Source organism: Triticum aestivum, chromosome 6B (genome assembly GCF_018294505.1).
Source record: "Triticum aestivum cultivar Chinese Spring chromosome 6B, IWGSC CS RefSeq v2.1, whole genome shotgun sequence".
In the NCBI taxonomy this organism is placed as follows: Eukaryota; Viridiplantae; Streptophyta; class Magnoliopsida; order Poales; family Poaceae; genus Triticum; species Triticum aestivum.
The window spans coordinates 240712661-240784749 of NC_057810.1; the positions used below are offsets into that span (position 1 = coordinate 240712661).

The 72089-nt window shown below is 44.8% G+C and overlaps 1 pseudogene; it reads left to right on the top strand.

Moving 5' to 3' along the window:
• Positions 1 to 16652: 16652 nt before the first annotated feature.
• LOC123136784 (autophagy-related protein 2-like) lies at positions 16653 to 30824 on the top strand (annotated as a pseudogene).
• The last annotated feature ends 41265 nt before the right edge of the window (positions 30825 to 72089 follow it).

Here is a 72089-nt window from a genome sequence, read left to right on the forward strand (position 1 = left end):
CAAACTGGCCCCTCCCATGTTTGTGTCAGTGCATTCCTCCAATGGTACCTGGATGAATTGATTGGGATCCGGGTTGGTGACTTTTGGGATCCAACAAAAGGGAAAGCAAGCAAAATCTATGGTAGTGCAGAGCAGCAAGTGAAGCATCCGATACAAGATACACCGTGGAAGCCTCCCAAGCGGGGCTGGGTCAAACTAAACACAGACGGTTCCTTTGCTAAATCAGATGGAGCGGGAGCCGGGATGATCCTACGGGATAGCGCTGGGGTCATCATTTTCTCATCATGCAAAACCTTGTTTTCTTGTAGAGATGCTTTGGAAGCTGAGCTATGTGCATGCATGGAAGGATTGTCCTTTGCAATTCAGCGGTCGGACCTACCAATTGAAGTTGAGATGGATTCAAGCAATGTTGTGTCTATGATTTCTTGTGAGGAGATGGACTGCTCAGTTTACGCCCCTTTGGTGGGTGAGATCAAGAACATGTTGAGTCTTAGAAAGTTTTGTATTACTCATGTACGTCGTAGTCAAAATAAAGCTAGTGATAAACTTGCTAGTTTCGCTAGAACTGAGGGCCGAACTATTACTTGGGTTGGATTGGGCCCGGAGGAAGTGTTGAGGATTGTCTTTGACGATTGTAAGAACTTGATCATTGAGTAATACAATTCTTTTCTCGCAAAAAAATCATGCCCCATAGATATGGATGGACCCGATCACATGACTCGAGTCTTCTATTCCCTTGTACGACTCCCGTTTTCAATAGCCATTGCGCGAGTGTGGGTGATGATACAAGTGTTTGTCTATGCTTACATCAAATTCGTTTCAAAACAATGCGCGATGTATGGTTTATTTTGTATCGAGTGTTTTTTAATTAAAAGACGGTACTGTTAAAAATTTGACATCAGATTTTTAACCATGACAAATCGATTATTTTTATGAAAAATTTAGTTATCCTATGGTTGACAATTTTTGTAGTAAGCATGTCAAATCCGTACAGTATATATAATATGATAGTTGATTTTGCCATGCTTGCTAAAGAAATTGCCATCCCGCGACAACTAAAATTTCTATAAAAACATTTAATTTGCCATGCTAAAAAATCAAGTAAATTGTCAAAAATCCTCAGAATTGCGCACAATGCATAAGAAAACCATAGTTTTGCTAAGAGCATCTCCAACAGGCGCGCTATCTTAGCCGCGCGCCGAAAATACCCGCTTTTTTGCGCGTGGGGAGCCGAATCGGGCGCTCCAGCTGCCGCGCAATAATTGCGCAATATAAACTTGGTTCAGCACGTGGAGGAAAACGACATCGCGCGTCGTGTATTTGCTGTGCCCACTCCCGCGCGCTGGACAACGACAATTCGTGCGCGACTTCACCAACCGCCAGCTCTGAGACCTCCAGGTGCTGGCGCCGCCGCCCACACGTTCCCATTTGCTCCGGCGACCCATCGGCGCTTCCACCGCCTATCCCCACGCGCCGCAGCTGCTTCCTCCACCTCCTCTCCTCGCCGCCGCCCCTCGAGCGCACCATTCGTCCGACGAACAGCGCCCGATGGTTGTTTGCAGCTCGGCTCCGACAAGGTGTTTGACAAAACGCTTGCAAGGTATGTATTGCTTCAACTTTATATTTTGTAGATGAATTTGTTGCATGTTATTTGTAGTTTTAAACTAGTTTAAATTTGGTATTGTAGATGAGTTCGTCCTACGATTCTTCGGATGAAGAATTTGATATTCAAGAGGAGGAAGACCTCGAAATGATCCTAGCTATGCACGTCAATAAAAAGCCGAAGCACGGTGGTTCGGTTATCGGTCGTCAGAAATTGTGGAGGGATAAGATTGATGCCCACAATAGATTGATGAGGAACTATTTTGCAGAGAATGCCACATACCCCGAGTCCAACTTTTGGCGCCGCTTTAGGATGAGCATCGAGTTGTTCAAACGCATTACAGAGAAACTGGCGAACCATGATCAGTTTTTTCAGTAAAGGAGGAATGCCGCCAGAGAACTCGGGCATAGCACCTTTCAAAAGGTGACCGCCGCTTTGCCTATGGTGGCATACGGTATTCCGGCGGATCTCGTTGATTACCACTTGGCCATGGGTGAGAGTCAAGCTATCATGTGTGTCAAGTGCTTTGCAGTTGGAATTGTGCAAAGTGTTTGGTCCGAAATATTTGAGAGCTCCCAATGGTCCGAAATATTCTCCACGAGTGTTGCTATTTCCTCCTCATATCCATCGCATGTAGATTTGAGTTATTCCTCTAACTCTGTGATCTTGGTTATAGCCTTCTTCAGATCTATCATGCCTGCACACATCTGGTTCTCCTGGCATCGAATGTGCTGGTTTAACTCCTGAAAGAAAGCTGCAATTGATCTATCCTTCCTGGTACTAATCATCCCCCATTGATCATCTCGGCACCCACAAATCTGGTAGATAGTATCCTTGAGATCCTTGTGGTAAACTTCTCCAATGCGTCCCATGGTGATGTGGGCTGCCATGCTCTTTCCTAGACTCCAAGTTGGTGCATCAAAGGAAAACTCTATGGGCTCAGTGACGGGCATGAACGTCCTTCCTGGAACTTGAACTTGAATCATCCAACGCTCCTCTTCTGGTAGAGTGGCGATGTAGGTCCCGGTGAAGCTTGGTACTCCGATGTTCAGGTATCTAGTGACTTCCTTCAAGTGGCGTCCAAAGGGTGTATCTTCATCCGGTTGCGTGAACTTGTTCCTTGCGTCCGCCATCCTAAAAGAGTAGAAAAGATGAGGAGTCAGAAATGAGAAGAGTGAGTAGTGATCTAGGGCTTTTAGCTTAGTGGTCGTGTCCTACAGTCAGCGTGTGCTCTGATACCATCTTGTAGCGACCAGACCTCATACGGTCAAGTCTCTGTGCATCAGTGTCATCCCTGGATCAGTAATGCTGACACGCACAGTACTCGAAGGATTTATAACAGAGTAGCAATCACACACTTATTACATCGAATGTCTCAAAAGAGAACTTATTACAACAAATATGGCTTGAGGCCATATAATAACGATAACATCGTAAAGCTTGGAAGATAAGTGAGTCCATCAACTCCAACGGCATCACTGAGTATAGAACCACGACCTAAAGCTCCTTACCCGTTGTCTGAAAAGTCTGCAACATGAACGTTGCAGCCCGAAAACGGGTCAGCACATGGAATATGCTGGCAATGTAACACACAGAGAATAATGAACAGAAATATGCTATACTACATGCATATATGGCTGGTGGAAAGCTCTATGGTTACGATTTTGCATAAAGCCAAATTTTCCCTACTGCAAAGGAATAAATTTTATTTAACTATCATGGTGGTTGTTAAACATTGAGACGATAGACATCCTCTCAATCCCAATTAAACATCATCATTAAACCCAACAAATGAAATTAAAGTAACATGATGAGATTCACATGATAATCCAAGTACTAGATACTCAAAACGTCCATAACCGGGGACACGACTAACCATGATTAGTTTATACACTCTGCAGAGGTTTGCGCACTTTTCCCCACAAGACTCGATCTCCTCCATTGGATTTTTCGCACTACATGATGTTTGAGAACGGATGACCGAGACATAGTCTTTCAGAAGCGTTTGCACCTTATGATCGGGTAGATAGTACCAACCTACATCCCCTACATCTGCTAGTCTACCAGTTTAAGAGTTCACACGACTTAAACAACTATGCTAGAGCCCATAGTAGCTTGTGGTTGCACACGGAAGTTTCTAGCATGAATAATCTCATGATCCCTTTGAGCCTGGGTGGCGGTCCATAAAGAAAAACAGGCAATCGCTGGAATACCCAGGTGCCTCAGTCCACCCAGATGTGTGTTTAAGTTGCCACCTTAAGTAAACCATTAAATAACATTCTCGCATCTGTCATGGATACACTCACCCAATCCACGTCTACTAGCATAGCATGGCATAATAAGCAAACGTAGAAGTAACTCCCAAAGGTTTGATAATAAAACAGGTAATAGGTACTACCTCATCTACTTCCCAAAACCCACATATTAATCAGACCCTAATCATGCAATTGTTTGAGGATTGATCTAATGCAATAAAACTGGGTAGTAAAGAGGTACGATCAAAGTGTTACTTGCCTTGCTGATGATCCATGAAACCTAGAGATTCGAAGTAGCAAGCGGCGCAATCCGGGTACTCTATCACAAACAAACAAGCATACGATAAGCACTCATCTAATGCATAGGTAAAACTCAAATAAGAGAACTAACCAGAAAGTTCAACTTAAGAACTCCGGTTTGCAAAAAGAATCAAATCGAACGAAGCAACGAAACACAAACGGCGAAAGAAACAAGCTTCGTTTACTAAACTGGACCTAAGTCAAATTTTACAGAAGCAAAAACTTGTTTGAGTTGGTTAAACGGAAAGAGGGGTTCGAGTCGAAACTCTAGGCGCTTGAATCGCCTGATTCCGATAAACGGGTGAAAAGTTATACTAAAACGAAAATCGGATCAGAAATCGCGATCAGAAATAATCGCGAAAAATCCGAGAAAAAGAAAAATTGACAAACAGTTTAACGAACGAACGTTCGTTAACTGAAACTAAACGGTGAACTCGTTGTTAAAACGAATGTAAGAGCGAACGCTCGCTAAAATAAATAAACCGAAAAAATAAAATAAACCGATCTAAAAAAATAAAATAAAACCTAGGGTTTCTAAAAAACTGAATCGGTTTTCTTTAGAAAACCGGGGCGGCGGGCGGTTACCTCGGCTCAGGCTCCGGCGAAGTCCGGTGGGGTCCGACGGGGCGGCGGGACGGTGTGGGTTGGCGGGGCGACGGCAGCTGCGGCTCCTAGCGGCGACGGCGGCTGCGGCGGCGAGGCGGCGGCGGCGGGCGGCTCCGGCTTTGGGGCTCCAGGGGGGCCCTGGGTCGGTATTTAAAGGGGGGGCAGTGGCTTGCGGGAGGGGCAAGGCGGCGCGGGGACAGAGTCCCGGTCGGACTCGGCAACGGCGGCGGCGGTCGCGATCTCCTGGCGGGAGACGGCGGCACGGGAAGGCGGGCCGGCTCGGCTGGGCCTCGGCCCAGTCGGGCGCGGTTTTTTTTTTGAAAAAAAACAATTCCGCTGTAACTAAGAAAAATCCTAGAAAAATAAATAAAAAACTAAAAATGCCAAAACGAATTTTCACCGTCTAAATAAAATATTTAGAACGAGATGAACATTTTCTTGGCCCTAAAATGCATTTTTGAAATGCGTGCAATTTTCCTAAATTCAAATAAAATAGCCAAAAACTCTGAAATAAAATCTTATTTGATTTTTTTATTAAATCCTCAATATTTATTTTCATATTTTTATAATATAAATAATTGAAGATAAAATAAATAAAATCAAATGATCCTATTTTTAAAATTTGAGAAAAACTCAAATATGAAAATAACGAAATCCCCAACTCTCTCCGAGGGTCCTTGAGTTGTGTAGAATTTCTAGGATCAAACCAAAAGCAATAAAATATGATATAAAATGATGATCTAGTGTATAACATTCCAAATTGAAAATTTGGGATGTTACAAACCTACCCCCCTTAAGATGAATCTCGCCCTCGAGATTCGGGCTGGCTAGAAAATAGGTGAGGGTGGTCCTTCAGCAGATCTTCCTCTCGCTCCAAGGTGGCTTCATCCTTAGTGTGGTGGCTCCACTGAACTTTGCAAAACTTGATAACCTTGCTGCAGGTGACTCGACTGGCATATTCGAGAATTTTGACTGCTTTCTCCTCATAGGTCAAATCACTATCCAACTGAATCGCTTCCAGCACCACTGTATCACTCAGCGGTATATCAGCCATCTCTACGTGGCACTTCTTCAACTGGGAAACGTGGAACACATCGTGAACTCCCGACAATCCTTCGGGCAATTCCAACTTGTAAGCAACTTCTCCCATACGCTCCAAAACTTTGTATGGTCCTACAAAACATGGCGCTAACTTGCATAAGCACTGCTCGAAGTCCTCGACGTGAAGCGTCGCAATACACCTCATAATCCTTGCGCTGATCTGGCAGAATCAACACTAGTGATCTAACCAAACGTTTCTTCAACTCCTGGAAACTGGCCTCACATTCTTCAGTCCATTTGAACTTGGTATCCTTCTTCAACAACTCCGTCATGGGCTTTGCAATCTTCGAGAAATTCTCAATGAATCTCCGGTAGTATCCTGCGAGTCCAAGAAAACTCCGGATCTCTCCAACTGACGTGGGTGATTCCCAGTTTGTCACAGTGACAACCTTGGTGGGGTCTACTGCTATTCCTTCTCCAGATATAACGTGTCCGAGGAATCCAACTTCCTTCAACCAAAACTCACATTTGCTGAACTTGGCGTATAACTGATGTTCTCTGAGCTTCTCAAGTACCAAGCGCAAATGCTCCTTATGTTCTTCTTCATTCTTTGAGTAGACCAAAATATCATCAATGAACACCACGACGAACTTATCCAGAAACTCCATAAACACCTTGTTCATCGTGTTCATGAAATATGCAGGTGCGTTAGTCAGACCAAATGACATAATGATATAATCGTACAACCCATACCTGGTGGTAAAAGCCGTCTTGCGTATATCCTGCTCTCGAATCTTCAACTAATGGTATCCTGATCGCAAATCGATCTTGGAAAATACCTTAGCTCCTTGCAATCGGTCAAACAGATCATTGATCATCGGCAGTGGGTACTTGTTCTTGATGGTCACTTCATTCAATCCTCGATAATCAACAACCATCCTTAATGATACATCCTTCTTCTCCACTAGAAGCACTGGCGATCCCCAAGGTGAAGAACTTGGGCGAATATAGCCTTTATCCAGTAACTCCTTAATCTGCTTCTTAATTTCCTCCAAATCTTTTGCGGGCATCTTGTATGGTCTCTTAGATATTGGCCCTGTGCGTGGCAAAAGCTCAATCAAAAACTCAATGTCTCTATCCAGTGGCATGCCTGGCAACTCCTCTGGAAATATGTCAGGGAAATCCTTCACCACGGGTACTTCCTCCTGTACAACTCCTGATAAGGAATTTACTTGAGTCCTCTTCGGTACATGCCGGGATACATACTTGATCCTTCTTTCTTCTGGGGTGGTAAGCAAAATCGACTTACTGGCACATTGAATGTTCCCTCCATACTTCGATAACCAATCCAGGCCTAATATCACATCCAGTCCTTGCAATTCCAGTACTATTAGGTTTGAGGGAAACACGTAGTTACCAATTCTTAATGGTAACCGATCACACCATAAACTAGCCATATACTCTCCTCCAGGCGAGGTTACTAACATGGGTGACCTAAGGGCTTGGGTTGACAGTTTATACTTATCCACAAATCCCCTTGATATGTATGAATGCGATGCACCAGTATCAAAAAGAACGAGTGCAGTAAATGACTTAACCAAAAACTTACCTATTACTGCATCTGGCTGGGCTTCAACCTCCTCCACGTTAACGTGGTTCACCTGTCCCCTATTGAAAGGGTTCGGCTTCTTCCCAGAGCTTCCATTGCCATTTCCATTCCGGGCTTCAGGACATTCATTGGCATAATGTCCAGTCTTCTGACACTTATAGCAAGTGACTTGGCTCAGGTCTCTCTTGGCTGGGGTTGATGGGTTGGTACGGTTCTATCCGTTACTTCCTCCATTCCCATTACCATTCTTGGGGCCATTATGATTGTGCAAACTCCATCCTCCATGGGTATGCTGAAAATGTCCTCCCGATTTCGGGGTAAAACGTGGCTTCTGCTGAGCCCCAGAATTGTACTTCTCTTGTCCATACTTCCTCTTGCGGTTTTCAATCTGCTACTGCTTCCCTTCAATCATAAGAGCACGATCTACCAACTCCTGGTAGTTGTTGAAGGTTGCTACCATCAACTGCATGCTTATCTCATCATTCAGTCCTTCCAGAAACTTCTCCTACTTAGCTGCATCTGTAGCAACGTCATCTGGGGCATAACGTGCTAGCTTACTAAAGTCATCCACATACTGACCTACAGTACGTCCTCCTTGGCGCAAATTGCAAAACTCACGCTTCTTCATGGCCATAGCTCCTGCTAAAACATGGGCAGTACAGAAAGCCTGCATAAAATGATCCCATGTGACAGTGTCGATAGGACAAGTGGCTGTGAAATTCTCCCACCATGATGCTGCGGGGCCATCAAGCTGATGTGCGACAAAACACACTTTTTCCGCATCTGTGCATCCTGCAGTGGTCAACTCCCTCCCTGTCTTACGGAGCCAATCATATGCAACTATCGTCTCGGTGCTACTAGAGAACACCAGTGGATTCAGTCTAAGGAAACGGGTTAAGTGATCAACAGGTGGTGGTGGTGGGTTGTTGTTGTTGTTGTTGTTGTTGTTGTTGTTGTTGTTGTTGTTGTTGTTGTTGTTGTTGTTGTTGTTGTTGTTGTTGTTGTTGTTGTTGTTGTTGTTGTTGTTCCCCTGATTCTGATTCTGGACTAGTAACTGCATCAACGCATTCTGCTGCTGGATCAACTAAGTGAGCTCTGGTGGGAAAGCAAATCCATTGTCACGTCTAGGAGGCATCTGAGGGTTTAGAAAAGATGAGAAAATAGAATAGAATGAGGTCTAGAGAGAAAATACTACCCATATGCACATGAGACAAATGCAAACAAAATCACTTCATTCAATCAAACAAGGGCATACAACGGTCTAACTATCGTTATAAAAGTGCTCGGACTATACTAGGTACATGGGGGAATACTACTACTGTTATGGTGGTCGACTAGAAAAACTGCTCCGATGAAGACTCCATGATATCTGCTCCAGCTTCATCAACATAGTCATCATCGCTATCGTCTGGGTCCGAGTCGGTGTCGTTGATGATGATGTAGTTCTCTGGACAAGTGCAATCATCGCCTTCTCCTCCAGTCGCGGGGAATCCCATGAATACCTTCAGCTTCTTCTTCAGATCATCGTTCTTCTCCATGAGTGTTGCTATTTCCTCCTCATATCCATCGCATGTAGACTTGAGTTCTTCCTCCAACTTTGTGATCTTGGTCATAGCCTTCTTCAGATCTATCATGCCTGCGCACATCTGGTTCTCCTGGCATTGAATGTGCTGGTTTAACTCTTGGAAGAAAGCTGCAATTGATCTATCCTTCCTGGTACTGATCATCTCCCATTGATCATCTCGGTGCCCACAAATCTGGTAGATAGTATTCTTGAGATCCTTGTGGTAAACTTCTCCAATGCGTCCCATGGTGATGTGGGTTGCCATGCTCTTTCCTAGACTCCAAGTTGGTGCATCAAAGGAAAACTCTATGGGCTCAGTGACGGGCATGAACGTCCTTCCTGGAACTTGAACTTGAATCACCCAACACTCCTCTTCTGGTAGAGTGGCGATGTAGGTCCCGGTGAAGCTTGGTACTCTGATGTTCAGGCATCTAGTAACTTCCTTCAAGTGGCGTCCAAAGGGTGTATCTTCATCCGGTTGTGTGAACTTGTTCCTTGCGTCCGCCATCCTAAAAGAGTAGAAAAGATGAGGAGTCAGAAATGAGAAGAGTGAGTAGTGATCTAGGGCTTTTAGCTTAGTGGTCGTGTCCTACAGTCAGCGTGTGCTGTGATACCATCTTGTAGCGACCAGACCTCAGACGGTCAAGTCTCTGTGCATCAGTGTCATCCCTGGATCAGTAATGCTGACACGCACAGTACTCGAAGGATTTATAACAGAGTAGCAATCACACACTTATTACATCGAATGTCTCAAAAGAGAACTTATTACAATAAATATGGCTTAAGGCCATATAATAACGATAACAGTGGAAAGCTTGGAAGATAAGTGAGTCCATCAACTCCAACGGCATCACTGAGTATAGAACCATGACCTAAAGCACATGGAATATGCTGGCAATGTAACACACAGAGAATAATGAACAGAAATATGTTATACTACATGCATATATGGCTAGTGGAAAGCTCCATGGTTATTGTTTTGCATAAAGCCAATTTTTCCCTACTGCAAAGGAATAAATTTTATTTAACTATCATGGTGGTTGTTAAACATTGAGAAGATAGACATCCTCTCAATCCCAATTAAACATCATCATTAAACCCAACAAATGAAATTAAAGTAACATGATGAGATTCACATGATAATCTAAGTACTAGATACTCAAAACGTCCATAACCGGGGACACGGCTAACCATGATTAGTTTATACACTCTGTAGAGGTTTGCGCACTTTTCCCCACAAGACTCGATCTCCTCCGTTGGATTTCTCGCACTACATGGTGTTTGAGAAACGGATGACCGAGACATAGTCTTTCAGAAGTGTTTGCACCTTACGATCGGGTAGACAGTACCAACCTACATCCCCTACATCTGCTAGTCTACCATTGTAAGAGTTCACACGACTTAATCAACTATGCTAGAGCCCATAGTAGCTTGTGGCTGCACGCGGAAGTTTCTAGCATAAATAATCTCATGATCCCTTTGAGCCTGGGTGGCGGTCCATAAAGAAAAACAAGCAATTGCTGGAATACCTAGGTGCCTCAATCCACCCAGATGTGTGTTTAAGTTGCCACCTTAAGTAAACCATTAAATAACATTCTCACATCTGTCATGGATACACTCACCCAATCCACGTCTACTAGCATAGCATGGCATAATAAGCAAACGTAGAAGTAACTCCAAAGGTTTGATAATAAAACAGGTAATAGGTACTACCTCATCTACTTCCCAAAACCCACATATTAATCAGATCCTAATCATGCAATTGTTTGAGGATTGATCTAATGCAATAAAACAGGGTAGTAAAGAGGTATGATCAAAGTGTTACTTGCCTTGCTGATGATCCGTGAAACCTAGAGATTCGAAGTAGCAAGCGGCGCACTCCGGGTACTCTATCGCAAACAAACAAGCATACAATAAGCACTCATTTAATGCACAGGTAAAACTCAAATAAGAGAACTAACCAGAAAGTTCAACTTAAGAACTCTGGTTTGCAAAAAGAAACAAATCGAGCGAAGCAACAAAACACAAACGGCGAAAGAAACAAGCTTCATTTAATAATCTGGACCTAAGTCAAATTTTACAGAAGAAAAAATTTGTTTGAGTTGGTTAAACGAAGAGAGGGTTTCGAGTCGAAACTCTAGGCACTTGAATCGCCTGATTCCGATAAACGAGCGAAAAGTTATACTAAAACGAAAATCGGATCAGAAATCACGATCAGAAATAATCGCGGAAAATCCGAGAGAAAGAAAACTAACGAACAGTTTAACGAACGGACGTTCGTTAACTGAAACTAAACGGTGAACTCGTCCGTTAAAATGAACGAACGAGCGAACACTCGCTAAAATAAATAATCCGAAAATAAAATAAAATAAACCGATCTAAAAAAATAAATAAAACCTAGGGTTTCTAAAAAACCGAATCGGTTTTCTTTAGAAAACTGGGGCGGCGGGCGGCTACCTCGGCTCGGGCTCCGGCGAAGTCCGCTGGGGTCCGGCGGGGCTCTGGCGGGGCGGCGGGACGGCGGCTCCCGGCGGCGACGGCGGCGGGCGGCGACGGCTTTGGGGCTCCAGGGGGCCCCGGGTCGGTATTTAAAGGGAGGGGGCGGTGGCTTGGGGGAGGGGCAAGGCGGCGCGGGGACAGAGTCCCGGTCGGACTCGGCGACGGTCGCGGTCTCCTGGCGGGAGACGGCGGCGCGTGGAGGCGGGCCGGCTCGGCTGGGCCTCGGCTCAGTCGGGCGCGGTAGTTTTTTTAAAAAAAAAAGCAATTCCGCCGAAACTAAGAAAAATCCTAGAAAAATAAATAAAAATCTAAAGATGCCAAAACGAATTTTGACCGTCTAAATAAAATATTTAGAACGAGATGAACATTTTCTTGGCCCTAAAATGCAGTTTTGAAAAATATGCAATTTTCCTAAATTCAAATAAAATAGCCAAAAACTCCGAATAAAATCTTATTTGTTTTTTATTAAATCCTCAATATTCTTTTCATATTTTTATAATATAAATAATTGAAGATAAAATAAATAAAATCAAATGATCCTATTTTCAAAATTTGAGAAAAACTCAAATATGAAAATAACGAAATCCCCAACTCTCTCCGAGAGTCCTTGAGTTGCGTAGAATTTCTAGGATCAAACCAAAAACAATAAAATATGATATGAAATGATGATTTAGTGTATAACATTCAAATTGAAAATTTGGGATGTTACATCAATAGATTGCATACGTTGGAGTTGTAAGAACCGTCCTAAGGCATGGCATGGACAATTCCACGGCCAGAAAAAAGGGTTCCACTATAATCCTTGAAGCAGTGGCCGATCAGGAGACTTGGATTTGGCATGCTTTAGTTTTTTGAAATGCCTGGATCTTTGAATGCCATCAACGTTCTTAATCTGTCACCACTCATGAATAAGATTGCAAATGATGAAACTACACCGGTGGAGTTTGTAGCAAATGGCCATACATACAACTATGGCTACTATCTTGCGGATGGCATCTATCCAAGGTGGCAAACATTTGTGAAGACGTTGACAGCACCACAAGGTAAGAAAGATCTTGATTTCCACAATGCTTAGGCGGCGGCTAGGAAAGATGTGCAGAGAACTTTTGGGATTTTGCAAGCCCAATTTGCTATTGTGAGATGACCGGCTAGATTTTGGGATCAAAAGATCCTTTGGCACATCATGAACATTTGTGTGATCATGCGTAACATGATCATCGAGAATGAATGTGTGCAAGATTTAGACTATTCTCAATATGAGTTGTTGGGACATCCTGTGCGAGTGCAGAGGAGGGCTGCGAGGGTGACCCGATTTATTGCCTCCTATCATGCCATTCGACGTGCCAAAACGCATGATGATTTTCAAAATGATCCAATCAAGGAGTGGTGGGCAAGGAATGCGCGACAAAACTAGTCTGATGTTGTATGTTTGAACTATTTGTTGTATTGGAAAATAAACTATTTATTTGAGTTGTAATAATAATTGAACTATTTATTGTTGATTTTTGTGTGTGTTTGATCTTCTTGGTTCTATTTAAGTGAGAAATGTTGTTTGTGTTGGGCGCACGCTGTAAATTTAGTGTGCCTATTCGAGGTATAGCGCCGCTATTTTGCAGCGCCCTACTGCGCGTAAAAAAGTCTATTTCGGCGATGTAAAAATAATTTAGCGCGCCGCACAGTTGCGCGCCTGTTGAAGATGCTCTACCAGTTTGCAAAAAAAACACTGTTTTGAGTAATCTGTTTAGGGAGCAACTAATTAACGAGCGCTTCTTCGGGAGCCTCGCAACGATCAGCGCCGCTTGGCGCGCTCTCAGCCATTCGCCACGTATCGCGCTCAGGACGCTCCCTCCGGATTTTATTTTTTTATTTTTCCGCACGCGTTTTCGGCTTTTTAAGCGGTTTTTTTTTCTTTTTTTACGTTTTAGTTTTCCACTGGTCTACCTTAGCTTTTTGACTAAAAAATAATTTTTTTGCGCAAAAAAACACATTTTTTTTGTGAGAGTCACAGTCGTGCTTTCGCGAGAGGCACGGCCGTCCCTCTTGGAAACGAAAAAAAAACGTGTTTTCTGTTTTTTTTCCTTTCGCGAGAGGCACGGCTTAGCTTCCGTGAGAGGCACGGTCGTGCTTTGGCGAGAGTCACGGCTGTGCCTCCTTGGAAACGGAAAAAAACACGTTTTCTGTTTTTTTTCTTTTGCGAGAGGCACGGTTTTGCTTCCGCGAGAGGCGCGTTGTGCTTTCGCGAGAGGCACGGTTTTGCTTTCGCGAGAGGCACGATTGTGCTTTCGCGAGAGGCACGGGCGTGCCATTTTCGGAAATGAAAAAAACATGGTTTTTTTCTTTCGCGAGAGGCACGGTTTTGCTTCTGCGAGAGGCACGGTTGTGATTTCGTCAGAGGCACGGGCGTGCCTCTTTCGGAAAGGGAAAAAAACCCGTGTTCCCAGTTCGGTTTTTTCGTCCGTTTTTTTTGGTGAAAAAAAGTTCATCAAAACCTATCAACATGGGATCTAGTTTTGAAGATCTCGACGCGAGAAATCCAACGGCGAAAGCGGTTCGAGATTTGGACGTACGGTTTAAGAGATAAAACGTTTTGAATAAACGGATCTACGAAAAAAGGAAAAACTCACTGGTTGCGACAAGTGGCGCACATACAGCGCGCTACTTGTCGCAACCTGGGGAAGTTGGAGTGATCTCCACAAGGACTACTCCTTAACTGGTGATTTCGATCTGTTTGCCTAAAGCACTAGAATAACAAATGAACATGTTTTGACATGAAAACTAACAATGTGGCCCATCCAACAGGGCCATGTGGCGTGGGATAATGGCTAGCCGAGAGCCCGAGATAGATGTTAGAGGCCACACGATTGTCGGGAGCAACTAATTAACGAGCGCTCCTTCGGGAGCCTCGCAACAATCAGCGCCACTTGGCGCACTCTCAGCCATTTGCCACGTGTCGCGCTCTGGGCGCTCCCTCCGGATTTTATTTTTTTATTTTTCGCACACGTTTTCAGCTTTTTAAACATTTTTTTGGTTTTTTTGACGTTTTGGTTTTCCACCGGTCTTCCCTAACTTTTCGACCAAAAAATAATTTCGAAAAAAATAATTTTTTCGCGCAAAAAAACACATTTTTTTGCGAGAGTCACGGTTTTATTTTCGCGAGAGGCACGGTTGTGCTTTCGCGAGAGGCACGGCCGTGCCTCTTGGAAATGGAAAAAACGTGTTTTCTGTTTTTTCCTTTCGTGAGAGGCACGATTTTGCTTCCGCGAGAGGCACGGTTGTGCTTTCGCGAGAGTCACGGCCGTGCCTCCTCGGAAACAAAAAAAACACGTCTGTTTTTTTCTTTCGCGAGAGGCATGGTTTTGCTTCCGCGAGAGGCACGGTTGTGCTTTCGCGAGAGGCACGGTTGTGCCTCTTTCAGAAAGAGAAAAAAAATGTGTTTTCTATTTTTTTTTCTTCCGCGAGAGGCACGATTGTGATTTCGTCAGAGGCACAGGCGTGCCTCTTTCGAAAAGGAAAAAAACCCGTGTTCCCGGTTCGTTTTTTTCGTCCGTTTTTTCGTTCGGTTTTTTCGTGAAAAAAAGTTTGTCAAAACCTATCAACATGGGATCTAGTTTTGAAGATCTCAACTCGAGGAATCCAACGGCGAAAGCGGTTCGAGATTTGGACGCACGGTTTAAAAAATAAAACGTTTTGAATAAACAGATCGACGAAAAAAAAGGAAAACTCCCAGGTTGCGACAAGTGGTGCACATACAACGCGCCACTTGTCGCAACCTGGAGAAGTTGGAGTGATCTCCGCAAGGAGTACTCCTTAACTAGTGATTTCGACGGTTGTCACATGAAGAAAAAAAGAATAAAAAATACCCACGTGGCATGGTTGTTGCACGCCATTGGCTCCCTCCAATGCGCCTCCCATGCACAAGACGAGCCACTGGCCATCGCAACGCCCTGCTGGTCGGCGACGAGGCAACGATCCAACGCGAGCCGGAGACGGTGCAAGGTAGCTAGGACATGCAAAGCTCGCGGGCATGGCAGGAGCAAAGCAAGGCAACGACGACGCGCGGGATCAACCAACGGAGCACTGACTCGCGAGGAGGATTGCTAGAGATCGTACGGCTTGACGGGGTCAACTCAGAGGATGGCGCAGGTGCTTGGAGAGGATGGTGCAGGTGCACGGCGTGCAAGTGCATGCAGAGGACCGCTAGAGATCGTGCGGCTCGACGGGGTCAACTCCAGCGGCTCGGTCACGCATGGCGGCTCAGAGCACACGGATGCATGCACGGGAATGTATCCGGTGCACCCGTACTTGTGGTGCTACCGGTGCACCGGATGCCTAAAATATTTTCAAAAATCTAAAAAAATTCTAGCATATTAACACAACATCAATGAATGATGTCACAAAGTTTCGTACAAAAAAATAAATACCTTTTGAGATAAAAAACGAAAAAATTGACATCAGTGTGATAATGGATCGAATCTAAAGCCCAAGTTATGTTATATACTATTCAGTGCTGAATTTGTCATTTTTGTTTTTCATGTAATGCTTCGATTTTTGACTTAAAATTTTACGACAACCTACATTGATATTGTGTGAGTGTGCTAATTTTTTCCAGATTTTTTTAAACATTTTAAAATCACAATGTGAGATCGGTGCACCGGTAGCACCACAAGCTCCGGTGCACCAGATATTTTCCCGTGCATGCACAGGATGGTGCAGGTGTACGGTGTGCCGGTGGCCTTCGTTAGTGTGCATAAGGTGTTCGATGGAATAAACAAGAGAAAAAGAGTATATAGACGGTGACATGTGATCCCTAGATCAACACAACGGTCGATTCTAATGATGTGAATATTAGTTGCCACATCATCAGTTATAATGGGCTCTACCTATCATTTTTCATGTCAAGACGCGTTTAATTGAGCATTCAGTGCTTTCGGTAAACAAATTACTTAAGACTAGCGCCTTTTGCAAACTGTTAGATAAACGATGGTTTTCTGATTTGGCGGGGGAATTGTGGTAGTTTTTGACAATTTACTCGTTAAAAAATCTGACTTTTTTTGAAGGAATAATTGTTAAGAGGTACCGTACGTTTTTTTTAGTATCTGTACGTTTTTGTTTGTGTTCGTATTTGAACCAACTATCTACAGACTACAGTACATTGTATCCATGACGGCCACGGTTTCCTCTCCACCGTCCAGCGCAGAGTCCTTCGTTGCCCCGGGTGCTTTCTGAAACGAACTTCCTCTCCCGAGTACACACCCCGGGTGCTCCAGCCCGACCCAACGCGGCACTAAAATCTCTCTCTACCACCGCCTTTCCGTTCCCGTTCCCGTTGCCGTCCTCGAGTCCCACCTCATCGCGACCTCGAGTGCCTGCTAGCAGTCTCCGCCACTCCGTCCGCAGCCGCCGCCGCGGAGCCGGGAGGCGAGGGTCAAGGCCGATGTGGGGGCTGTCGGCGGGGACGCTGCTGAAGCCGGTGTGCAGGTGGCTGCTGAAGCGGCTCGGGGACCTCACCCTGGGCGACCTCGACCTCGACCAGTTGGACCTCCAGCTCACCCGCGGCACGCTCCAACTCTCCGACCTCGCGCTCAACGCCGACTTCATCAACGCCAAGGTGCGCATCGCATGGGTTTAGTTAGGGCTTTGCCGCGCACGTGTTCGATTAGACGCCCCTTCCTTTGATTGGTGAATGAATTCGGCTTTATGTTGTTCTGATTGCAATTGGGCGTTGGTGTGATCGGCTAGGCTCGATCTTTTTGTTGTTGGAATGTCGGGCTAGGCTATGGGGATTTCAGTGCTAGGGTGAAGAATTGGCTACAAGTCTACGATGTTTTGTGACTTTGTAATAAACGTTGTAATAATTAGGCTGCAATATTTGCATATACTATGATGCAGAGGCCTGGGGTAATAAAATCTTCCATTGTCTAAAAAAGAGTGTTAGTTCTGGGAGTCGGACTAACTTGAAATATGTCGCATTTGCTCTGACCGAGCTGCATTCCGTGGTGTTTAATTTTGTCCTTCAAACCTGACTTGCTGTGGCACTTAATACCGGACATACTCTATCTTATGCGTGTGCTCTTGCCCCAGTGATAAACTTGCATTCTCCACCTGCTGTAGTTCACAAGCATAACACCACTGCCTATATGCTACACATTTGATCACTCGTACTTGTTGAATTCTAAGTTACGCTGCCAACTTATAGTCTGTCAGATTTTAGCTGTTAATTTTCTGTTTACACTCTTCTCCTTACATATCTTGTGGCTAACTTTATTTTCTATTCAGCTATCAGGATCTCCTATCACAGTTAAAGAAGGATCTATAAAATCCCTGCTAGTTAAATTACCTTTACAGTTAAGGAGTTGGAAGATTGAGATCGTAGTGGAAGGGTTGGAGTTTGTACTTGCACCATCTGTTGCTATTGAAGCCTCACCTGTAGATACCGAGTGCTCTGTTTCTGCTGGTAATAGTGATACAGAGGCGAGATTGGCTGAGACCAAGAGGAATGAACCTGATAGTAATCCCTGCTCTACTTCTGCATCTCGAGATGTGGATGATGGTGTGAAGAGAATAGCCAACGCCATCAAGCACTTTCTTACAAGATTTAATATCAAGTTGAAAAATACGTATGTAGTATTTGATCCTCAAAGCATTTTGGATAAAAAGGCCTTGGAATTTAATTGGTCGCTAGTTTTCCGAACTAAAGAGATACAGTGTGGAACTAATCTTTCAACAGACGGTCCGGTCAAATTGAATAACTTGGTAACATTCCAAGAGGCGGTCATTGAGTTTTTGAAGATGGATGATGTTGATGCAAATCTTCAGAACGATCTGGATAGAGGAACAGCTGACATTTCATCATATCATAGTACTACTGCGGTCTTGACAGGTCCCATTGGTGGATTCTCAGGAACATTGAACCTAAGCATCCCATGGAATAGTGGATGCTTAAACTTTCAAAAAGTTGATGCAGACATATCTGTTGATTCATTAGAATTGCAGTTACAGATGAGCAGTATCCAATGGTTCATGAATGTATATGATTCTCTTTGTAGGAACTCGGCAGATGAACATAATTGTGTACATAGTACTGCAGATATGTCTATGAACGCCTCCAGATCTTCCTTATGTGCATCCACATCAAGCTCTTCGAAATCAGGTTCAGCCTCTGTGATAGCTAGCGGGGAAGGTTTGTCACAGAGAGCATTTTCTCGAAGCAGGCAGGACAATTTTCAGGATGATTTCCTCAACAAGGCACATGTGATTCAAGACTGGATTCCGGATCTTGTTGTCCACAGTGACCAAGGTGAATTTGATTCAGATTGTGACGAAAGGTTTGTTTCTTTGTTTAATGTTTCTTCAAAGGTTTTTGTCAGTCGTTTTACCTATGTATCTGTCACCTTCTTATTTGCGTCAGGTCACATTATTAATCTCTTATAAACATTTCTCTAGTATATTTTTGACATACCTGTTATATCATTGCAGAACAGATAAAAATATGCTGTTTCTATGTCACATTGCTTTTATTTCTATCATTCTTCATAAACTTTGTAACTGAACTGCATGCTGGTTTCTGATAATAGAAATTAGAAGGGCTGCTCGCTTTGTTCTCAAACATTTTTTTAAACTGTTTAATCAAATGGTTTTACGAATTATTGGTCCCTAGTTTCTCACTGTGTTGTGCATGCATTGGGGGTTTATGGCCAGTTTCTTCTTTCACTGCTTTTCTTTGAGTGGCCATTGCCTTGTGTACTTGTTGCTCTTGCCCTCTAGCGATAGTTCTGTTACATTATATGTAGATTGCACTAGCCCTTTCCATCAGTTCGGACTTTTGGTTGCGTTGGCTAGTGCATGAAGCTTAATAAGTTCTTCAACTGTCTCTGAAATGTCTTGTCTTATGAACATCCCAACTTACCGAGCAGCATAGGGCATGAGTTGTTAGAATGTTTATCTGCATCTTTAGTATGCAGCCTGGGATTTAATGGCCAAATACACCAATCTTATTTGAATTTATTGTAAGTTTTCCATGTTTTTGTCTTTGTTGAAGTTCTTGTAAGAATTTATCTCTTGTTGGTTTGTTTGCTTTTAGATTTCTTAAGTGAAGCAGGTCACTTGAGAAAAAAATATATATTTACACGCTATGTTTTCAAGGCGTCCAGGCGCTTTAAGGCGCTGGGGGGGCGCCTCAACGCCTAGGCGCTCAAAGCGTGAGGCGAGGCGACGCCTTAGACACTTATTATTAGGCGCTAGGGGTACTAATATGGCAGCCATGAGTGGACATGTAACTGATTCATACCTTGAATTTCCTGGTTGTTGAGCCCACATAGCATCCATTCCTCCCGTCTTGTTTCCCATTTCTGCCTTCCACAATAGAAATCTGCATAAAGATGAACATATATCATAGTATATGGTTAAAACTAGACTTAATTAATAGATCACCATTGGTAAAAAACAGAGAGTAAATGACAGAAAAAGTGCAAAACAAGATGACAAACATGAGTGCATTACATATTACATAAACTAGGTCCACAACACAATAAATTAGGTTAGAGGCAAAGCAGTGAGGCACAAGCAGCAGCACCATCAGAAAACATGGGCAGGTGAGGGGAAAAGAGAGGCAGAGAGGAGCCGTACCTTGGGAGAGGGCTGCCGGCGGCCGAGGAGCTTGGCCGGAGAGGGGGATGGCCGGCGGAGATGGATCTTGGCCGGAGAGGGGAAGGGCCTGCGGAGGAGGAGCTTGGCCGGACAGGGGGAGGCCGGCGGAGGAGGAACGGATCTGGGCCGGCGGCGTGAGAGACTGAGAGGAGAGAGCTCCTCTCTCTTTTCCCCTCGATTTGGAGTCACAGGTGTGTTCCCCTCTCTCTCCCGCCTCTGTTTACCCCCTCTCTCCCGCCCAATTTCTCTTCCCTCCCGCCAATTCCTCTTTCTGGCGCGCGCCAGCTGCTGGTTCCCGCTCAACCTGCCCGCGCATGTCCAGGGCGTCCAAAATCAAGCAAAGCGGCGCCTTGGACGCCTAGGCGACGCCTTGGACGCCTCAACAGCACAAGGCGGACGCCTTAGACAAAAAACTAAAGCGACGGCGACGCCTTGACGTTCGCGAGCGCTCTGACGCCTAGGCGACGCCTAGGCGACGCCTTGAAAACATAGTTTACACGGGCCTAATTCTATTACTAACTTATTGTTCTCCATCTTTGACAGCATCAGTCAGTTCTTTGAATGCTTTGAGGAATTGAGGAGCTCTCATACCAATTTAGGAAATAGTGGCATATGGGACTGGACGTGTTCGGTATTCAACGCAATTACTTTTGCATCCGCATTAGCTTCTGGATCCGATCAAGTCCCTAAAGGTATCCGTTTGCACTTTGTTGTACATCTTTTCAGTTTTCTGTTGGTTAGACATATTATCCACTCTACTTGCATGAAGCATGAAATACTTACATTGTTATCAATCTATGCTCTCTATTCTACTTAGTTATCAATTAGTGAACTCTTTCTTGCGGATGGAGTTATCTACTAGTATTAACTTTGCTCCTTCAGCTACCATTTGCTTTTACTCTTGATTTTATTGAATACCATCCATATTTAGTTGGATTGTGTTACACACTTCCAAGAAAAAAAATATTATGCCTTTACTTTTTTGGTGAGAATAAGAAATATTATACCTGCTAGCATCTGAATTGATATGATGATGGGACATATTGCTGACCCCTCAGTAATATGATGGTGCTGTTTTGTAACAGTATTTTTTAATTAACTGGGACATCTGGTTTGTTAGTTTTGTCTCTGCCCTACTAACTGGAAACCAAAATTTGAGCAAGTACCAAACTGAACAAACTTTAATATTGGAATTTGCCGAAAACCCAACTACTCTCAGATCTCGAGTTTATGCTGGCTTATGATCAACAGCAGACCTGTTAGACAACTCTAAGATCACCTCCTTCTGATATCCATACTTGTGGTTCATGAATAAGAAACAGCTTCCTTAAATTCTCTTTCCACGGTGGCTAATGTTGCACTTTCTGGTGTTAAACAAAGGGCGAGTGCTAAGCGCCGGCGCACCAGCCCAAATTTGGGCCGGTCGTACCAGCACCGTATGATAAAATAACCAAGAGCCGTACGATTTTCTTCTTCCTTCCCTCGGACATCTTCTTTATTTAGAAAAAGTTCCCAACGAGCCGTCATGGATGACGACGCGCCAGCCTCAGAGCACTTCCCCGCGCCTCTCCCCTGTCGCTGCCCTCGCCGCCGGTCGCCGCCGTTGACTCATGCGTCTCTCGCCGGCAACGTGAGCACGCGGTTGCAGCTCCCGTGGCGACGGTTGCAGCTCCCCGTGGCGACGGTTGCAGCTCTGTGGCCACCGCTCGCCGGCTCGCTGGGACCGCTCACCGGCTGGCCGTCGCCGCTCGCCAGGCCCGCTGCGTACTGGATGGTTGCAACAAAAATCAGCTCTGCTTTAGGCAGTTCCAGCAAATCAAATGCTCGTTGTAGCAAAAATCAAACGATGGTTCCAGCAAAAAACACAATGGCAACCAAAAATCAAAAAAGTGCCTCGCCGCCGCACCTCATGAAGAAAATTGGTTCCAGCAAAAAACTCTCTAGGTCCCATCGCCTTTGAAGCAAAAATCGCCGGTAGCAGCTTTTCGCGTTGCCGGTTCCAGCCAGAAACTGACGATGCAGCTCCCATCCACCCGATTGTAGCAAAAAAATGCATTGGATCCAGCAAAACAAGAAAACGGTGGTAGCAAAACTTGTGAAATAAAAACTGGAAAATTGTGCCTAGCAAAAGTGGAAAACACCGATGTAGCAAAAAATCAAGCTCGTTCCAGCAAACCAGAAAGTCAGTGGTAGCAAACTTGCAAATTTGGCGGTGGTTCCAGCAAAACCAAACATCTTTGGTAGCAAAAAAGAGTATTGGCTCCAGCAAAACCAAACACCTCTGGTAGCACCTGGCATCGCTGGTTCCAGCATCCTCGATGCGACGTCACAAGCCGCTGGCCCCGTTGCAACTCTTTCGTCGCCCGGTTGCAGCGCGCCGAGATAGAGGTTCCAACTTCCGCCGGCGCAGGTTGCGGCGTGGTGGGGAGTTTTGGGTGCGGTGGCGCTGGCCCGCCGACGCTTGTAGGGGATTCCGGTCGGCGTGGCTGATGAACAGAGTTAGGAGACAGGGCGAGATGAGAAATCGAGAGGGCTCGATTCAAGAATGAGGAGCAGCGCATGGAAGCATGGGAGCGGGAGGAAGCAGAGTTGATTTCTCCGGCGGCTTGATTTGGCCGCTCGCTGGAGGTAGGGGATGAGAAACGGGGTGAATGAGTGGACGTGAAGTGTCTGTGCTGGATAAGGACGAGAGGAACGAGCGGTTGTGGGCCAGGTGGGCTGGGCTATCGTGGTCACGTGGGCAACCAGGCACCACTTTTGTTCAAGTGGAGTCGTGCGAGTCGCACGCGACTGGCCGAGCGTTCGGCCGGCGCGCCGACGGAAAGCGTTTCCCTAAACAAAGTGGCTGTAGTGCTTTACTTTTTGTCCATTTAACTTTTATATATGTATATCATGGCATTACTTATTTTAGTCTTTTTTTCCTAACAGAAACACTGATTGAGAAAACCTTACGGGCTTCCATTGCTCAGATAGGCATTATTCTTTTGTTCAGTGATGAAATGGATACTGGCAGTTCCAGTATTCCTCCGAGTCTCGTCAAAGATATGAGAAGTTCGGAAATGTTTTCAAGCTGCCTTTCTCCTGCTCATTTTGAGCGATTGATGATTTCTCCTGCTACTGCTTCCAGTTTAAGTATGCATCATCTTGAATACAAGTGTCATAACATCCATCTTGACCTTGAGGTATGGTCTGTCACCAACAGCATTGTTCTTAGTTAATACATCATTTGAAGTGTCATGAAGCTTGATACTAAATATTTTTCTTCATATCTGCAGACATATCCGAAAAACTTGAGGTTGAAAGCATCGATTGGCCACATGAGGGTCGATGAATACTACAGCACTGAAAAACATGATTCAGATCACACACCCGTTAGTGCTCCTTTCTTAAATAGTGATTATTGCCATGAAGTTCAAGCTGCTCTCCCTTCATTCCCGTTTGCTGCTCAAGATTACTGGGTGGAGTCATCTGGATACTGTTCGAACAATTCAAGTGAACTAGCTAAGGTTGAATTGCTTAAAACATTTGGTGATTCCACATTCCATTATGATGTTAGTAGCACAGATCGAGGTGGCAACTCAGTAAGTTCAACTTCACTGTCAATCTGTTTGGCTCCATTAGTTTGGTGGGTGCATTTCCATACAGTACAGATGCTACTGAATTTTATCAGTAAAATTGAGTCTGATGTGGTGCGCGGACAGCATAAACTCCATATGCGAGGTGATACAGAAAACAGTAAGTTGACTACCAAAACTAATATTTCACCAAGTGGGAGTCTAAAGGTTCAGATGGCTCTCTCACCTTCAAGAATCATCATTTGCTTTCCTACTGAGTCCCCATGGGATTTAAGCCGCCCATCCATCCTGGATACATTCCTTGTCATTGACCGCACATCATCTCTGGACTCAGGGGAAGCTTCGTCTCCATTCGGAAAGGAAAGGCCTAATGATGCTCATTCCGGCATACCATCTACCTCACTCCATTTGGCTGCTGGGAACTTCGACATGTATTTGCTTAGACCGATGAGCTATGAATTGGATGACAGAAGCCATTCTTTGAGTAGGCAAACTTCTTTTGCTCTGAAGATTATCTCAGTCACTAGTTACAACTGTGGCGACTCTAGCATTACAATGATCTGGAGAAAATACCCTGTAACTGGCCCTGAGATGGTTAGTAAAGCTTGGAGTTTGCCAAACCTTCATGACCAAAAAATTACTCAGAGAGAAAGGGGCAATTTTGTTGGTGCCTCTTATACAACCTCACAGGATCTCGAGAAGTCGAGTTATAGTATATGCCAGGAGCTCCTTCAGAGCACCCAGTGCTTTCTGCATATTAAACTTTCTTCAGTTTCAGTTCATCTCAATAAGAAGGATTGTGGATTACTGAATCAGCTATTAGATTGCATTCTCAGCGGGCTGTCTGATGGTGCAACGAGCAGCTCTGAAAGTGGAAGGGACAAATCTATGCCTATCAATGATGTTGCCATCCAATCAGCTATCACTTTTGAATGCAGCTTTTTGGATATTTGTACTGAATTAAATGAAACTGTGGTAGTTGGTCCTTTGCTGCAGACAGAACTAGAAGGTTCCTGGAATTGTTTTAAGCTGTCCATTTCAAAAATTTCCCTGTGCTCTTTTTCTAATGTAGGCGGAATCAATAATGCCAGTTTTCTTTGGGTGAATCATGGTGAAGGTGAGCTTTGGGGTTCTATTACTGGTACAAATGATAAAGCCTATGCCGAAAGCAAAGTTTTTCTCCTAGTTGTCTGTAAGGACTCTGCTAACATGCGAGGTGATGGCGAAGGAAACAATGCACTATATTTTGGAACTTCTGGCTGTTCTGTGACCCACATCAGGAACCCAAATCTACAAGAGAACTATACTTCTGTCAATTTTCGTTCTGGGACAATTGTGGCACCTGGTGGACGCATGGATTGGATCAGTGCAATGTGCCTGCTGTTTAATGCAGGTTCACACGGAACTGAACAGTCCAATAACAGCAGAACAGAGGATAATTCATGTCCTGGTGACCGGTCATCTTTTTTTCTTGAGTTGGTTGATGTTGCTGTGAGCTATGAATCTCATGTAAAAAATTCCACCTTCAGCGCTGAAGCTACTGATTGCAAGTCTTTCTCATGCATTTTAGCCGCATCATTATTTAAACTCCACAGTATATCTGCACCAGACTCTGCAGCTACAGATTTTGATATCCAGCTGCGAGATCTCGGGCTTTTCATCTGTGAATCATTTGGTTCCAAAAATGCCACTTGCGGCTATGGTGTTGATTATCTTCGTAAAATGGGTTACACTAAGATTGCCCGTGACACGTTCATTGAAGCTGCTCTAAGAATTGACACTTCCTTTTGGAAGCTTGAAATATCAGATTCACAATTTGATATTGGTACATGTCGTGATACAACACATGGTCTTATTTGCTTGTGTTCCCAACTCCAGAAGCTATATGCTCCAGACATGCATGATGCTTTAGTTCATCTATACAATCTAGGTGGAATAGTGTCCAGCAAGCAAACAACCATAATATGGCCAGTGACGCATCAGACAAGTCAGAGAGCAGCATTGACAACTTGGCATATTCTGGAGAGTGCTTGTCAGATGGACTACTTAATGATATAATTGAGAATGCTTTTTACACAGACCAGGACTACAAAGCCTACAATTTTTCTAGCAGAAATTGTCACAACTCACCAAGTAGCAACGGAATGGATGTTGAGTCTGAGTCGCCCACCCCTGGGGCAACTGACGTCAGTGTTCCACACATTTTGTTTGGATCATCATTAGCTACTCCAAAAATCAATACGACTGAAATACCATTGAAACAGGACTCCTGTCATGAACAAATTATTGACTCTTATTATATGCCTGACACATCATCGTCAACTCTATGTAATGTAGGATATCAATGTATATCTGGTGATGATGCTTACAAAACCATGGAATTTGAAGATGGTGGATGGTATAACAGTATTCCCTTGACAATAGTTGAGAGTCATGTTCCGGAAAGGAACAACCCACAAGGAGGGCATGTGGCCGGCCAAGAAGGGAAGCCTACTGTTTGCAGCTTGAATTATGAGGAATCTTGTTATTTGAAAGGAAAGGTTATAATTCATGATGTAAATGTCAATTGGCGAATGTATGCTGGAGATGACTGGTCATTAGCTCAGAAAGATGTAAATAACTTCTCATCCTCAAGTGGAAGGGATATGAGCTCTTCCTTAGAATTTCTTATCTCGGGGCTTGGTGTACAGTGATATGTATCCAGATGGGGGTGTTTCTGTTTCTAAGTTATCTATATCTGCACGGGACATAAATCTTTGTGATCAAAGGGTGGATGCTCCATGGAAAATGGTACGTCCATTTGTGGCTAAAATTACGTAAAGCATCTGCTTTTATCACTGGGCTAATGGTTTTAACTCTTCTGGTCCTTCTAAAAGGTTCTTGGCTGCTACGACTCAGATTACCCAAGAGAATCTTGTTCTAGTGCATTCACGTTAGAACTGGAGTCTGTAAAGCCCGAGCCACAGAGTCCTTTGGAAGATTACAGGTAAATGCAGGATTGTGTTACATTACGTATGCAGTGAATTAATTTTCTTGCTTATGTTAACCATGAAGGCTTTGAAAGTTTGCTCTATACTTGATAGATTCAAATGGTTAAAGAATACACAGTACTGTAAGGATACCTCATCTATCCACATTTGCTGACCTATAAAGAACTTATGTACTAGTTGTGCATCATTACTAGAACAAGTCCTAATAGAATTGGCTAAAAATGGAAGATGGTGAGTCTCGCTGCTAAATACTCCCTCCGTCCCAAAATAAGTGTCTCAACTTTGTACCAACTTTAGTACAAAGTTGTACTAAAGTTGAGACACTTATTTTAGGACAGAGGTTGCTTCATGCGTGTAGATACACACTTTATTTAGTAAATGGATCTAATCTGCTGTCTTTTTTTTGTACAATCCAGTATTGAGGTTGCTTCATGCGTGTAGTTATGGAAATTTATGAACTAATATTTTGTATGTAATGCGGATATCTCAATTACACCATAAGGTCCAAAGTTAGCGTGATGGCAGGCTTTAGGTTGCTTTAACAATATTGAGTTTTTTACGCAAAACAAATTTGTGATGGCATATCTGAATTCGAAATTCATGCCTATTTGAATGCTTTAGGTTGGTGACAAGACTGTTGCTGTTGTTGGTCTTAGTCGTTAACACTAATTTTGTGTATGTGCCGTATTTAAATGCTGCGCTATAATTCCCAAGTATCATTGAATTAAGTGCTGGCTGTTACCCATCGCTTCATTCCGACACCTTACATGCGCACCCAGTATGATGACTGACCGTCTTCTCTTGCACCTAACCTTTTCAGATTGTGCCTTGAGATTTTGCCTCTTCAATTGCATCTTGATCAAGGGCAGCTTAAGTTCCTCATGTGTTTCTTTCAGAATGACTCTTGTGACAACAGCTCTCATTTGCCTTGCAAAAATGATATTGTTCATATAGAGAGCACAACCTATGGAAGCAATACAGTTCTGGATGAGGCATTACTTCCATTCTTTCAGGTACTTTGGAGGCTAAAATAAAAGATCCTCTTGATTTTTGTTTGTCATTCACCGGACTTGATATGGTTTACGTAAGAACTTTTTGCACTAACTAAACATGACTAATAATTCTGCATGTGTAATCTTGCGAAAAAAAAAATCTGCACGTGTAGCAGAACATATTTTTACTGGTAGGCAGCAGGGTTCTTTATGTTTAGTAGGAATCACTGCGATCTGATTTTTTTCTTTCTCTGATGCCAGAAATTTGATGTCAAGCCTATTGTTCTGCACATCAACTATATCCCTCGTCAGTTTGATCCTATTGCACTAGGCAAAGGAAATTATGCAGAACTTCTCAACATCCTTCCGTTGAAGGTAAACTGTTGTTGAAAAAATACTCTAGAAGCAATCAATCTGTTGATAGGCAATCCTAATGAAGTTTCTTCTGCAGGGAATCGATTTGAAGCTTAAACATGTTTCTGCAATGGGGGTGTATGGGTGGAATAGTATTTGTGAAACAATTGGTGCAGAGTGGTTGGAGGACATATCTAAAAATCAGGTTATGATCTCCCCATGCTCATCTGTACATTTAGACATGCTTGCTGTTGCGTACGCAAACATATACTCCCTCCGTCCGAAAATACTTGTCATCAAAATGAATAAAAAGAGATGTATCTAGAAACAAAATACATCTAGATACATCCCCTTTTATCCATTTTGATGACAAATATTTCCGGACGGAGGGAGTACAAACTTAACATGGGAAAATATTATGAGAGAAATAGAGTTTGAAATATGTGCAGCTCCATATGTAGGTATACTATACACAGGTGTGCAAAATAAGGAGAAAATATATGTTAACAAAAGAACTTTTTTTTCTCTATCACTCATCTAAACACGTCATTTGTAAAAGAACTGACAATGTGTTATGTTTGTGTAGGTCCATAAATTGTTAAAAGGGCTTCCCCCTTTAAAATCAGTCAGTGCCGTTGTTTCAGGCACTAAGAAATTGATATCTTTACCCATCGAAAGTTACAAGAAAGACCGGAAGTTGGTCAAGGGAATGCAAAGAGGTAAGCTACATAGATACATTGCTTAAATATATGTTGAAGTTCATATGTGGTGTGTTTTAAATACTTGATTATATGTATCAATGATGATTCTGGCATTCTGTCCGGCAGGTGCTGTTGCCTTTATCAGAAGTGTTTCCATTGAAGCTGTAGGGCTTGGTGTCCATTTGGCAGCGGGAGCTCATGATATGCTGCTGAAGGCAGAACATGCCCTTACAGCTCTTCCACCACCTTTAGCCACGTGTGAAGCTAAAAGAAACAAAGATAACGTAAGGGCAAACCAACCCGAAAATGCGACACAAGGAATAAAGCAGGTATTCAATTCCTTTGAATTGCATGATAAAAATATCTCTTGTTCTGGAATAACATGAAAATTGACTCTTCATGAAGTTGGATTCAGGGCTTTGCTATTTTTCTGTGATTTGGAGTTTAATTTTGCATCACTTTATAAAGTCTCTTGATAAGTTAAAAATAGACCTTGAAATTGCTTCACCTGAGTCTCTGAACTGTACTAGACTGAATCCTAAAGTACACAGGTAGTGCCGTGTGTTTTAATATTAACCTGGAACTTTGTTCAGGCTTATGAAAGCTTTACTGATGGACTTGGAAGGACTGCCTCTGCTTTGATTGGGAACCCTATTAACGCGTATAATCGCGGGGCTGGTGCCAGATCAGCACTGACTACTGCAATTTGTGGAGCTCCAGCTGCTGTAGTAGCTCCAGTATCAGCAACTGCCCGTGCTGTACATTATGCACTTCTTGGTATAAGGAACAGGTGAGTTTTCACTCATTCTCAAATATCGACGAAAGCTGTGCGCATATATAGGGTTAGTGACATGTCATCACATCAGACTATTTTGTTTGGTCTCTGATCAACCCACTCTTGATTCCTTTGCTATTATCACTACAAGTTATAGGTCAGTTACCCAGTTATAGTCGCATGCCGATCATTACCCAGTTAAGATTTGAAACAGCACATAATGATCTGTATTTTGTGTCTTATTTAGCACTTCAATATTTGTATTTTTGGTAAATATACACCAATTTATTGTCAAAATAAACCCTGCAGTATATCGAGAACTGTTACTCTAGAAGCCAACTTGCATTTATGCCTGTATCTTCTGTTCATTAGTTCGGTCCAGAAAGTAACAAAGATGACAGTTCAGAGACCAATGAATAAAACAAGACAGGACCAGTGTGACATGAGTTATCTTCTGATTTCACCTTTTGCAATATTAATTATTCCTCTGGACAAATTATGTTTTAATAAGAACAGTTTGATTATATAATAACCAGGAGATCACAAGATACTCGGATCATGAGAAATGCTTATCTATCCAAGGAACTTCTAGCTTTATGGCTGTGCAGGGTCTTGCAAAGTAATTGCCTTGCTGGATTCAATATAATTAATAAAAGGGTAACTGGTTATTGTGAGATAGTGCACTAGTGAAGCCGAGGTCAATGAATTGTGAAGGATTGATATATTTCAACCATGCTGTCACCACATTTATATTCTTAATAACATACCGATATCATCTATTTGTTCACTGGATTTGTTTCCACATTAACAGCCTTGATCCTAGACGCAAGAAAGAATCTATGTACAAGTACCTGGGGCCTTCTCAACTGTAGACTTCATCGACATTCCGTCGTGTCTCTCCCTGGAAGAAGTGGTCAAGCAGCACCCCTGCTCAATCTCACCGAACGACGAGCAAACTTGTATAGGACAAGTGAATTCTGCACAGCTAGGAATCATACCCTTGAGAACCAGCATCATTTTCCTTGTTCTTGATGGAGATTATGGAGGTGTAGATTTTGTAGGAAAGATTAGATCATATACGGCGTAAGCCTTGTACAGTCTGTAAAATTAGCACACCCCACAGTTGTAATTCATGGCGCCTTTTCCACCCCTGGTGCAAGTTTTGTAAACTCCTCGCTTAGGCAATTACCTGAGAGAGGAGATAAACTCTTCCGCCTCCATTTCGTTTGTACATAGTTTGGCTCTTCCTTAGTTGTGCGGATGTAAATATGTCTCTTCTGTTTTTGACACTTCTGTAAATATCTCTTCTGTTTCTGTTGGGGCTATGGTTTTCGGCTTGCTAAAGCACTGATAATAAGTTGCCTTGCCTTTTTTTAATTGTAAATGTTAGCAGGTTTTGTGTGTCCAGACAACTTCTGTGCGGACGATGCAGAAGATGAAATGATCGCTGCTGCTTTAATCGCGTGCTAATTAAAAAAAGGCCTTGCGGACTGTAATGAACCAACGAGAGAGGGGATCGAGATCGGGGTAGGTGGGGATTTCAGAGACGAAGGAGAGGAAACTTGGGGAGGAAGAGGATACGAAGGATTAGGTGAGAGTACAGAATGTTTCCATCGCATGCCTTCTCGCTGCCACAGGCGGCCAACTTTAAACCAAGTCTCTCACACACACACGCACCTAATGGTGGGGCCTGATCGCAGGATGCCTTGTGGCCAGGTGTGACATTCTCCCTCCCTTAAGACTGAGCTCCCTCTTGAGTACTTGCTTCGTCGTCGTCGTCCCAGATGGATGCCGCAGGAAAACGCTGCCGAAGAACTTCGTAATCCTCCCATGTCGTGGCCGAGGGGAGCCGTCGCCCCATTGAACCTTGATCTGCACAATTGTTGCATTGCCACGCTTCATCATGCGCCGCTCCAGGAGGCGCGTGGCTGCTGTAGTCGCCACAGACAAATCAGGAACCTGCAGCAGTTCTGCGTACATCGACGTGTAATCCGGCGTGAACGGCTTCAATTGGGAGACGTGGAAGACAAGGTGCACGCGGCTGGACTCCGGAAGATCGAGTTTGTACGCCAAGTCCGATCTTCTCGACGAAGGTGTACGGCCCGAAGAACTTGAAGGCGAGCTTGGCGCAGGGTCGGCTGACGACAGACTGCTGGACGTAGGGCTGAAGCTTCAGAACACCTTTTCCCCCACCCGAAACTAGCACTTCGTGCGGTTGCGGTTGGCCTGCTTCTTGAAGCGTCGATGGGCGCGTTCCAGCTGCGCTCGAATGTGTGCGGTGTGCGCCGCCCAGTACATGTCTTCGCCGGCGGGTGCATCGTCGGGCCACGCCGTCATCGTGCCCAGGTTGGCCTCCTGCCGTACAGTGCCTTGAATGGGGCACAATTGAGCGAGGAATGGAAGGTCGAGTTGTACCAGAACTCTGCCATGGGAAGCCAGCGACGCCACTTGCGCGGCACGTCGTGCACCGTGCATCGGAGGTACATCTCCATGCACTGGTTGACGCGCTCGCTCTACCCGTCCGTCTACGGGTGGTAGGCGGGGGAGTAGAGCAGTTTTGTGCCGGTGCCGGCGCCGGCGAGCAGCTCCCGCCAGAGGTTGCTGGTGAACACCTTGTCGCGGTCGGAGATGATCGATGCTGGAATGCCGTGGAGCTTGACCACATTGTCCCAGAATGCCCGCGCCACTTGCGTCACGTGGAAGGGGTGGCGCAGGGGGATGAAGTGGCCAATTTGGTGAAGCGGTCCACCAAGACCATGATTGTGTCGAAACCCTCGGATGCTGGCAGTTCCTCCACGAAATCCATCGTGAGATCCTCCCATGGCGTTGTTGGAATTGGGAGGGGTGCCAGGAGTCCTGCCGGCTTGGAGTGCTCGTTCTTGGCCTGCTGCCAGGTCAAGCACTGCTGCACGAATTCCTAGACGTCGAGCTTGAGGCAGCGCCAGTCGAAGTGCTTGCGCACGCGCTGGTACGTCTGAAAGCACAAGTGCTCCCTGGGTGATTTTGGTAATTAATGTCAACATATCTCTTGTTGGACTAATACTTTTATCTAGTGTATTTCAGATAAGTCCAACAGTGGAGTGGAATGGAAAAGAAGATGTGGAACCCCTTGAAGATGCTTAGGACGAAAGATTGGCTCAAGCTCCGACGATATCATCCGTCCAGACTTTGTTCGAAGTAAGTTTTCTTTTCAAGTATCTGCATGTTGACTTACCCAGCAATATCAAATGAATTGTGTAGTATTTAAGCAACCAATTGTTATTCCCTTTTCTTACTATATTCCTACCTAATAACTTCTAGTTACCAATATACTTTTTTATTGCCCTGTTTTAACTAAATATTCCCTGTACTCCCACTTCTACAGAAAGCGCCGCTGACAAGGAGACTCCGGAGGTGGAGAACGGGGCTGCCAACAAGCGGAGGTGGGGCGAGCAAGAACCGCAAGCGACTCCAGCAAGACTAGACTTCATCAGCAGCCTCCCCGATGATATGTTGACATTCATCATCTCCCTCCTCCCAATCAAATATGGGGCACAGACAACCGTCCTTTCCCGGCGGTGGCACCCCCTATGGAACTCCACCCCTCTCGACCTCATCGACACCCATGAGCTCTGCCATGGCTACCAAAAAAGCTTGGATGCGTTCTCCAAGATCCTCGGCAGTCACCTTGGCCCAACCAGAGGCCTTAGAATGGGCAAGTTCCATTCCAACGGCAAGGACTGAGCCAAGCTTGATGACTGGTTCTGATCCCCCGCCCTAGATCAGCTCGAGGAGCTCACTTTTGATGATGGGCATATGCGCTCACTGCCAACGTCCGCGCTCCACCTCGCGCCCACGCTCCGCGTTGCCAAGTTCAGGAACTGCCATTCCCCTCCTCCCTTAATGACGCGCCCGCTCTTATTCTACCACGATTGAAGCACCTCAAGCTCGTCGTCGTCTGCCTCCCAAATGGTGACATGGAGCGCTTGCTCTGTGGCTGTACTGCGCTCGAGTACCTTCGTCTTCAGGCGATCAATGGGTTGAGTAGCTTCCACATCACCTCCATGACTCTCTCAACTATTTATGTGTGTTGCTGGTTCGGCAGGAAGACATCACAAGATGTGTACCATGGTATGGTCATTGAGGACACACCTGCACTCGAGAGATTACTTGTAGTTGATCAAGTAGGTCCAACAAGAATCAGTGTCATTTCTGTGCCGAAATTGACAGTGGTGGGCTACTCGTCTGACAAATACTTTGAATTTGTTATTGGATCCACACCCGTTCAGGTACAATAGCTGCCTTCTACCTCTCCTTCTCCAAATTAACATTATTTCTAATTTTTAAGATGCTTGTTCGTTTGTCATCCAGAAAATGATTCCGACAAGCTTGACCCCGAAACTGCGCACAGTGAAGGTCTTGCACTAGAATCTATCGGCCCCAACCTGGAGCAAGTTGTTAGTTTCCTGAGATGCTTTCCATGCCTGGAGAAGCTATATATCGAGGTGATGTTCCTTTCCTGTTAAATGTTAACAATAAGGGAGTTCAATTTGTGACACCTTTTTCCAAGTTTACAACGACAATGTAGTACGATTTCTGAAGGATTCTTTTGGAGGATTTCAGTACATACATGTCCCCCCCCCATATTGGTTGCTTGATCCATATGGTTACAATCCATAAGCATTTCTCCTTTGGATTCATCTGTACTAGTTTTCTTAGGGAACTTTTCATCCACTCCAACCTCTTGTGAAGAAGGCTACATTTTTCTAGAATATAATCAAATGCCCATGTTAATCATGTCAGATCGAAGATGGCATGTTAGTGCATTTTACAAATCTTGCAAACCAAATAGGCTTGTAGTAGTGTTCAAAACTGCATGTAGGCACTAAAGTGTTTTCTTCTTTTTCAGATAAGATTAGGCCCAATGGTGGATAATGTGATACAGTATAACAATCATGTCGAATGCCTAGATCTGCGTCTCTCAGAAATTACTTTAAACTCCTACCGAGGGACCTTACTGGAGATTATATTCGCCAGGTTCTTTGTTGTCAGAGCAAGGGTGCTGAAGGTAATGAGGTTTCCCCTACATTTATTTCACAAAAATGAACGGTTTATTGATCAGCGCCGGCGCCTGCGGTAGAATGGAAGGCTCCAAAAATGTTGAATTTCATTTTGGAACTTCAGATGACAGAGTAATCGGAAGTCATCGTGTCAACCCCATACATGACTTCTTAGTGGCTGACCCCTTTGCAAAAATTATGAGGTTTCGAAACCAGACTTAGAAGTGGTAATATTAGTTTGAACCTCTCTAATATCCATGTTCAGCAGATCAGCACGAGCATTTGCAGCTGATGAGCTGAATTTCATTTCTAATATCAATTTAACCTTGTAATCTTCGAATTTGAGCCATATAACTCTGGAATTTGAACCTTGTAATATTTCAAGCTTTTGTGGTACAATCGTTGAAATGTCATCGTATGAGACTCGTATATTGGTAGCACTATTTTGACCTTAATATGCAATGGTCTTAGATTTTATTAACCATTATCAAATCTGTTTACCTTGTCGATCTCACAGCACACGATCTGTATAGCTAACTCGACTGCGATCTTCGACATTATTGCACACAGTTGGTTTCTTCCATCGTGTGCCCTGTAGAGCGTAGAATTAATTATCGCATTCGACTGTCCATCATCACCCTTCTGTGTAACTTTGACCTCATCACCCACGGGTAAACTTATGACCGAAGTCATTCCACACACTTTGTTTTTACAAAGCTTTTTGCCAATAAATGCCCATGATTTGTCCATATTCTAGCCAACGCATGGCTGTAACATTCCAAATTTTCAATTTGGAATGTTATACACTAGATCATCATTGCATATCATATTTTATTACTTTTGGTTTGATCCTAGAAATTCTACGCAACTCAAGGACCCTCGGAGAGAGTTGGGGATTTCGTATTTTCATATTTGAACTTTGCTCAAAATTTTGAAAATAGGATCATTTGATTTTTTTATTTTATCTTCAATTATTTCTATTATAAAAATATGAGAAGAGGGGATAAAATGACTTTCCCAAAAATAAATAAATATTGAGGATTTATTAAAAGAATCAAATAAGATTTTATTTTGGAGTTTTTGGCTATTTTATTTGAATTTAGGAAAATTGCACGTCTTTCAAAACTGCATTTTAGGGCCAAGAAAATGTCCATCTCGTTATAAATATTTTATTTAGACGGTGAAAATTTATTTTGGCATTTTAAGAGTTTTATTTTATTTTCTAGAATTTTTCTTAGTTTTGGTGGAATTTATTTATTTATTTATTTTTTCAGAAAATTCCGCGCGCCCGACCGGGCCGAGGCCCAGCCGAGCCGGCCCATCTTCCCCGCGCCGCCGTCTCCCGCCAGGAGACCGCGCTGCCGTCTCCCACCAGGAGACCGCGCCACCGCCGCCGACCCGGACAGGAGTCCGAGCCGGACTCCTCCGCCGCCGCCTTGCCCCCTTCCCCAAGCCACCCCCTCTTTAAATAGCCGCCACCGCCGCCCTCCTCACCCCGACCCGCCCCGCCTCCCGATCCGCCGAGCCGCCGCCACCGCCTTCGCGTCGCCGCCGCCCGGAGCCGCCGCCGCCGACGCCCGGAGCCGCCGCCGCCGACGCCCGTCGCCGCCACCCACGCCACCCGTCGCCGCCGCCCGGAGCCCTGCAGCCCCCGGACCCCGCCGGACTTCGCCGGAGCCCGACGAGGTAGCCGCCCGCTGCCGCCCCGGTTTTCTAAGAAAAATCGATCCAGTTTTTTAGGAAACCCTAAGTTTTATTTTTTTAGATCGGTTTATTTTATTTTTTCTAGTTTATTTATTTAGCGAGCATTCGCTCGTTCGTTCGTTTTAACGGATGAGTTCGCCGTTTAGTTTCAGTTAACGAACGTCCGTTCGTTAAACTGTTCGTCAGTTTTTCTTTTTCTCGGATTTTCTGCGATTATTTCTGATCGCAATTTCTGATCCGATTTTCGCTCTAGTATAACTTTTTGCTCGTTTATCGGAATCAGGCGATCCAAGCACCTAGAGTTTCGTCTCGAAACCCTCTTTCCGTTTAACCAACTCAAACAAGTTTTTGCTACTATAAAATTTGACTTAGGTCCAGATTAGTAAATGAAGCTTGTTTCTTTCGCCGTTTGACTTTTGTTTCTTCGTTCATTTTGATTTTTTTTGCAAACCGGAGTTCTTAAGTTGAACTTTCTGGTTAGATCTCTTATTTGAGTTTTACCCATGCACTAGATGAGTACTTATTGTTTGCTTGTTTGTTTGCGTTAGAGTACCCGGAGTGCGCGGCTTGCTACTTCGAATCTCTAGGTTTCACAGATCATCAGCAAGGCAAGTAACACTTTGATCATACCTCTTACCCAGTTTTATTGCATTAGATCAATCCTCAAACAACTGCATGATTAGGATCTGATTAATATGTGGGTTCTGGTAAGTAGATGAGGTAGTACCTATTACCTGTTTTATTATCACACCCTTGGGAGTTACTTCTATGTTTGCTTATTATGCCATGCTATGCTAGTAGACGTGGATTGGGTGAGTATATCAATGACAGATGTGAGATTGTTCTTTAATGGTTTATTTAAGGTGGCAACTTTAATACACATCTGGGTGGATTGAGGCACCTGGGTATTCCAGCGATTGCCTGTTTTTCTTTATGGACCGCCACCCAGGCTCAAAGGGATCATGAGATTATTCATGCTAGAAACTTCCGTGTGCAGCCACAAGCTACTATGGGCTCTAGCATAGTTGATTAAGTCGTGTGAACTCTTACAGTGGTAAACTAGCAGATGTAGGGGATGTAGGTTGGTACTGTCTACCCGATCGTAAGGTGCAAACGCTTCTGAAAGACTATGTCTCGGTCATCCGTTTCTCAAACACCATGTAGTGAGAGAAATCCAACGGAGGAGATCGAGTCTTGTGGGGAAAAGTGCGCAAACCTCTGCAGAGTTTATAAACTAATCATGGTTAGCCGTGTCCCTGGTTATGGACGTTTTGAGTATCTAGTACTTAGATTATCATGTGAATCTCATCTTGTTACTTTAATTTAATTTGTTGGGTTTAATGATGATGTTTAACTAGGATTGAGAGGATGTCTATCTTCTCAATGTTTAACAACCACCATGATAGTTAAATAAAATTTATTCCTTTGCAGTAGGGAAAAATTGGCTTTACGCAAAACTGTAACCATAGAGCTTTCCACCAGCCATATATGCATGTAGAATAGCATTATTCTTTCATTACCCTCTATGTGTTACAATGCCAGCATATTCCATCTGCTGACCCGTTTTCGGGCTGCAACGTTCATGTTGCAAACTTTTCAGACGACGAGTAAGGAGCCTTAGGTCGTGGTTCTATACTCAGTGATGCCGTTGGAGTTGATGGATTCACTTATCTTCCAAGCCTTCCACTGTTATCGTTATTAGATGGCCTTAAGCCATATTTATTGTAATAAGTTCTCTTGTGAGACATTCGATGTAACAAGTGTGTGATTGCTACTCTGTTATAAATCCTTCGAGTACTGTGTGTGTCAGCATTATTGATCCAGGGATGACACTGATGCACAGAGACTTGACCGTCTGAGGTCTGGTCGCTACAAGATGGTATCAGAGCACACGCTGACTGTAGGACACGACCACTAAGCTAAAAGCCCTAGATCACTACTCACTCTTCTCATTTCCGACTCCTCATCTTTTCTACTCTTTTAGGATGGAGGATGCAAGGAACAGGTTCACGCAACCGGATGAAGATACACCTTTTGGATGCCACTTGAAGGAAGTCACTAGATACCTGAACATCGGAGTACCAAGCTTCACCGGGACCTACATCGCCAGTCTACCAGAAGAGGAGCGTTGGATGATTCAAGTTCAAGTTCCAGGAAGGACGTTCATGCCCGTCACTGAACCCATAGAGTTTTCCTTTGATGCACCAAACCTGGAGTCTAGGAAAGAGTATGGCAGCCCACATCACAATGGGACGTATTGGAGAAGTTTACCACAAGGATCTCAAGGATACTATCTACCAGATTTGTGGGCGCCGGGATGATCAATGGGAGATGATCAGTACCAGGAAGGATAGATCAATTGCAGCTTTCATCCAGGAGTTAAATCAGCACATTTGACGTCAAGAGAACCAGATGTGCGCAGGCATGATATATCTGAAGAAGGCTATGACCAGGATCACGGAGCTAGAGGAAGAACACAACTCTACACGCGATGGATATGAGGAGGAAATAGCAACACTCGTGGAGAAGAACGGTGATCTGAAGAAAAAGCTGAAGGTATTCATGGGATTCCCCACGACTGGAGGAGAAGACGATGATTGCACTTGTCCAGAGAACTACATCATCATCGACGACACCGACTCGGACCCAGACGATAGCGATGATGACTATGTTGACGAAGCTGGAGCAGATATCATGGAGTCTTCATTGGAGCAGTTTTTCTAGTCGACCACCATAACAATAGTAGTATTTCCCCATGAAAATAGTATAGTCCGAGCACTTTGTAATGATAGTTAGACCGTTGTATGCCCTTGTTTGAATTGAATGAAGTGATTTTGTTTGCATTTTCTCATGTGCATATGGGTAGTGTTTTCTCTCTAGACCTCATTCTATCTATTTTCTCATCTTTTCTAAACCCTCAGATGCCTCCGAGACGTGACAATGGATTTGCTTTCCCACCGGAGCTCACTCAGTTGATCCATCAGTAATGCGTTGATGTAGTTAGTAGTCCAGGATCAGAATCAGGAGAACACCAACAACAACAACCCAGCACCCCCACCACCCGCCGATCACTTAACCCGTTTCCTTAGACTGAATCCGCCGGTGTTCTCCAGTAGCACCGAGCCGATAGTTGCAGATGATTGGCTCCGCAAGACAGGAAGGGAGTTGACCATTGCAGGATGCACGAATGCGGAAAAGGTGCGTTTTGCCACACATCAGCTTGATGGACCCGCAGCATCATGGTGGAAGAATTTCACAGCTACTTATCCTATCGACACTGTCACATGGGATCAGTTTCAGTAGGCTTTCCGTACTGCCCATGTTTCAGCAAGAGCTATGGCCATGAAGAAGCATGAGTTTCGCAACTTGCGCCAAGGAGGACGTACTGTAGGCCAGTATGTGGATGACTTTAGTAAGCTAGCATGTTATGCCCCAAATGACGTTGCTACAGATGCAGCTAAGCAGGAGAAGTTTCTGGAAGGATTGAATGATGAGCTGAGCATGCAGTTGATGGTAGCAACCTTCAACAACTACCAGGAGTTGGTAGATAGAGTTCTCATGATTGAAGGGAAGCAGCAGCAAATTGAAAACCGCAAGAGGAAGTATGGACAAGGGAAGTACAATTCTGGAGCTCAGCAGAAGCCACGTTTTGTTGGAAATATGCCTTAGAGGCAATAATAAAAGTATTATTATATTTCGTTGTTCATGATAATTGTCTTTTATGCATGCTATAACTGTATTATCCAGAAATCGTAATACACGTGTGAATACATAGACCACAATATGTCCCTAGTGAGCCTCTAGTTGACTAGCTCGTTGTGATCAACAGATAGTCATGGTTTCCTGGCTATGGACATTGGATGTCGTTGATAACGGGATCACATCATTAGGAGAATGATGTGATGGACAAGACCCAATCCTAAGCATAGCACAAAGATCGTGTAGTTCGTTTGCTAGAGCTTTTATAATGTCAAGTATCTTTTCCTTAGACCATGAGATTGTGCAACTCCCGGATACCGTAGGAGTGCTTTGGGTGTACCAAACGTCACAACGTAACTGGGTGGCTATAAAGGTGCATTACAGGTATCTCCGAAAGTGTCTGTTGGGTTGGCACGAATCGAGACTGGGATTTGTCACTCCGTGTAAGCGGAGAGGTATCTCTGGGCCCACTCGGTAGGACATCATCATATGCGCAATGTGACCAAGGAGTTGATCACGGGATGATGTGTTACGGAACGAGTAAAGAGACTTGCCGGTAACGAGATTGAACAAGGTATAAGGATACCGACGATCGAATCTCGGGCAAGTACAATACCGCTAGACAAAGGGAATTGTATACGGGATTGATTAAGTCCTTGACATCGTGGTTCATCCGATGAGATCATCGTGGAACATGTGGGAGCCATCATGGGTATCCAGATCCCGCTGTTGGTTATTGACTGGAGAACGTCTCGGTCATGTCTGCATGTCTCCCGAACCCGTAGGGTCTACACACTTAAGGTTCAATGACGCTAGGGTTATATAGGAAGCTTGTATGTGGTTACCGAATGTTGTTCGGAGTCCCGGATGAGATCCCGGACGTCACGAGGAGTTCCGGAATGGTCCGGAGGTAAAGATTTATATATGGGAAGTCCTATTTTGGCCACCGGAAAATGTTCGAGATTTTTCGGTATTGTACCGGGAAGGTTCTAGAAGGTTCCGGAGTGGGGCCCACCTGCATGGGGGGACCCACATGAACGTGGGTAGTGGGGGCAAGGCCCCACACCCCTGGTCAAGGCGCACCAAGATCCCCCCTTAGAAGGAATAAGATCATATCCCAAAGGGATAAGATCAAGATCCCTAAAAAGGGGGATAGCAATCGGTGGGGAAGGAAATGATGGGATTTCTTTCCTCCCACCTTTGCCAACGCCCCAATGGACTTGGAGGGCAAGAAACCAGCCCCCTCCACCCCTATATATAGTGGGGAGGCGCATGGGAGCTTCACCCTTGCCCCTGGCGCAGCCCTCCCTCTCCCAAGTGCTCCTCCTCTCTCGCGGTGCTTGGTGAAGCCCTGCAGGATTGCCACGCTCCTCCACCACCACCACGCCGTTGTGCTGTTGCTGGATGGAGTCTTCCTCAACCTCTCCCTCTCTCCTTGCTGGATCAAGGCTTGGGAGACGTCACCGGGCTGTACGTGTGTTGAACGCGGAGGTGCCGTGCGTTCGGCACTTGATCATCGGTGATTTGAATCACGACGAGTACGACTCCATCAACCCCGTTCACTTGAACGCTTCCGCTTAGCGATCTACAAGGGTATGTAGATGCACTCTCCTTTCTACTCGTTGCTGGTCTCTCCATAGATAGATCTTGGTGATACGTAGGAAAATTTTGAATTTCTGCTACGTTCCCCAACAGTGGCATCATGAGCTTGGTCTATTGCGTAGATTCTTTGCACGAGTAGAACACAAAGTAGTCGTGGGCGTTGATTTTGTTCAATGTGCTTACCGTTACTAGTCCAATCTTGTTTCGACGGTATTGTGGGATGAAGCGGCCCGGACCGACCTTACACGTACTCTTACGTGAGACAGGTTCCACCGATTGACATGCACTTGGTGCATAAGGTGGCTAGCGGGTGCCAGTCTCTCCCACTTTAGTCGGAACGGATTCGATGAAAAGGGTCCTTATGAAGGGTAAATAGCAATTGACATATCACGTTGTGGTGTTGCGTAGGTAAGAAACGTTCTTGCTAGAAACCCATAGCAGCCACGTAAAACATGCAAACAACAATTAGAGGACGTCTAACTTGTTTTTGCAGGGTATGCTATGTGATGTGATATGGCCAAGAAGAATGTGATGAATGATATGTGATGTATGAGATTGATCATGTTCTTGTAATAGGATTCACGACTTGCATGTCGATGAGTATGACAACCGGCAGGAGCCATAGGAGTTGTCTTTATTTATTGTATGACCTGCGTGTCATTGAAGAACGCCATGTAAATTACTTTACTTTATTGCTAAACGCGTTAGCCATAGAAGTAGAAGTAGTCGTTGGCGTGACAACTACATGAAGACACGATGATGGAGATCATGATGATGGAGATCATGGTGTCATGCCGGTGACGATGATGATCATGGAGCCCCGAAGATGGAGATCAAAAGGAGCAAAATGATATTGGCCATATCATGTCACTATTTGATTGCATGTGATGTTTATCATGTTTATGGATCTTGTTTACTTAGGACGACGGTAGTAAATAAGATGATCCCTTACAAGAATTTCAAGAAGTGTTCTCCCCTAACTGTGCACCGTTGCTACAGTTCGTCGCTTCTAAGCACCACGTGATGATCGGGTGTGATGGATTCTTACGTTCACATACAACGGGTGTAAGACAGATTTACACAGCAAAACACTTAGGGTTAACTTGACGAGCCTAGCATGTACAGACATGGCCTCGGAACACGGAGACCGAAAGGTCGAGCATGAGTCGTATAGTAGATACGATCAACATAAATATGTTCACCGACGTTGGCTAGTCCGTCTCACGTGATGATCGGACACGGCCTAGTTGACTCGGATCATGTGATCACTTAGATGACCAGAGGGATGTCTATCTGAGTGGGAGTTCATAAGATGAACTTAATTATCTTGAACATAGTCAAAAGACCTTTTGCAAATTATGTCGTAGCTCGCGCTTTAGTTCTACTATTTAGTTATGTTCCTAGAGAAAATATAGTTGAAAGTTGACAGTAGCGATTATGCAATCAGTAGAAAGCTTATGTCCTTAATGCACCGCTCAGTGTGCCGAACCCCAAATGTCGTTTGTGGATGTTGTGAACATCAGACATACACGTTTTGATAACTACGTGATAGTTCAGTGAAACGGTTTAGAGTTGAGGCATCAAAGACGTTTTTCGAAATGTCGCGGAACATATGAGATGTTTCGAGGGCTGAAATTGGGATTTCAGGCTAGTGCCCACGTCAAGAGGTATGAGACCTCCGACGATTTTCTTAACCTGCAAACTAACGGAGAAAAGCTCAATTGTTGTGCTTGTGCTCAGATTGTCTGAGTGCAACAATCACTTGAATCGAGTGGGAGTTGATCTTCCAGATGAGATAGTGATGTTTCTCCAAAGTCATTGCCACCAAGCTGCTAGAGCTTCGTAATGAACTATAACATATCAGGGATAGATATGATGATCCTTGAGGTATTCGTGATGTTTGACACCGCGAAAGTAGAAATCAATAAGGAGCATCAATTGTTGATGAAACCGCTAGTTTTAAGAAGGGCAAGGGCAACAAATGGATACTTCATGAAACGGCAATTCAGCTGCTGCTCTAGTGAAGAAACCCAAAGTTGAACCCAAACCCGAGACTAAGTGCTCCTATAATAAGGGGAACAACCACTGGAGCAGAATTACCCTAGATACTTGGTAGATGAGAAGGCTGGCAAGGTCGATAGAAGTATATTGGATATACATTATGTTAATGTGTACTTCACTAGTACTCCTAGTAGCACCAGGGTGTTAGATACCGGTTCGGTTGCTAAGTGTTAGTAACTCGAAATAAAAGCTACGGAATAAACGGAGACTAGCTAAAGGTGAGCTGACGATATGTGTTGGAAATATTTCCAAGGTTGATGTGATCAAGCATCGCACGCTCCCTCTACCATCGAGATTTGGTGTTTGCGTTGAGCATAGACATGATTGGATTATGTCTATCGCAATACGGTTATTCATTTAAGGAGAATAATGGTTACTCTGTGTATTTGAATAATACCTTCAATGGTCTTGCACCTAAATGAATGGTTTATTGAATCTCGATCGTAGTGATACACATTTTCATGCCAAAAGATATAAGATAGTAATGATAGTACCACTTACTTGTGGCACTGCCATGTAAGTCATATTGGTGTAAAACGCATGAAGAAGCTCCATGTTGATGGATCTTTGGACTCACTCGTTTTTGAAAAGTTTGAGACATGCGAACCATGTCTGTTGGTGCATACGCATGAAGAAACTCCATGCAGATGGATCGTTTGGACTCACTTGATTTTGAATCACTTGAGATATGCAAATCATACCACATAGGCAAGATGACTGAAAAGCCTCGGTTTCAGTAAGATGGAACAAGATATCAACTTGTTGGAAGTAACACATTTTGATGTGTGCAGTCCAATGAGTGCTGAGGCATGCAGTGAATATCGTTATGTTCTTACTTCGCAGATGATTCGAGTAGATGTAGAGTATATTTACTTGATGAAACACAAGTCTGAATTAGTGAATGGTTCAAGTAATTTCAGAGTGAAGTTGAAGATCATCGTAACAAAAGGATGAAATGTCTATGATATGATCATAGAGATGATTATCTGAGTTACGAGTTTTGGCACACAATTAAGACACTGTGGAAATTGTTTCGCAATTAATACCGCCTGGAACACCATAGTGTGATGGTGTGTCCGAACATCATAGTTGCACCCTATTGGATATGGTGCGCACCATGATGTCTCTTGTCGAATTACCACTATCGTTCATGGGTTAGGCATTAGAGACAACCACATTCACTTTAAATAGGGCACCACGTAATTCCGTTGAGATGACACCGTATGAATTATGGTTTAGAGAAACCTAAGTTGTCGTTTCTTAAAGGTTTGGGGCTGCGACGCTTATGTGAAAAAGTTTCAGGTTGATAAGCTCGAACCCAAAGCGGATAAAATGCATCTTCATAGGACACCCAAAACAGTTGGGTATACCTCCTAATTCAGATCTGAAAGCAATAAGGATTGTTTCTTGAATCGGGTCCTTTCTCGAGGAAAAGTTTGTCTCGAAAAGTTGAGTGGGAGGATGGTGGAGACTTGATAAGGTTATTGAACCGTCACTTCAACTAGTGTGTAGCAGAGCATAGGAAGTTGTTCCTATGGCACCTGCACCAATTGAAGTAGAATCTTATGATAGTGATCATGAAGTTTCGGATCAAGTCACTACCGAACCTCGTAGGACGACAAGGACGCGTACTGCTTCGGAGTGGTACGGTGATCCTGTCTTAAAGGTCATGTTGCTAGACAACAATGAACCTACGAGCTATGGAGAAGCGACGGTGGGCCCAAATTCCAACAAATGGTTAGAAGCCTTGAAATCCGAGATAGGATCCATGTATCAGAACAAAGCATGGACTTTGGTGGACTTGCCTGATGATCGGCAAGCCATTGAGATAAATGGATCTTTAAGAAGAAGACGGACGTGGATGGTAATGTAACCATCTATGGAGCTCGACTTGTGACGAAAAGTTTTTCACAAGTTCAAGGAGTTGACTACGATGAGATTTTCTCATCCGTAGCGATGCTTAAGTCCGTCGGATTCGTGTTAGCATCAGCTGCATTTATGAAATCTGGCAGATGGATGTCAAAACGAGTTTCCTTACCAGTTTTCGTAAGGAAAGGTTGTATGTAATACAATCAGAAAGGTTTTGACGATCCTAAGGATGCTAAAAGGTATGCTGGCTCCAGCGATCCTTCTAAGGACTGGAGTAAGCATCTCGGAGTTGGAATGTACACTTTGATAAGATGATCAAAGATTTTGGGTTTATACAAAGTTTATGAGAAACTTGTATTTCCAAAGAAGTGAGTGGGAGCACTATAGAATTTCTGATGAGTATATGTTATTGACATATTGATGATCAGAAATGATGTAGAATTTCTAGAAAGCATATAGGGTTATTTGAAAACTGTTTTTCAATGGAAAACCTGGATTAGGCTACTTGAAAAATAAGCATCAAGATCTATAAGATAGATCAAAATGCTTAATAGTACTTTCAAATGAGCACGTACCTTGACATGATCTTGAAGGTGTTCAAGATGGATCAGTCAAAGAAGGAATTCTTGCCTGAGATGTAAGGTATGAAGTTAAGACTTAAAATCTCGACCACGGCAGAATAGAGAGAAAGGACGAAGGTCGTCCCCTATGCTTTTATCATAGGCTCTCTACAGTATGCTATGCTGTGTACCGCACCTGTAGTGTGCCTTGCCATGAGTCAGTCAAGGGGTACAAGAGTGATCCAAGAATGGATCACAGGACAGCGGTCAAAGTTATCCTTAGTAACTAGTGGACTAAGGAATTTTCTCGATTATGGAGGTGATAAAGAGTTCGACGTAAAGAGTTATGTCGATGCAAGCTTAACACCTATCCGGATAGCTCTGAGTAGAAATACCGGATACGTATAATGGAGCAACTTTTAGTATAGCTCCAAGTAGAACAGTTATTTGGAATAGCTCCAAATAGAGCGTGGTAGCTACATCTAGGAGATGACATAGAGATTTGTAAAGCACACACGGATCTAAAAGGTTCAGACCCGTTGACTATAACCTCTCTCACAAGCATAACATGATCAAACCCAGAACTCATCGAGTGTTAATCACATGGTAAATGTGAACTAGATTATTGACTCTAGTAAACTCTTTGGGTGTAAGTCACATGGGGATGTGACCTTGAGTGTTAATCACATATCGATGTGAACTAGATTATTGACTCTAGTGCAAGTGGGAGACTGTTGGAAATATGCCCTAGAGGCAATAATAAAAGTATTATTATATTTCCTTGTTCATGATAATTGTATTTTATTCATGCTATAACTGTATTATCCGGAAATCGTAATACACGTGTGAATACATAGACCACAATATGTCCCTAGTGAGCCTCTAGTTGACTAGCTCGTTGTGATCAACAGATAGTCATGGTTTCCTGGCTATGGACATTGGATGTCGTTGATAACGGGATCACATCATTAGGAGAATGATGTGATGGACAAGACCCAATCCTAAGCATAGCACAAAGATCGTGTAGTTCGTTTGCTAGAGCTTTTATAATGTCAAGTATCTTTTCCTTAGACCATGAGATTGTGCAACTCCCGGATACCGTAGGAGTGCTTTGGGTGTACCAAACGTCACAACGTAACTGGGTGGCTATAAAGGTGCATTACAGGTATCTCCGAAAGTGTCTGTTGGGTTGGCACGAATCGAGACTGGGATTTGTCACTCCGTGTAAGCGGAGAGGTATCTCTGGGCCCACTCGGTAGGACATCATCATATGCGCAATGTGACCAAGGAGTTGATCACGGGATGATGTGTTACGGAACGAGTAAAGAGACTTGCCGGTAACGAGATTGAACAAGGTATAAGGATACCGACGATCGAATCTCGGGCAAGTACAATACCGCTAGACAAAGGGAATTGTATACGGGATTGATTAAGTCCTTGACATCGTGGTTCATCCGATGAGATCATCGTGGAACATGTGGGAGCCATCATGGGTATCCAGATCCCGCTGTTGGTTATTGACTGGAGAACGTCTCGGTCATGTCTGCATGTCTCCCGAACCCGTAGGGTCTACACACTTAAGGTTCGATGACGCTAGGGTTATATAGGAAGCTTGTATGTGGTTACCGAATGTTGTTCAGAGTCCCGGATGAGATCCCGGACGTCACGAGGAGTTCCGAAATGGTCCGGAGGTAAAGATTTATATATGGGAAGTCCCATTTTGGCCACCGGAAAATGTTCGGGATTTTTTGGTATTGTACCGGGAAGGTTCTAGAAGGTTCCGGAGTGGGGCCCACCTGCATGGGGGGACCCACATGAACGTGGGTAGTGGGGGCAAGGCCCCACACCCCTGGTCAAGGCGCACCAAGATCCCCCCTTAGAAGGAATAAGATCATATCCCAAAGGGATAAGATCAAGATCCCTAAAAAGGGGGGATAGCAATCGGTGGGGAAGGAAATGATGGGATTTCTTTCCTCCCACCTTTGCCAACGCCCCAATGGACTTGGAGGGCAAGAAACCAGCCCCCTCCACCCCTATATATAGTGGGGAGGCGCATGGGAGCTTCACCCTTGCCCCTGGCGCAGCCCTCCCTCTCCCAAGTGCTCCTCCTCTCTCGCGGTGCTTGGTGAAGCCCTGCAGGATTGCCACGCTCCTCCACCACCACCACGCCGTTGTGCTGCTGCTGGATGGAGTCTTCCTCAACCTCTCCCTCTCTCCTTGCTGGATCAAGGCTTGGGAGACGTCACCGGGCTGTACGTGTGTTGAACGCGGAGGTGCCGTGCGTTCGGCACTTGATCATCGGTGATTTGAATCACGACGAGTACGACTCCATCAACCCCGTTCACTTGAACGCTTCCACTTAGCGATCTACAAGGGTATGTAGATGCACTCTCCTTTCTACTCGTTGCTGGTCTCTCCATAGATAGATCTTGGTGATACGTAGGAAAATTTTGAATTTCTGCTACGTTCCCCAACACGTTTTACCCCGAAATCGGGAGGACATTTTCAGCATACCCATGGAGGAGGGAGTTTGCACAATCATAATGGCCCCAAGAATGGTAACGGGAATGGAGGAAGCAACAGCCAGAACCGTACCAGCCCATCAACCCCAGCCAAGAGAGACCTGAGACAAGTCACTTGCTATAAGTGTCAGAAGACTGGACATTATGTCAATGAATGTCCTGAGGCACAGAATGGAAATGGCAATGGAAGCTCTGGGAAGAAGCCGAACCCTTTCAATAGGGGATAGGTGAACCACGTTAACGTGGAGGAGGTTGAAGCCCAGCCAGATGAAGTAATAGGTAAGTTTTTGGTTAAGTCATTTACTGCACTCGTTCTTTTTGATACTGGTGCATCGCATTCATACATATCAAGGGGATTTGTGGATAAGTATAAACTGCCAACCCAAGCCCTTAGGTCACCCATGTTAGTAACCTCGCCTGGAGCAGAGTATATGGCTAGTCTATGGTGTGATCGGTTACCATTAAGGATTGGTAACTACGTGTTTCCCTCGGACCTATTAGTATTGGAATCGCAAGGATTGGATGTGATATTAGGCATGGATTGGTTATCGAAGTATGGAGGGAACATTGAATGCGCTAGTAAGTCGATTTTTCTTACCACCCCAGAAGGAAGAAGGATCAAGTATGTATCCCGGCATGTACCGAAGAGGACTCAAGTAAATTCCTTATCAGGAGTTGTACAGGAGGAAGTACCAGTGGTGAAGGATTTTCTTGACGTATTTCCAGAGGAGTTGCCAGGCATGCCACCGGATAGAGACATTGATTTTTTGATTGAGCTTTTGCTAGGCACAGGGCCAATATCTAGGAGACCATACAGGATGTCCGCAAAAGATTTGGGGGAGATTAAGAAGCAGATTAAGGAGTTACTGGATAAAGGCTATATTCGCCCTAGTTCTTCACCTTGGGGATCGCCAGTGCTTCTAGTGGAGAAGAAGGATGGATCATTAAGGATGGTTGTTGATTATCGAGAATTGAATGAAGTGACAATCAAAAACAAGTACCCACTGCCGATGATCAATGATCTGGTTGACCGATTGCAAGGAGCTAAGGTATTTTTCAAGATCGATTTGCGATTAGGATACCATCAGTTGAAGATTCGAGAGCAGGATATACCTAAGACGGCTTTTACCACCAGGTATGGGCTGTACGAGTATACCGTTATGTCATTTGGTCTGACTAATGCACCTGCATATTTCATGAACATGATGAACAAGGTGTTTATGGAGTTTCTGGATAAGTTCGTCGTGGTGTTCATTGATGATATTTTGGTCTACTCAAAGAATGAAGAAGAACATAAGGAGCATTTGCATTTGGTACTTGAGAAGCTCAGAGAACATCAGCTATACGCCAAGTTCAGCAAATGTGAGTTTTGGTTGAAGGAAGTTGGATTCCTCGGACACGTTATATCCGGAGAAGGAATAGCAGTAGACCCCACCAAGGTTGTCACTGTGACAAACTGGGAATCACCCACGTTAGTTGGAGAGATTCGGAGTTTTCTTGGACTCGCAGGATACTACCGGAGGTTCATTGAGAATTTCTTGAAAATTGCGAAGCCCATGACGGAGTTGTTGAAGAAGGATACCAAGTTCAAATGGACTGAAGAATGTGAGGCCAGTTTCCGGGAGTTGAAGAAACATTTGGTTACACTGCCAGTGTTGATTCTGCCAGATCAGCGCAAGGATTATGAGGTGTATTGCGACGCTTCACGTAGAGGACTTGGAGCAGTGCTTATGCAGGAGGGAAGAGTTGTTTCGTATGCCTCACGACAGTTTAAACCCCATGAGTTAAATTATGCTACGCATGATTTGGAGTTAGCAGCCGTAGTGCATGTGTTGAAGACATGGAGACATTTTCTCATTGGAAACCACTGTGAGGTGTACATGGATCACAAGAGTTTGAAGTATATTTTCACGTAGAAGGAGCTGAATCTCAGGCAAAGGAGATGGTTGGAGCTCATCAAGGATTATGATATGAGACTGCATTATCACCCCGGAAAAGCTAACGTAGTAGCCGATGCGTTGAGCCGCAAGAGCCATGTCAACACACTCTTGACCAGAGAGTTACGAAGGGAGTTAGCCGAGGATCTTCGCGAGCTATGTTTGGAAATAGTTTCAAGGGGCTATGTAGCAGCATTGGAGATTCAGTCTACTTTGATGGATAAGATCAGAGAAGCCCAGAAGACTGACAAGGAGATTGCCTCTATAAAGGAGAAGATGAGCAAAGGAAAAGCTAAAGGATTTCGTGAGGATGAGCACGATACCTTATGGTTTGAGGACCGCGTTTATGTGCCTAATGACCCGGAGATCAGGAAATTGATTCTGCAGGAGGCCCATGATTCACCGTATTCAATTCACCCAGGAAATACCAAGATGTATTTGGATTTGAAGGACACATTCTGGTGGACCGGAATGAAGAAGGATATTGTGGAGTACGTAGCAGTTTGTGATGTATGTTAGAGAGTGAAGGCAGAGCATTAGAAGCCAGCAGGATTGTTAGAGCCATTGCCGATACCTGAATGGAAGTGGGATAAGTTAGGCATGGATTTTATCACGGGATTGCGCAGGACTCGTTCTGGCTATGACTCGATTTGGGTTGTAGTCGATTGTTTGACGAAGGTAGCTCATTTCATCCCCATGAAGACCACTTACACTAGTGCTAAGTTGGCGAAGATATACATGACCAGGATCGTATGTCTGCATGGAGTTCCGAGGAGCATTGTATCAGATAGAGGAACCCAGTTTACCTCAAAGTTCTGGAATCAGTTGCACGAAACTTTGGGTACCAGGCTAGAGTTTAGTACAGCTTTCCATCCGCAGACAGATGGACAGACCGAGAGAGTCAATCAGATTTTAGAGGATATGCTGAGAGCTTGTGCGCTAGATTATGGATCTAGTTGGGACGACAATTTGCCATATGCAGAGTTCTCTTACAACAACAATTATCAATCTAGTTTGAAGATGGCCCCTTTTGAAGCCTTGTACGGAAGGAGGTGCAGGACCCCATTGTCGTGGGATGAAGTTGGAGACCGCCAGCTGTTTGGACCAGATTTGATTAAGGAGTCTGAACAGAAGGTGAAGTTAATCCGTGATAGGCTCAAGGTAGCCCAGTCCAGGCAGAAGAGCTATGCAGATTGAAAATGCAAGGAGACAGTTTACAAAGTCAGAGACCGAGTTTATCTTCGTGTATCTCCACTTCGAGGAGTTCAGCGCTTTGGAGTTAAGGGAAAATTAGCGCCACGTTTTGTAGGACCATACAAAGTTTTGGAGCGTATGGGAGAAGTTGCTTACAAATTGGAATTGCCTGAAGGATTGTCAGGACTTCACGATGTGTTCCACGTTTCCCAGTTGAAGAAGTGCCACGCAGAGATGGCTAATATACCGCTGAGAGATACAGTACCGCTGGAAGCGATTCAGTTGGATAGTGATTTGACCTATGAGGAGAAACCAGTCAAAATTCTTGAGTATGCCAGCCGAGTCACCCGCAGCAAGGTTATCAAGTTTTGCAAAGTTCAGTGGAGCCACCATACCGAGGATGAAGCCACCTGGGAGCGAGAGGAAGATCCGCTGAAGGACCACCCTCACCTATTTTCTAACCAACCCAAATCTCGAGGGCGAGATTCATCTTAAGAGGGGTAGGTTTGTAACATCCCAAATTTTCAATTTGGAATGTTATACACCAGATCATCATTGCATATCATATTTTATTGCTTTTGGCTTGATCCTAGAAATTCTACGCAACTCAAGGACCCTCAGAGAGAGTTGGGGATTTCATATTTTCATATTTGAACTTTGCTCAAAATTTTGAAAATAGGATCATTTGATTTTTTTATTTTATCTTTAATTATTTCTATTATAAAAATATGAGAAGAGGGAATAAAATGACTTTCCGAAAAGTAAAGAAATATTGAGGATTTAATAAAAGAATCAAATAAGGTTTTATTTCAGAGTTTTTGGCTATTTTATTTGAATTTAGGAAAATTGCCTGTTTTTCAAAACTGCATTTTAGGGCCAAGAAAATGTTCATCTCGTTCTAAATATTTTATTTAGATGGTGAAAATTTATTTTGGCATTTTTAGAGTTTTATTTTATTTTCTAGAATTTTTCTTAGTTTCGGCGGAATTTATTTTTTTTAAATAAAAAAAAATTCCGCACGCCCGACCGGGCCGAGGCCCAGCCGAGCCGGCTCGTCTTGCCCGCACCGCCGCTGCCGACCCGGACAGGAGTCCGAGCCAGACTCCTCCGCTGCCGCCTTGCCCCCTTCCCCAAGCCACCACCCCCCTCTTTAAATAGCCGCCACCGCCGCCCTCCTCACCCCGACCCGCCCCGCCTCCAGATCCGCCGAGCCGCCGCCACCGCCCGTCGCCGCCACCCACGCCACCCGCCGCCGCTGCCCGGAGCCCCGGACCCCGCCGGACTTCGCCGGAGCCCGACGAGGTAGCCGCCCGCTGCCGCCCCGGTTTTCTAAGAAAAATCGTTCCGGTTTTTTGGAAACCCTAGGTTTTTTTAGATCGGTTTATTTTATTTTTTTTCCGGTTTATTTATTTAGCGAGCGTTCGCTCGTTCGTTCGTTTTAGCGGACGAGTTCACTATTTAGTTTCAGTTAACGAACGTCCGTTTGTTAAACTGTTCGTCAGTTTTTCTTTTTCTCGGATTTTCCGCGATTATTTCTGATCGCGATTTCTGATCCGATTTTCGCTCTAGTATAACTTTTTGCTCGTTTATCGAAATCAGGCGATTCAAGCGCCTAGAGTTTCGTCTCGAAACCCTCTTTCCGTTTAACCAACTCAAACAAGTTTTTGCTACTGTAAAATTTGACTTAGGTCCAGATTAGTAAATGAAGCTTGTTTCTTTCGCCGTTTGACTTTTGTTGCTTCGTTCGTTTTGATTTTTTCTTTGCAAACCGCAGTTCTTAAGTTGAACTTTCTGGTTAGATCTCTTATTTGAGTTTTACCCGTGCATTAGATGAGTACTTATTGTTTGCTTGTTTGTTTTCGTTAGAGTACCTGTAGTGCGCCGCTTGCTATTTCGAATCTCTAGGTTTCACGGATCATCAGCAAGGCAAGTAACACTTTGATCATACCTCTTTACTACCCAGTTTTATTGCATTAGATCAATCCTCAAACAATTGCATGATTAGGATCTGATTAATATGTGGGTTCTGGGAAGTAGATGAGGTAGTACCTATTACCTGTTTTATTATCACACCCTTAGGAGTTACTTCTACGTTTGCTTATTATGCCATGCTATGCTAGTAGACGTGGATTGGGTGAGTGTATCCATGACAGATGTGAGATTGTTATTTAATGGTTTATTTAAGGTGGCAACTTTAATACACATTTGGGTGGATTGAGGCACCTGGGTATTCCAGCGATTGCCTGTTTTTCTTTATGGACCGCCACCCAGGCTCAAAGGGATCATGAGATTATTCATGCTAGAAACTTCCGTGTGCAACCACAAGCTACTATGGGCTCTAGCATAGTTGATTAAGTCGTGTGAACTCTTACAATGGTAGACTAGCAGATGTAGGGGATGTAGGTTGGTACTGTCTACCCGATCGTAAGGTGCAAACGCTTCTGAAAAACTATGTCTCGGTCATCCGTTTCTCAAACACCATGTAGTGAGAGAAATCCAAGGGAGGAGATCGAGTCAAGTGGGGAAAAGTGTGTAAACCTCTGCAGAGTTTATAAACTAATCATGGTTAGCCGTGTCCCCTGTTATGGACGTTTTGAGTATCTAGTACTTGGATTATCATGTGAATCTCATCATGTTACATTAATTTAATTTGTTGGGTTTAATGATGATGTTTAACTAGGATTGAGAGGATGTCTATCTTCTCAATGTTTAACAACCACCATGATAGATAAATAAAATTTATTCCTTTGCAGTAGGAAAAAATTGGCGTTACGCAAAACTGTAACCATAGAGCTTTCCACCAGCCATATATGGATGTAGAATAGCATTATTCTTTCATTACCCTCTATGTGTTACATTTCCAGCATATTCCATGTGCTGACCCATTTTCAGGCTGCAACGTTCATGTTGCAGACTTTTCAGACGATGAGTAAGGAGCCTTTGGTCGTGGTTCTATACTCAGTGATGCCGTTGGAGTTGATGGACTCACTTATCTTTCAAGCCTTTCGCTGTTATCGTTATTAGATGGCCTTAAGCCATATTTATTGTAATAAGTTCTCTTGTGAGACATTCGATGTAATAAGTGTGTGATTGCTACTCTGTTATAAATCCTTCGAGTACTGTGTGTGTCAGCATTACTGATCCAGGGATGACACTGATGCACAGAGACTTGACCGTCTAAGGTCTGGTTGCTACAATGGCCAAACTAGCCAGTCGGTAAGCTTGCGTGGTAGCGCGGGAATAGGCTCACCGACGATACATTTGATGCCTCTTCGATCCCACGCTTGGTCAAACGAAATGCGTGCGGTGCAGTGTTGTCAAGCTTGCACTGGAATCCTCTGCTATGAGCGCTGTGACAAGACGTGACAATTATAGGCCGGCAGGCCTCCATTTATTACAGTGGCTATTTAACCCTTGTGTCTCTTCAACCTTTCGATTGCGCCCCACCATTGCAAGAACACACCCACCATGCCAAATTCTTAGAGGGTATCCTGCGCGGCTCCAACGGCGCTCCGAGCGGCTGCCGACAACGAGCAACAGTTCACCATGCATGTCGTGGTGGACACCCATGGAAGGTGAACGGAGCTCTCGATGGTGTACACCAACAACCTGGTCTAGGTGGAGCACTCCATCCACATCATGGAGTTGTTGCTTGCCGAGGAGAAGTACAAGGTGGTCGGGTTTGACCTTGAGTACACCCGCGCTCGTGCAGGATCTCGTCCCAAGGTCACCGTCGCCCAGACGTGTATGCACAACCACGTCCTCGTCTACCACTACTGCCTAGCCACAAGGCCTTGTGAGCATCTCGCCAGGTTTGTCAACAACCCCCACTACATGTTCGCTATAGTGGACATCACCAATGATGTAAAGTGCTCAAGAATTCGGGCATCGCCTACTAGAATCTTGTCGACATCCAGGGCCAGTATAAGATCTGGGACAACAAGGATCATGAGAAGGACTCAGCGGTTCACCTCGCCGAGGCCATCATCGACCCCTACTACAGAGACATGAAGGATTCCTGCAACAAGGACAAGCATGCTTGGCACTCGGCTTGGATGGGGAAACTCGACAAAGCTCACGTTGTGTATGGGCCAAGGAGGCATACACGAGCAACAACATGTACAGGAAGATTGTTGACATGAGGAAGTGCCTCCTTCTCCAAAACAGCCAGGGATCCAGCCGGAAGCAAAGCAATGGCAAGCATCATCGCAACAAGAAGTAGAAGATTAGATCCTCGTTTCTCCTAGTTTACTATGCATGTAATTGCTTACTTTGGTGTGTGGAAATGTTATGTGTGTAGTCACTTGTGTAATTGTATGATTAATTTGGTTGTGCAATGTTGTCTTTTTAAGTATATATGTTGATGCTCTGTAGACAGAGCAAATCATATCGCACACGGACTAAACAATGGAACCCGTCGGTGATGATTTCATCAATCACTGACAATTGTATACCAGCAATTGTTTGCTCACAAAACACACAACACGAATCGTCTGTGTTGTTATCGGTCTTCCCACACATTTCTAATTACAGACCTGTTTGTCGCGTATCATACACATCTTGTTAAGTTGAACCGTTTCTGTTCTCTTGGCTCAACGCAAACAGTTCATTCGAGTGAACTGTATGCCGTATATCGCACACACCTTCATCTAGCTGCCAGTTAATTTTGTTTCGCCTCATCACAAATAGTTCATCTGATTGAACCGTATGATGTATATCCTACACGCCTTCATCTGGCTGCCCATTTCTTTTATTCCTCCTCATCATAAACAGTTAATTGAACTAAACCGTATGCCCTGCATCGCACACGCAACTAAAATCTGAACCGTGTTTGATGCATCCGTCATCACAAACATTTTGCACCTTTTTGACGGTTTTTTACACCATCGTTTGCGATTATTGCATCGCACATAGTTTCGTCGAAGGGTCTCTGATCGTAGTGTCGCGTTAGCAGCATCCTGCAGTAGCGAGCACTCATTTTGTAACATGCCTAATGGCCAAGGCCGATGTGAGGTGGCTATGACATCTTAGGCTAGCCCATGTGGGTATGAGAAATTTACAAGCTCTATTAAAGGTGGAGCACATCCTTGGACTAACCGATGTGTCTATTGCCAAAGATCGTCCTTGTAGTGCTTGCATTGCTGGAAAACTACATGAAAAGAAGCATAAGTTGAAGACTATCATCTCAATGCCGACACTCCTTTGGATATCTTTGGACCTCCATATTATGATAGCTTGGGTGGGTGCTACCTCTTAAGCTTGCGTTGGTTTTCCCTTGAAGAGGAAAGGGTGATGCAGCAAAGTAGCGTAAGTATTTCCCTCAGTTTTGAGAACCAAGCTATCAATCCAGTAGGAGACGACGCACAAGTCACCGCTTACTTGCACAAACAATCAACCACTTGCACCCAACGTGATAAAGGGGTTGTAAATCCCTTCACGGTCACTTGCGAAAGTGAGATCTGATAGAGATAGATAAACAGTAAAGTAAATATTTTTGGTATTTTTGGTTTATAGATTGGAAAGTAAAGATTGCAAAATAGTAGATCGGAAACTAGCAAGATGTAAACGAGATTTAATAATATGGAAAAGAGACCCGGGGGCCATAGATTTCACTAGTGGCTTCTCTCAAGATAGTAAATATTACGGTGGGTGAACAAATTATTGTTGAGCAATTGATAGAAGAGCGCATAATTATGATAATATCTAAGGCAATGATCATGAACATGTTGGGGAACATAATAAATTCAAAAAATTTCCTACGCACACGCAAGATCATGGTGATGCATAGCAACGAGAGGGGAGAGTGTCATCCATGTACGCTCGTAGACCGTAAGCGGAAGCGTTATGACAACGCGGTTGATGTAGTCGTACGTCTTCACGATCGACCGATCCTAGTACCGAACGTACGACACCTCCGCGATCTGCACACATTCAGCTCGGTAACGTCCCACGAACTCACGATCCAGTAGAGCTTCGAGGGAGAGCTCCGTCAGCACGACGGCATGATGACGGTGTTGATGAAGCTACCGACGCAGGGCTTCGCCTAAGCACCGCTACGATATGACCGAGGTGGATTATGGTGGAGGGGGCACCGCACATGGCTAAAGATCAATGATCAACTTTGTGTGTCCATGGTGTGCCCCCCTCCCCCGTATATAAAGGAGTGGAGGAGGGGAGGGGCTGGCCCTCTCTATGGCGCCCTAGGGGAGTCCTACTCCCACTGGGAGTAGGATTCCCCCTTTCCCTAGTATGAGTAGGATAGGAAGGGAAGGAGGAGTAGGGGAGAAGGAAAGGGGGCGCGCCCCCCAAACCCTTTCCAATTCGGCCTCCTGCCTAAGGGGGGCACACCAGCCCCTTGTGGGCTGGTGTGCTTCCTTCTTATGGCCCATAAGGCCCATAACTTCTCTCGGGGGGTTCCGATAACCTCCCGCTACTCTGAAAAAATGTCCAAACCACTCGGAACCCTTCCGATGTCCAAACATAGTCATCCAATATATCGATCTTTATGTCTCGACCATTTCGAGACTCCTCGTCATGTCCGTGATCATATCCGGGACTCCATACTACCTTCGGTACATCAAAACACATAAACTCATATTACCGATCATCACCGAACGTTAAGCATGTGGACCCTACGGGTTCGAGAACTATGCAGACATGACCGAGACACATCTCCGGTCAATAACCAATAGCGGAACCTAGATGCTCATATTGGCTCCTACATATTCTATGAAGATCTTTATCGGTCAAACTGCATAACAACATATGTTGTTTCCTTTGTCATCGGTATGTTACTTGCCCGAGATTCGATCGTCGGTATCTCAATACCTAGTTTAATCTCGTTATAGACAAGTCTCTTTACTCGTTCCGTAGTGCATCATCCAGCAACTAACTCATTAGCCACATTGCTTGCAAGGCTTATAATGATGTGCATTACCGAGAGGGCCCAGAGATACCTCTCCGACAATCGGAGTGACAAATCCTAATCTTGATCTATGCCAACCCAACAATTACCATCAGAGACACCTGTAGAGCACATTTATAATCACCCAGTTATGTTGTGATGTTTGGTAGCACACAAAGTGTTCCTCCGGTATTCGGGAGTTGCACAATCTCATAGTCATAGGAACATGTATAAGTCATGAAGAAAGCAATAGCAACAAACTAAACGATCAAGTGCTAAGCTAACGGAATGGGTCAAGTCAATCACATCATTCTCTAATGATGTGATCCTGTTAATCAAATGACAACTCATGTCTATGGTTAGGAAACACAACCATCTTTGATTCAACGAGCTAGTCAAGTAGAGGCATACTAGTGACACTCTGTTTGTCTATGTATTCACACGTGTACTAAGTTTCCGGTTAATACAATTCTAGCATGAATAATAAACATTTATCATGATATAAGGAAATATAAATAATAACTTTATTATTGCCTCTAGGGAATATTTCCTTCAGTCACCCATTTGCACTAGAGTCAATAATCTAGATCACATTACCATGTGATTAATACCAATAGTTCACATCACCATGTGATTAACACCCATAGTTCACATCGTCATGTGATCAACACCCGAAGGGTTTACTGGAGTAAATAATCTAGTTCACATCGCTATGTGATTATCACCCAAAGAGTACTAAGGTGTGATCATGTTTTGCTTGTGAGGGAAGTTTAGTCAACGGGTCTGTCACATTCAGAGCCGTATGTATTTTGCAAATATTTTTATGTCTACAATGCTCTGCACGGAGCTACTCTAGCTAATTTCTCCCACTTTCAATATGTATCTAGATTGAGACTTAGAGTCATCTGGATCAGTGTCAAAACTTGCAGCGACGTAACCCTTTACGACGAACCTTTTGTCACCTCCATAATCGAGAAACATATATTCCAGATGGATCTAGATTGAGACTTAGAGTCATCTGATTACGATTGAACCTTTTGTCAAAACTTGCATCGACGTAACCCTTTACTAAGGATAATTTTGATCGTTGTCCAGTGATCTACTCCTAGATCACTATTGTACTCCCTTGCCAAACTCAGTGTAGGGTATACAATAGATCTGGTACACAGCATGACGCACTCTATAGAACTTATGGCTGAGGCATAGGGAATGACTTTCATTTCTATCTTCTGCCGTGGTCGGGCTTTGAGTCTTACTCAATTTCACACCTTGTAACACAGGCAAGAACTCTCTCTTTGACTGTTCTATTTTGAACTACTTCAAAATCTTGTCAAGGTATGTACTCATTGAAAAAACTTATCAAGCGTCTTGATCTATCTCTATAGATCTTGATGCTCAATATGTAAGCAGCTTCACCAAGGTCTTTCTTTGAAAAACTCCTTTCAAAATACTCCTTTATGCTTTCCAGAAAATTCTACATTATTTCCGATCAACAGTATGTCATTCACATATACTTTATCACAAGTCTGTATAAAACTATATGCTTTCAACTCATCAAAGCGTATATTCTAATTATGAGATGCTTGCACCAGTCCATAGATGGATCGCTGGAGCTTGCACATTTTGTCAGCACCTTTAGGATCGACAAAACCTTCTGGTTGCATCATATACAACTCTTCTTTAAGAAATCCATTAAGGAATGTAGTTTTGACATCCATTTGCCAGATTTCATAAAATGGGGCAACTTGGTAACATGATTCGGACAGACTTAAGCATCGCTACGAGTGAGAAAATATCATCGTAGTCAACACCTTGAACTTTGTCAAAAACCTTTTTTGACAAGTCTAGCTTTGTAGATAGTAACACTACTATCAGTGTCCGTCTTCCTCTTTGAAGATCCATTTATTTCTATGGCTTGCCGATCATCGGGCAAGTTCACCAAAGTCCACACTTTGTTCTTATATATGGATCCCATCTCAGATTTCATGGCTTCAAGCCATTTCGTGGAATCTGGGCTCATCATCGCTTCCTCATAGTTCGTAGGTTCATCATGGTCTAGTAACATGACTTCCAGAACAGGATTACCGTACCACTCTGGTGCGGACCGTACTCTGGAAGACCTACCAGGTTCTGTAGTAACTTGATCTCAAGTTTCATGATCATCATCATTAGCTTCCTCACTAATTGGTGTAGGAATCACTGGAACTAATTTATGTGATGAACTACTTTCCAATCAGGGATCAGGTACAGTTACCTCATCAAGTTCTACTTTCTTCCCACTCACTTCTTTCGAGAGAAACTCCTTCTCTAGAAAGGATCCATCTTAGCAACGAATATCTTGCCTTCGGATCTATGATAGAAGGTGTACCCAACAGTTTCCTTTGGGTATTCTATGAAGACGCACTTCTCCTATTTGGGTTCGAGCTTATCAGGTTGAAACTTTTTCACATAAGCATCGCAGCCCCAAACTTTAAGAAGACAAATTTGGTTTCTTGCCAAACCATAGTTCATAAGGCGTCATCTCAACGGATTTTGATGGTGCCCTATTTAAAGTGAATGCAGCTGTCTCTAATGCATAACCTGAAAACGATAGTGGTAAATCGGTAAGATACATCATAGATCGCACCATATCTAATAAAGTGCGGTTACGACATTCGGACACACCATTACACTATGGTGTTCCGGGTGGCGTGAGTCGCGAAACTATTCCCCATTGTTTCAAATGAAGACCAAACTCGTAACTCAAGTATTCTCCTCTACAATCAGATTATAGAAACTTTATTTTCGTGTTACGATGATTCCCCACTTCACTCTGAAATTCTTTGAACTTTTCAAATGTTTCAGACTTGTGCTTCATTAAGTAGATATACTCATATCTGCTCAAATCATCTATGAAGGTCAGAAAATAATGATACTTGCCACGAGCATCAACACTCATTGGACCGCATACATTGGTATGTATTATTTCCAACAAGTCAGTAGCTCGTTCCATTGTTCCGGAGAATGGAGTTTTAGTCATCTTGCCCAAAAGGCATGGTTCGCAAGCATCAAATGATTCATAACCAAGTGATTCCAAAAATCCATCTTTATGGAGTTTCTTCATGCGCTTTACACCGATATGACCCAAACGGCAGTGCCACAAATAAGTTGCACTATCATTATCAACTTTGCATATTTTGGCATCAATATTATGAATATGTGTATCACTACGATCGAGATCCAACAAACTATTTTCATTGGGTGTATGACCATCGAAGGTTTTATTCATGTAAACAGAACAACAATTATTCTCTAACTTCAAATGAATAACCGTATTGCAATAAACATGATCAAATCATATTCATGCTCAACGCAAATGCCAAATAACATTTATTTAGGTTTAGCACTAATCCTGAAAGTATAGGGAGTGTGCAATGATGATCATATCAATCTTGGAACCACTTCCAACACACATCGTCACTTCACCCTTAACTAGTCTCTGTTTATTCTGTAACTCCTGTTTCGAGTTACTAATTTTTTAGCAACCGAACAAGTATCAAATACCCAGGGGCTACTATAAACACTAGTAAGGTACACATCAATAACCTGTATATCAGATATACCCTTGTTCACTTTGCCATCCTTCTTATCCACCAAATATTCAGGGCATTTCCGCTTCCAGTGACCATTTCCTTTGCAGTAGAAGCACTTAGTTTCAGGCTTTAGTCTAGCTTTCGGCTTCTTCATGGAAGTGACAAATTGCTTGCATTCTACATGATGTTTCCTTTCTTTCCCTTTGCCCTTTTCTTGAAACTAGTGGTCTTGTTAATCATCAACACTTGATGCTCTTTCTTGATTTCTATCTTCATCGATTTCATCGTCATGAAAAGCTCGGGAATCGTTTTCATCATCCCTTGCATACTATAGTTCATCACGAAGTTCTACTAACTTGGTGATGGTGACTAGAGAACTCTGTCAATCACTATCTTATCTGGAAGTTTAACTCCCACTTGATTCAAGCGATTGTAGTACCCAGACAATCTGAGCATATGCTCACTGCTTGAGCTATTCTCCTCCATCTTTTTAGCTATAGAACTTTTTGGAGACTTTATATCTCTCAACTCGGGTATTTGCTTGAAATATTAACTTCAACTCCTGGAACATCTCATATGGTCCATGACGTTCAAAACACCTTTGAAGTCCCGATTCTAAGCCGTTAAGCATGGTGCACTAAGCTATCAAGTAGTCATCATATTGAGCTAGCCAAACGTTCATAACGTCTGCATCTGCTGCTGCAATAGGTCTGTCACCTAGCGGTGCATCAAGGACATAATTCTTCTGTGCAGCAACGAGGATAAACCTCAGATCACGGACCCGGTCCGCATCATTGCTACTGTCATCATTCAACTTAATTTTCTCTAGGAACACATATAAAACATAGGGAAGCAACAACGCGAGCTATTGATGTACAACATAATTTGCAAAATACTATCAGGACTAAGTTCATGATAAATTAAGGTTCAATTAATCATATTACTTAAGAACTCCCACTTAGATAGACATCCCTCTAGTCATCTAAATGATCACGTGATCCAAATCAACTAAACCATGTCCGATCATCACGTGAGATGGAGTAGTTTTCAATGGTGAACATCACTATGTTGATCATATCTACTATATGATTCACGCTCGACCTTTCGGTCTCCAGTGTTCCGAGGCCATATCTGCATATGCTAGGCTCGTCAAGTTTAACCCGAGTATTCTGCGTGTGCAAAACTGGCTTGCACCCGTTGTATGTGAACATAGAACCTATCACACCCAATCATCACGTGGTGTCTCAGCACGAAGAACTGTCGCAACAGTGCATACTTAGGGAGAACACTTATACCTTGAAATTTAGTGAGAGATCATCTTTATAATGCTACCGTCGAACTAAGCAAAATAAGATGCATAAAGGGTAAACATCACATGCAATCAATATAAGTGATATGATATGGCCATCATCATCTTTTGCCTCTGATCTCCATCTCCAAAGCACCTTCATGATCACCATCATCACTGGCGCGACACCTTGATCTTCATCGTAGCATCATTGTCGTCTCGCTAAGTATTGTTTCTACGACTATCGGTACCGCTTAGTGATAAAGTAAAAACAATTACAGGGAGATTGCATTGCATACAATAAAGCGACAACCATATGGCTCCTGTGTCGGGGGTTGGGTGCGACATATGCCTAAGGATGGCTTATCATGGTGGGAGCGAGTAGAACATCGCCGGTGCCTGAAAGCAGGATAAGGCGTAGACATGTACGCCGGCACACTTTACCCAGGTTCGGGGCTCTCCTAGGAGATAACACCCCTAGTCCTGCTCTGCGGGGTCTCCGCATGATCACTAAGGCACAAGTGATACAATGGTGCTCCTCGAACTGTGTGCTAGAGGCAGAAGGAGGCAAGGCTAGCTCTCTTCCTGCTCTAGAGTAGTGGCTAGTTCTAATGGAGTGGGAACCCTTTGCATGGGTGCCCTGGGGGGTTTATATAGGCCTACCCCCAGGGGTACAATGGTAATCTGGCCGGGTGCTGGACCCGGCTGTCAGTGTCTCTGGTCTCCGGCTTCTCCACCGACTACTGGGGCCTGCCGCTTAGTGGGCCCCGACGACTGGTCCGGTACGGAGCCGGTAGACCGCTCCCGCCGCTGGCGTGTCTGGTCGGTGGTTGTTCACTGTAGCCATGCTGCTAATGACGCGGGCGTGGTCAGCTGAGTGTGGCTACAGTCCCGCCGCCTGGTGGGGGATCACTGTAGCCACACCATGTCTTATCTGGTTAATGGCGCACGGACTTCGAGGGAGGGGCCGGCCGCCTGCTGGAGGCCGGCCTCCCCCAAGTCCGACTGGTCCGGCATCCACCGTCTTCCGGCCAATCACTTCCTGATAGGGCCCGCAGCCAGTAGGCCGTATTGATAGGTCGTCGTGGGGAACAGGGCTCCGCCTGTCTGGAGTGACGTCAAGGGGGGAGTGGCAATAGTGCCACGCCGTGCGGAGATCTCTGCCTGTACGGGGCACTGTGGCCATGCCAAGCCCAAGATTCGGGGGTGAGGGACTATACTGTAGCCACACCCTATCTCGTCCTCTTGATGAGGGTGCAGACTCTGAGGGCGCCAGGTGGCCGCCTACACGACGCCGACCTCTCTGGAGGCCGGCTGACTAGAGCCGGCCGCTCTTGGTGCCATCTGCTGGTGGTTGGCCGTCCTCCGGTGGCCGACCATTGAGCCAGCTGGCCTCCGGAAGGCGGAGCTTCAGTTTGGGGTGTTGCGGGGCGAAGCTCGCCCAAAGTTTTGATAGGTTCAGGGACTCGGGTGAGGCTACCTGTGGCCCATTACTTCGACAGTAGTCCCCGAAGCCGATGAGGCATTGCGGTCGAGGGGTCGCAAAGTCTTAGCGGCTTCCCCCCTCACCGAGCTTTGGGAGAATGCTCAATCCGCCTTGCGACGCACCGACTGCTGGAGTTGGCTTTGATAGGGCGGGATCGTCGGCCAATTTTGAACACCAAGGCGGGAAACATGTGGCGTGCCTGCTAAGCTTCCCAGGCCCACCGCCCGCCACAAGCACGCCACGCGGCGCACGTCAGTCCGGCCAGCCTGCCACCCCACGCTCCTGATGGGACGTGACAATGGGCCAGGCCCGCCATTACCGGGCCTCGGCACGCGGGCGGATCCGCTGTGGCCGGGGCGGGCGGTTGCGATTCCCGTGAGCGTTTAAGGCGCAGTAACTTCACGCAGTAATCGGGGGGTCGTGGGGCCGTGGGCGCAGTTAATCCCACGATCCCACACCCCGCCCCCTCGGCTTTGCAGCCCGAGGGCTATAAGTAGGGGGAGGAAGGGGAGCGGCGGAGCACGCGCGCCCTCCTCCCCACACTATATTCCTCCTCTTGCTCTCTCTGCCACTGCTGCTACCGCTGCTTAGTGCTCGCCGTGGTGCTTCTCCTCCCCTCGCAGCTCCACTCGAGGCCATGGCGCGCGAGAAGGGTGGCGACTGGGATGGCTCGGCAGTGATCGAAGACCACATCACCTTCCTCCGGAACACGCACCAGATGCCCAATGCGGCATTCGTCAAGGCGCTGGTGCCGCCGGCGGAGGAGATTTCGTCGGTGCCGAAGGGGGACAAGCGGGTCGTCTTCCGCTCGCACTTTCTCCACGGCTTCGGCCTTTCGGCGAGCGGCTTCCTCTGCTTGTTCATGGACTTCAACCACCTCCAGCCGCATCACCTGACGCCCAACACCGTGACGCTGCTCTCCGCCTTTGTCATGGCGTGCGAGGGCTACCTCGGCAAGCTGGGCACCTCCGCCAGGGAGACGGTGGCCGAGTGCGGCGGATTCGTTGTCGTGTGCCGGCCGGCAAAGATGAATGCCTTCCCGGTCATCAAGCTGTCACAGTCGGTGAAACTGTGGAAGCAGTCTTATTTCTACATTGAGAACGTCGACCCGGCTGTCGACTTCATCAACCTGCCGGCCTACGAGGCCGGCCCCCTGTCGGGCTTCGGCCCAACTGGGGCTACAAGCCGAAGCCGGTGTCGGCGGACGCGGTGGCCGCCATCAGCCGACTCCGGGTGCTCCAGGTGTCGGAGGGCCTCGTGGCCTCCGACCTCCACATCGCCTTCATCGAGCGTCGGGTCCTCCTGCTTCAGGGCCGCCCTCATCTGATCTTTCGAATGAGCGGGCACCGTGACCCGAGCAGGATGTGCACGAAGGAGATGCCGACTGCCGAGGTGGCGAGGATGGTGAACGAGATCTCCGACCTCAAGGTGTCGGAGGGAGCCTGGCAGTTCGGGAAGCGGCCGTATTCCTGCGACAACCCGCTGCCTACCGTAAGTCCCTCGATTTCTTCTTTTAGTTCTGACTTTTAGTCTTGTTCCTGGTGTGATGCAACTCCTTTTCTGGAGCGCAGATTTATATGTCTGCAGCGACAGCCGCCATCGTGGGGCCGGGTGATGACTACCTGCCGGACCGGGCAGTGAGCGATGTGGACGACCCCAACTTGGGGGCGGCCACCTTGGAGGACAACGCAGCAGGCGGGGGCGATGGAGCAGGCGGCTCCGAGGAGGGCAGCGGCATGGAAACCTGGCCCGATGACGACGACGACGAAGACGAGCCGCGCCCCTCCCAGAGCACTGCCAACACCGGCGCAGGCCCCTCTACCGGGCCGCCCGCCCGAGGCGATAAGCGCAAGAGGAAGCAAGGTGCCGCCCTGTTCGGCAATGCGCCAAAGAAGCCCAAGAACCCGGCCGCGGCGACCAAGTGAAAAGAGGCCGCGGCGAAGGTGGCCAAGTTCCAGAGGCAGCCGAAGGTGCCGCTCATGGTGTCAGCCTAAGTGCTCCTCTTACGCTTCTTCCTCTTTGCCGATCTAGCCTAGGAAACTTCTTTATCCCGCCTTCCTATCTCAGGGCCCCGCTCACCCTCGAGAAGTCGGTCGCCGCCTCGGTCATTAGGTCGGCAGAGACCTCCACCACCAGCCGGCGAATCGACCTGGCCGCCGACCTCCGGGAGGCATAGGAGCGAAATGCGCGGGAGGTGCACGAGGAACAGGAAGCCGACCGCCTGGCAAAGGCGGAGGCGGACAAGGCCGCAGTATCTGCGGCGAGGAAGCTGGTGCAGGCAGAGGCTAACGCCGCGGAGAAGGAGCGGCTTGTAGAGGCCACGCGCCGCCAGGAGCCGCTGCTCGTGACTCCCCTGAACATCGCGCCACCTCCGTCGTAGTTTGTGGCGATGACTGGGGGAGCCGGCAACGAGTAGTCGATCATGGAGAGGGAGGGAGGCGACGTGGCCATGCCGGACGTCATTATGCCACTGCCACCGCCAATCGGCGGAACGCAGGACGAGCAGCCGGCCACCCCGCCGGTGCCACCAGCCGGGAACAAGGTGGCGATGGACCTGACTCCTGAGGCCCGCACACCCGCGCGCTGCCGTCTTGAGAAGGCGGCCTCGGCACCGCGGCCGCTGGAGGCCGGTGCCGCGAGCTCATCGGTCCTCGACACCGAGGCGACCAGCGCCGCACCCACTGGCTGGGTACACGGAGGCGGGACGGGCGCACTGAACCAGGCGGCCCACGACGTCCAGGCCAAACTCCGGGCCGAACCCAAAGCCCTCAAGCGATGCAACGAGGCATTCCTGGATTCGCGGGCATCCATCCGCGTAAGTTTCTTACTTCTCTTTATTTTGATCTTCTTGCATCCTTCATGGGGGCGCGCCAGCGCACCCACTGGGTGTAGTCCCCGAGTTTCGGGCCGGCTGCTGAGCAGGCGGTCCGAAACTTTAACTTGCAGGTGTCGAATGCTAACTTTATCTGATATCCCTCTTGCAGGATTACCACAATCTTCGTGCGGCCACCTTCAACTCTAGGGTCCGGGAGCTGGGAAGCAGACCGCCAACTTGTCCGAGAGCCGGAGTAAGTTTCGACTTCCTTTCTTCACGGGGGCGCGCTGGCGCACCCGCGGGCTGTAGTCCCCGAGGTTCGGGCCGACTGCAGAGCAGTCGGGCCGAATCTTTCTAGTGACTTTATTTTCGTTGGTAACATTTTCTCTGCAGGGGCGCGATAGCTTACCCGCGGGCTGTAGTCTGCTACGTCTTGAGCTTGCGTTGGTTTTCCTCGAAGAGGAGAGGGTGATGCAGCAAAGTGTAGCGTAAGTATTTCCCTCAGTTTCGAGAACCAAGGTATCAATACAGTAGGAGGCTCCTCAAAAGTCCCACGCACCTACACAACCAAACTGAGAACCCGCAACCAACGCAATAAAGGGGTTGTCAATCCCTTCACGGCAACTTGCGAAAGTGAGATCTAATAAAGATAGTATGATAAGATAAATATATTTTTGGTATTTTTGATATAGATGCAAAAAGTAAAGAGCAAATAAAGTAGATGGAAAGCAAATATGATAAGAGATAGACCCGGGGGCCATAGGTTTCACTAGAGGCTTCTCCCAAGATAGCATAAGTATTATGATGGGTGAACAAATTACTGTCGAGCAATTGATAGAAAAGTGCATAGTTATGAGATTATCTAGGCATGATCATGTATATAGGCATCACGTCCATAACAAGTAGACCGACTCCTGCCTGCATCTACTACTATTACTCCACACATCGGCCGCTATCCAGCATGCATCTAGAGTATTAAGTTCATAAGAACAGAGCAACGCATTAAGCAAGATGACATGATGTAGAGGGATAAACACATGCAATATGATATAAACCCCATCTTGTTATCCTCGATGGCAACAATAAAATACGTGTCTTGCAACCCTTTCTGTCACTGGGTAAGAACACCACAAGATTGAACCCAAAGCTAAGCACTTCTCCCATGGCAAGAAAGATCAATCTAGTAGGCCAAACCAAACTGATAATTCGAAGAGACTTGCAAAGATAACTCAATCATACATAAAAGAATTCAGAGAAGATTCAAATATTATTCATAGATAAACTTGATCATAAACCCACACTTCATCGGATCTCGACAAACACACCGCAAAAAGAGATTACATTGAATAGTTCTCCACAAGAGAGGGGGAGAACATTGTATTGAGATCCAAAAAGAAAGGAGAAGCCGTCTAGCTAATAACAATGGACCCGTAGGTCTGTGGTAAACTACTCACAACTCATCGGAGGGGCAAGGATGTTGATGTAGAGGCCCTCTGTGGTTGCTTCCCCCTCCGGCAGAGTGCCGGCAAGGGCTCCAAGATGGGATCTCGCGGATACAGAAGGTCACAGCGGTGGAAATTGTGTTTCGTGGTGCTCCTAGATGTTTTCGGGGTACGTAGGTATATATAGGAGGAAGAAGTACGTCGGTGGATGCCCTAGGGGCCCACAAGACAGGGGGCGCGCCCTACAGGGGGGCGCCCTCCTATCTTGTGGGGCCCTCGGAGCTTTCTTGACTTGCACTCCAAGCTCTCCAGATCAGATTTGTTCCAAAAATGACGCTCCCGAAGGTTTCATTCCGTTTGGACTTCGTTTGATATTCCTTTTCTTCGAAATACTGAAATAGGCAAAAAAAACAGCAATATGGGTTGGGCCTCCGGTTAGTAGGTTAGTCCCAAAAATGATATAAATGTGTAAAATAAAGCCCATAAACATCCAAAAGGGGTAATATAATAGCATGGAACAATCAAAAATTATAGATACGTTGGAGACGTATCAAGCATCCCCAAGCTTAATTCATGCTCCTCCTCGAGTAGGTAAATGATTAAAAAGAAATTTTTGATGTGGAATGCTACCTAGCATAATTCATAATGTAATTTTCTTCATTGTGGAATGAATGTTCAGATCCAAATGAATACAAAATAAAAGTTCATATTGACATAAGAAATAGTAATACTTCAAGCATACTAATCAAAGTAATCATGTCTTCTCAAAATAACATGGCTAAAGAAAGTTATCCCTACAAAATCATATAGTCTGGCTATGCTCTATCTTCATCACACAAAGTATTTAATCATGCACAACCCCGATGACAAGCCAAGCAATTGTTTCATACTTTAATAATCTCAAACTTTTTCAACTTTCACGCAATACATGAGCGTGAGCCATGGACATAGCACTATATGTGGAAATAGAATGATGGTTGCGGAGAAGACAAAAAGGAGAAGATAGTCTCACATCAACTAGGCATATCAACGGGCTATGGAGATGCCCATTAATAGATAGCAATGTGAGTGAGTAGGGATTGCCATGCAACAGATGCACTAGAGCTATAAATATATGAAAGCTCAACAAAAGAAACTAAGTGGGGTGCATCCAAGTTGCTCACAAAGACCTAGGGCACTTTTGAGGAAGCCCATCATTGGAATATACAAGCCAAGTTCTATAATGAAAAATTCCCACTAGTATATGAAAGTGACAACATATGAGACTCTCTATCATGAAGATCATAGCGCTATTTTGAAGCACAAGTGTGGAAAAAGAGATAGTAGCATTGCCCCTTCTCTCTTTTTCTCTCATTTTATTTTTCTTTCTTTTCTTTTTTTCTATTCTTTTTTTCTTTGGCCTTTCTCTTTTTTTCTCTTTTTTTTCTTTTGTAAAGTCCGTAGTCCCATCCCGACTTGTGGGGGAATCATAGTCTTCATCATCCTTTCCTCACTAGGACAATGCTCTAATAATGAAGATCATCACACTTTTATGGATTTACAACTCAAAGCTAGAACAAGATATGACTCTATATGAATGCCTCGGGTGGTGTACCGGGATATGCAATGAATCAAGAGCGACATGTATGAAAATTATGAAGGTGGCCTTGCCACAAATACAATGTCAATTACATGATCATGCAAAAAGCAATATGACAAAAGTAATGTGTGTCATATGAATGGAATGGTGGAAAGTTGCATGGTAATATATCTCGGAATGGCTATGGAAATGCCATAATAGGTAGGTATGGTGGCTGTTTTGAGGAAGGAGTATGGTGGGTGTATGGTACCGGCGAAAGTTGCGCTGTACAAGAGAGGCTAGCAATGGTGGAAGGGTGAAAGAGTGCGTATAATCCATGGACTCAACATTAATCAAAAGAACTCATATACTTGTTGCAAACATTTAGAAGTCATCAAAAACCAAAGTACTACGCGCATGCTCCTAGGGGGATAGATTGGTAGGAAAAGACCATCGCTCGTCCCCGACCGCCACTCATAAGGAATACAATCAATAAATAAAATTGTGCTCCAACTTCATCACAAAGCAGTTCACCATACGTGCATGCTACGGGAATCACAAGCTTCAACACAAGCATTCTTTAAATTCATAATCACCCAACTAGTATGACTTTAATATCACTACCTCCATATCTCAAAACAATTATCAATCATCAAATTGATCATAGCATCCAATTCACTTTCTATGATAGTTTTTATTATACCCAACTTAGATGCTCATCATTCTAGGACCAACTTTATGATCACAGCAAATACCATGCTGTTCTAAAAGACTCTCAAAATGATATAAGTGAAGCATGAGAGATTAGCAATTTCTTCAAAATTAAGACACCATCGTGCTATAAAAGATATAAGTGAAGCAGTAGAGCAAAACTATCAAGCTCAAAAGATATAAGTGAAGCACATAGAGTATTCTAGCAAATTCTAATCAAATAGGCTTCTCCCAAAAGGTGTGTACAGTAAGGATGATTGTGGTAAACTAAAAAGCAAAGACTAATATAATACACGATGCTCCAAGCAAAACTCATATCATGTGGCGAATAAAAATATAGCTCCAAGTAAAGTTACCAATGAACGAAGAATAAAGAGGGGATGCCTTCCCGGGGCATCCCCAAGCTTAGGATTTTGGCTATTCTTGAATATCTTGGGGTTCCATAAGCATCCCCAAGCTTAGGCTCTTGCCACTCCTTATTCCATAGTCCATAAAAGCTTTACCCAAAACTTGAAAACTTTACAACACAAAACTCAACAGGAAATCTTATAAGCTCCGTTAGTGAAAGAAAACAAAACCACCACATAAGGTACTGCAATGAACTCATTCTTTATTT